At 42.1% G+C, this 72,089-nt stretch overlaps 2 long non-coding RNA genes across 2 annotated transcripts in view; one reads left to right on the top strand and one right to left on the bottom strand.

The window, feature by feature from the left end:
- The first annotated feature begins 32,635 nt into the window (after positions 1 to 32,635).
- Positions 32,636 to 49,121, top strand: LOC309350917. The gene is made up of 3 exons (XR_014160595.1): positions 32,636 to 32,736; positions 34,934 to 35,061; positions 48,662 to 49,121. It is a non-coding gene; the product is annotated as an uncharacterized lncRNA (long non-coding RNA).
- A 19,441-nt stretch (positions 49,122 to 68,562) lies between these two features.
- Positions 68,563 to 72,089, bottom strand: part of LOC309350926 — a 20,888-nt gene continuing 17,361 nt past the window's right edge. The window contains exons 2-3 of the long non-coding RNA XR_014160605.1: positions 70,751 to 70,826; positions 68,563 to 68,668 (exon numbers count right to left, since the gene is read on the bottom strand). This is a non-coding gene — a long non-coding RNA (uncharacterized lncRNA). The remainder of the gene's footprint in view (positions 68,669 to 70,750; positions 70,827 to 72,089) is intronic.

The raw sequence follows: 72,089 nt of genomic DNA on the forward strand, positions 1-72,089 counted from the left end.
TATATTAGTTTCACCTTTTAAGTTGAATGACTGAAATAAATGAACTTTTCCATGATATTCTAATTTTTTGAGTTTCACCTGTAGGTTACGTTCTCCATCACTGCACTAAGGTGATGGAGGTAGCATTTTCCCCAAATCTAGACTGGAAGAAGCCACACTGAAAAGCTCATAGTTCAGTGTGCATGACAATAGCAAACTAGCATTTTTAGGCTGTGGCCATTCCACTCATTTACATCACCCATGTGCTTCCAGAAGACAACTATTAACCACGTGGAAACTAATTTTGAAAAGTCATCTCATCAACCAGCTCCGTCAATTCAAAAGATATCAAAAGAAAAAACCAATCCCCTCTCTATGTGATTCAGCCCTTCAAACTGTCCACAAATATATAATTTTTCAAGGGTAAGGGATATTATTGTCGTGGGAAAAAATGGTTTTATAAATAGATTACTTGAATAATGACTTTGGGGCACTGAACTGCGAGAGGACAGAGAGGACTTCTCCCCCTTCTTCTTTTCCAAAGGTGACTTGTTTTTAACACTGAAGTTCTTTTGAAGTTATCAGCAAACTGTTTCTCAAGAGATGTTCCTTTATTTTTGTTCTGCACCTTCCCTGCGGTGAGACAGGGAGGGTCATAAAGAACAGAATTAAGCAAAGGGGCCTCTTATATAACCTCCCTGTTCTCTAACAAAAATGAGGACACTCAAGCTTTCATTTGACTCACTAGGTGTCTGCAATAGTGAAAGGACAGAGCAGAGGATGTTACCTAATGGCACACACAGTTTCTTGTAGAACCAACAAAGTTATGACCAATGGGGGCTGGTAGGGCAGAAGGCTGGGAGGCCAACAGTAGGTGGCGCCAGACATGGGGCAGGGGCCGTGGAGCGAGACACGTGGCTGCCGTTTACATGGCTGTCATGTCTAGTTTGACCCTGACTTCCACATACCTTTCTTATGGACCAGATGTAAAAGTAAAAAATAAAATAAATGTAACTGTGCCTCTTGTAAATCAAGTTTCTCTGGCTATCTGGCTACCAAACCTTACAGCTTGTATACTTGCGAGCCACACATTTCTGTGCCAATATCTTGACATAATATTGTGCCAGGTGGGCAAATAAGAAGCAAGCATTCACTGATCAGAAAAGTAGCTCACCTGTTCTAATGCATATCTTTCTCCCTTTGCCTTCAGGTTATTATTGAAATGTGTCTGTGTGTGTATTAGGAATGTAAGAAGGCATCATTTTCCATTCTGCTCTGTTTTCGTCATAAGCAGTACTGTTTCCATTCCACTGCTCTTTGTTTTCTCCTGTTGCAGAATTATGTAAATTACATAATTGCATAAGTGAATATTGTCATTAGGTTATTCCACTCCATTTGCATCTTTGCAAAGGAGATGCAGTACAATTTTTTTGGGGGGGGGGGCATAATCACTTATGTATCACTTGTGGACTGAAAGCCACAACAACAGCAAACACCACTATATGCTTTTTGGTGCCTGCTTAAATTTTGTTTTTCTTTAGGCAAGTCTATCCAAACACATAGAAGCTGCATTATTTATTTATTTTTAGTTACTATGGACTTTAACCATCTTTTGAATATTTTTAAATACTTCTTTTTAACTGTTTTATCCCTTAACGATAATGTTTTATTTTATATCATTTGTAGGGTGGTTAGAAGTTTTCTTAAAATCAGGTGGTATGCACATTTTATTAAATAAAACAAAATAAATAAATGCTAATTGCTTTCACTCGATGGGCTTCTGTTCTAGACATGGGACAAATAAGCAAAGATTAGCAATTTTGCTACCATTTCTGTTTTCTTCAGAATTCGCCATCATCACACACGCACACAGATACGCGCGCACACACACACAGAGAGAGAGAGAGAGAGAGAGGAAACAATTCGTTGAGCAAGTTACCCCTTTCCGTTCAAATCCTCTTGTATTACTAAAAGGTTGGGGGAAAGACCTCTGGGAAGCGAGGGCAATTTTTGACATGGGTCTCAACAGATTAAACTATGCAGGGACAATACAGAATACATTGGAGCAATAACATTATCACATCATAGGCTGATTGAGAGCCATTTCCTTGCATTTCTGTCCTTTTACCATAAGCCAATAGTAGCCACAGGCATTTGACTGGAGAGCCCGGAGGATTGACAGGCCTGGCAGTCATTACACGCTGGATTGAATACTAGATTACTCCAAAGTGGCTCAGGGTCAAGGATCAGTGTGTTCCCTTTTGGCACTAAATGACTTTAATATCCTTACTGTATTAGTCAATTACTTTAAAGCTGCTGCTCTCCGAGCTCCCTCTGCCCCCACCCCCCTGCAGTTTACTATGGACATTTGAATTGCTCCCATACTTAACCCACACATCTGCTTTCCCCTGTCAAAATAATAGTGCGATCACCGGCCTTCTTGTAGGGATAAGCACCTTCTCCATAGCGTTGTTTACCTGAAGCCAGCATGTTCAGAACCTGGGAGGCAAAAACGTGCCCTTCATTCCAGCAAAGAGCAAATTGTTTATTCTTTTTAAGAGTGACGTGGAGTCCTTTCAGATGTGGTACAAACACGGCAGCTACAGGAAATGTTTCACTATTCAGCCTCCCCAGCAGGACCAATTTCACTATAATAGGGGTAGTGAAATTATCTCTACCACTTGGTTGGATGATACAGATGACCAACCTACCCAGGTCAGGTCCCTCATCCTAAGGTGGTTGGGTTCTCAGAATTTGTTCACCGACATAGTCAAAATAGGGTTATTGTGGGGGGGGGGGGGTGTTGCACCAGCAGATCAGCAAGTTTGTGATATGGGTGCATATCACAAGTTTGTGATATGGCCTCGGTCCAGTATACCTGAAGAAGCGTCTCCACCTCCATCGTTCTGCCCGGAAACTGAGGTCCAGCGCCGAGGGCCTTCTGGCAGTTCCCTCACTGCGAGAAGCCAAGTTATAGGGAACCAAGCAGAGGGCCTTCTTGGTAGTGGCGCCTGCCCTGTGGAACGCCCTCCCACCAGATGTCAAAGAGAAAAATAACTACCAAACTTTTAGAAGACATCTAAAGGCAGCCCTGTTTAAGGAAGCTTTTAATGTTTAATAGGTTATTGTATTTTAGTGTTTTGTTGAAAGCCGTCCAGAGTGGCTGGGGGGACCCAGCCAGATGGGTGGGGTATAAATAAATTATTATTATTATTATTATTATTATTATTATTATTATTATTATTATGCACACCTAAACATTCTAGTTTAGATGAGAAGAAGTGCTAAAGAACAGGAAGTACAAGGAAACTCAAGCTTCTTGTTCTTTCTGCACACACATCACATGTGTTTTATATGCGGCTACCCTTGTATCTGGTACAGAAGCTGCAGCAAGTGCAGTCAATCTGCTCCTAGAACCTCTTGATGGGACACTTCTTGTGGTTCTCCACACCCCTGAAGTTCAGCTGGCCTTTACCAGCCATCATGCCTTTAGCATGTCAGGCCCTGTTCTGTGGAACTCCTTGCTTTCATAGGTTCAGCAGGAGCCATTCCTGCTTGGTTTTAGACACTGAATTGTTGAGGCAAATAAATCTCAGATTCTTGGCCAACCAGCTCTCACCAATGCATACTGTACTACTGCCCTGTTTTAAGCGGGACATCAGATTGATAGAAGCTTCTGATCCTAATCCCAGATGTCCTGTTTGGCCCATTGTGCTCTGAACGCACCAGAGTGTGGGGCCAAAAGACACCAGAGTGCGGGACCAAAAAAAGGAAGAAAACTTACCTTGCCCCCACACAACTCCACCCTTCTTCTTCCTTCTGTCATGGCACTTCCAGAAGCTGGCTTCAGGAAGTATGGCTGTGGCACCAGTGGAGGAGAAGGCCATACCTGTGGCAGAGGCTTTAGTGGGGGCTGTGCTGTCAGAAATGGGAAAACAAGACGTTCTAACCAAGGTATTTTACTCAATATTCACAGAGAGAGACGTAGGATGTCCCTTCTTGGATAATGGTGTTGCTCCGAATAAAGTCCCACCCCCTCCGTCTCTCCTATTATATGTCATTCCTACATCGGCTAATCTGTGCTTTCTGCCTCTGAGCTTTCTGTTCTCTTTTTCTCAAAGCTGGGAGGCAGGTCAGGAATGCTTTCCAAAGACACCGAGTCTGTCAGCTGTCTCTCCTCTGGTGCTTCTTCTTCTTCCTCCTGCTCCTCTCCCAATATTTCCCAGCTTCTCCGCTCTGCAGCCTCTGAACTGTGACCTTCTGCAAACCACTGTTCTAAATCTATATTGTCTCCATCTTCTCTGGGAAGCGCAGGAGGAGGGGGGGCGGTCTCCACCATCCCTCCTCAGTCCCGTCTCTGACAGGCAATGTGTTTTATGTTTTATCGTAATACTGTGTTTTTAGTCAATATACCACCTTGTGATATTGTTTATGAAAGTGTGGTTGATAAATTATTGAATAAAAAAGAACCACTGATTTGCCAGCCTTCTTGTGGAGAAAATCTGGCCTACATTGAGTAAGCTATGCTTGTTTTAAAATGTCCATGCTGTCAGGTGCTTGAGTTGCCTCTGTATTCTGAATGTGCATGCTTCTTCATTAAGAGCATCCAAATAGTGATTCCCTAGTTGTATGGATCCCTGTTGGGACCCTATAGAGTGCCTCAGATCATGACCAACTCCCAACGAGATGGGGAGTGAGGAGAGAGAGAAGAAGGACATTAGTGTTTGGAGAAACTATACTATACTAACTGTTTCTTAATTTCACAACCTTCACTGTGACTGCAGAGAATCACACTGCTCTGAATTTATTGGTGCAACCTGGCGAAGAATTTTATATCATGGCTACTGAACATTAAAAGGTCTGGCTTGGCTTGGTGTTAAACTAACATGTCTAAGATTAAATATGGCCAGAACTGATTTGAATTTTAAAGCTGCTTGAAAGTCAAGCTTTTAAGAGTCTTTAGTGGAAGTGAGGCCTCTGCACATGAAAGCACAGCTGTGCATTGGGGCTTGATGCTGATGTCATTGGGCTATTATGCACAAACACACACACACACACACACACACACACACAGCCATCCAGGGTGTTGCAGTCAGACGATCCTCAGAGTCCCCTCCAACTCTACAATTCTATGATTCTAAGAATATTCTCAACATTTTGTATGATAATAAAATGCTTCTTCTCTGCCTACACTCTCCAAAAGGTTCGATTTTGCAATCTGATTTTTCAATGGTCTGTTTTGGTATTAGATATTACCAAAACATATAGGTCAGGGGTGTGGTGTCCTCCAGATGTTGCTGGACTCCAGATGTTGCATCAACCCCAGCCATCATGGCCAATGGTCAGGGATGATGGGGTGACAGTCCAACAACCACATTGGCTACGCCTGCTATAGGATTTCATGATGACAGCTGTACAATGCCCACGTGATCAGAATGTTCACGGTGCACACAAAATCTCTTCCACCACCATTTTTATCCAGAATCATAACCTTGATCAATATAGGGAGATTCTTGATACCAGAATTGCTGATAGATAAAAGTGCCTTCACCTTTTGACTCTTGAGCTTTCTTGCAACAGCACAGGTAGATTCAAGGAGCTGGGGGAATGAGTGATGCAAGTAGCTTGGGAACAACTTTCCTTTCCTCCCAAATTAGATTGCCCAGGGCCAGCATGTTATAAAAAGACTAAGATGATCCTGAAAGTGAAGGCAGAAACTTTTCTTTCCCCATGCTATGTCAGAATGGGCCTCTCCAGATTGGTTGCCTTTTTGCATGTATATTCTGCAACATGTCTCTGATACAATAATAGTGCATTAGAGGTGGATCTATAGTCTGCCTTCCGTACATCATTCTGCTTTATTAGATGCTCTGTTCTGGTTTTTAAGTGTCACCGCATTGCAAGAGGGGTGTTCTTGCACTATAGAGCAGCAAAAGTAAAGGGAAGTAATGAGTTAAAAGCATTTTTGAATAACCTGCTTAACATCTACAAGCAAACAGTGTAGGTGTTATCTCCTGGAAGAGTGTTACACAATAAAACACAACAAACAAGGAATTTAAAAGCTGCTCAAATGGAGGATGGTACCTTGCCTGAGGCCCCTCTTGGCATAAAGCTGGCCTTGGAGATGACTGGGTCCTTAAAAAGGTAAAGGGACCCCTGACCATTAGGTCCAGTCATGGTTGACTCTGGGGTTGTGGCGCTCATCTCGCTTTATTGGCTGAGGGAGCTGGTGTACAGCTTCTGGGTCATGTGGCCAGCATGACTAAGCTGCTTCTGACAAACCAGAGCAGTGCACGGAAACACCGTTTACCTTCCCGCCGGAGCGGTATCTATTTATCTACGTGCTTTCAAACTGCTAGGTTGGCAGGAACAGGGACCGAGGAATGGGAGCTCACCCCGTCACAGGGATTCGAACTGCCGACCTTCTGATTGGCAAGTCCTGGGCTCTGTGGTTTAACCCACAGTGCCATTTGCATCCCAACTGGGTCCTTACTGACCTTTTTTTTTAAAAAAAACTTAAGTTGATTATGGTCCCCTTGACAAAATTGTGAGCGTCTCTTGGAATGCAGGCAAGCCAACTCTATGTTAGCTGTAGGCTTTTTTGTTTTGTTTTTTGCATGATCTTAGCCAAGTCTCTCTCAAGTCACAGTTTTCCATTGGCAAAATTGGATTTGTCACAATATCATGAGGGAGGCTTGCAAATATGCCCATTGTGAGTTCTGTCGGCTTAAGCAACCTTCACTGTGTGCCTAGCTATAAGTTGGTTTGCTCATGAAAAGCACCATATGACTGATGTCCCCTTTCCACCCACCACCAAGCTCAAAATAGCATTCCACGGATCTAAGAAAAGGTGTCCCACAATGGTTGTTGCAAAATCAGTGCAATCCATGCTGCCAAATGCTCTCTGCAAAGTCTCCTCTTCCTTAGAGGGTTTTTTGAGGACCAAATTTCACATCTCCAACAGAAAATAAAGTCAGGATGAAATTCAGCCTATGTAATAAAAAGTAGAAATCAACCCGAGAACTTCAAGGTTATGCTACTAGTATTGCTTCAGATATCAGACTTTAGAAGCTAGGTTTTCTTTTTCTTTTTTTAAAGACCTTCTGCTGCCATTATTAATTTGCTTCTTTATGTTCTTTTTATAGGATGAATTTTCCAGCTGAAGGTTGTGAAAGCATCTGCATTGTGTTGTTACTGTAGGACACCCGACTTGCACTATATATTTTCTTTGCTCGGTGTCTCTCTGTACAGCAGCTAAGCATAATCAACGATGCCTCCGGGAATGCACTGAATAATTGTGCTAATTTAAAATTTAGTCAGCAAAGGACCTTAAAAAACTGGATACCTCTTGGTAATGATGCATCATTAGCACTTTTCATTCATTTATATTTTGTTGTGTTTAGGGACTTGGGTATTCAGGAGAAGAAAGGTAGCCTGACAAGAGTGTGATTGAATCAGGCCCCCTGATATTTGGGAGTGACAGAAGGTGATGTGCTGTAGCTGCAACTGACAACTACTTTAATGTGAACCACTTATAAATATTTACAACCCAGAAGTCATTGATGAATCTGTGCAGAACCCCAAAACGATACCAAGTTGCGCCAATGTTTATTTGGGAGCAACTCTTCCTGTCCCCAATATTAAAGTTTGGGGTGACTTTTTTCTAGGTCTGTCTTGCATGCTCTGTGCTAAATAATTTTTTTCTTTCCTTTTCCTCCCACATGAGAAATTTTGATTCCAGCAGATGACAGTGGATATTAGGATTTGTGCTTTATGTTCCACAAACACCACCAAATTGTATGAATGTTTTGTCTATAATAAATGAACAATACGAAGCATAGGGATCACAGTTATACAGGGGAACCTCAGTTGTCAAACATAATCCATTTTGGAAGACCATTCGACTTCCAAAGCATTCAGCAACCAAGGCTCAATGGGCTGTCAGCAAATTCCATTGAGAAAATGGAGGAAAGCACCTCTGAAGACATTTGACTTCCGAGGCGCGTTCGAAAACAGAAGCATTCACTTCCAGGTTTTTGGAGTTCAGATTCTGAATCGTTCGGCTTCCAAAACCAAGAATTCCAATGTACTCCTCAGAAACCAAGATTCCACTGTACTCCTAATTCTAAAGCTTGGGGGGGGGGGCAGGGGATGGGGAACTTGAGAAATTGTTGTACTTTTGCTGGTGTTTTTTTTTTTTTTTTAAAAAAAGGAGACTTGATTCTGTCTATGGGCAAGTCTTTATGCAGGGCTAGCAAATGTGCTGCCCTGCAGATGTTGTTGAACTCTAGCTCCCATTAAACATAACCAACATGGCAAACGTTTGGAATGGCACTACGTTGGCTACTCTTCTAACAGTGTCTCCAGCACCAGTATCTAAAATATATGGGACCAAGTGTTCTTCAGTCCATGCTAATCCCCCACAAGGCTTACAAAAATGATTAGAAGGTGAGACCGGGCTACAGCAGTAATGGGAACAGGTGGTGCTCCAGTTGTTGCTAAACTGCAGTGCCCAGCATCCCTGACCCTTGGTCATGCTGGCTGGAGATGACACATGTTGAAGTTCTGGAAGTCCCCAAGTTCACTATCCCCAGTGTGTTACAGGACTGGCTTCTTGCATTAAGCACAGCAGTGTTCAATGGGATGGGAGCTACTTTCCCCAGGTGTTCTTCATGCTTTATAAAAAATCTATTTGGGACCTGGGACTTACAGAACTGGTAAAGCTAATCAGGAGTGGATCTTGCCAGTCACTTGGATGGAAGACCAAACCCATGAAAAAGTAAAATCAGGCTTAATTTTTTTAAAAAAACCTCTTTTCAGCACATGCTACACTCAAAGTGGTTTATAATCAATGACACATACATTGGCAACAGTTTCACTCCCAACCACATTGACTAACACTCAAGGGCATTACAAAACCCCCAATACTTAATCAGAAACAACAAAACAATAGTCTCAAAACAATCATTTTCAATAACTGGTGCAATATCACCATATTCAATTCTTAACCATTTATTTTACCTGAGTAGAGAACAACATTCCAATGAAAGCATTAAAGCATTAAAGTTGAAGGATTATTCAACAAGCACTGAGAGAAAATAGCCCCGGAGAACTATTTTAACAGTGCAGTGTCTTCTCAGAAGTTCAGTGGGACATGCTGTCAGGTAAGTATGTATAGGAATGCAGCCTAAGAGATGTAAATTGAAAGCTGATAATTATGAAAATGGATTAAGCCTGTTGTGTCATTTTGAAAGGGCTTGGAGTGGACAGCTCATTGGCATTGCCATTCTCATGTTGATTGTTACAAAAGTAACTCTAAAGGTGCCTAATGAGCACCTAGACTTTGTAGGTAAGAAAAAGAAGGAAGGAGAAGAAGATTATTTTACAAAAAAATAAAATAAAAACCCTGTACCATTTCAACTTGCAGGTGTATGTTGCAGGGCAAAGGTGAGGGCTTGTTACTTGCTTGAATTCTTCCTCTAGGGATGGGCAAATCTGTCAATTTTAGTTTCTTTCAGTTTTTTATTTAAGTTGCATTCCCCACATTTCCACATCAGTTGGTAATTCTTCTTCTTCTTCTTCTTCTTCAAAAAGAAGTTATCATGAGAATCTACCAGTCTGAACTTTGGTGTGCATTTCTCCTTTTTTATTTTTATTTTAAAAATAATTTTTATGGATATTCTTTCTTACAACAAATATCCATCATCATTACTAAACATTCATTTTCCAATTTCCCCCCTCCCTGCTGACTTCCCTCAGCTTCCATTTCTGGTTTGTTACATCAAATGGTACAATCTGCTGTTTGTATTTAACACTACGTTGTCCCATTGTTATACTTCTTGTTCTCTTTAAATAAAGTTGTAAATGTTTATTTAAATCCTGCCAATGAGTTGAATTTTTTTTTGTTTCTGCAAATATGTTATAAAAGGTTCCCACTCTTTTTCAAAGTCACTATTGTCCTTTTCATGCAGCTTGTCTGTTAATTTTGCTAACTCTGCATAATTCATCAACTTTTCTTTGATGAATTGTTCTCTGGATGGCACTTCTCCATTCTTCCAATTTTGTGCTATTAAAATTCTTGCTGCTGTTGTAGCATACATAAACAATGTCCGTTTTTCTTTCAGCAGCTCTTGTCCTAAAATACCCAACAAAAAAGCTTCTGGTTTTTTTACCAAATGTTATTTTAAACATTTTGTTCAATTCATTGTATATCATCCTCCCCTTTTTAAAAATAATCTTGCAATCCCACCACATATGGTAAAATGTACCTTCTGCATTTCTCCTAATATATACATTTTTTCTCTGCCATTTTGCCTAACATACACCTTTCTGTGAGCAATTTCCCCCAATACATGGTTGTGGGGTGCTGTTGTTGTTTTGAACACTTTACCACAACATATGCATTTTTGCACACATTACCGGGCTGGAGAAATGCATTGCAAAATTCGGAGGAGTGCGAATTTTGAAGGCTCGTGTTTCAGTTTGCGCATTGTTTCAGAAAGTGAGGATTAGGCGGGTGAGCCTTTAACTGCAGTCTGAATGGAATTTCTACCCTATCTCTACCTGACATCTAAATCTCCCTCTATGTGGAAAGACAGCATGTCAGGGAAAGGATGAGACAAAATCCCCGCGACGTGCTAACTCTCCATGTGCAGGGGGCTTTTGATATACAAAGGAAGCATTCAAACATACAATCACACCCACACACCCTGCAGTTGGAAGTGGCAAAGTCCCAGGGGTGCTGAATTAATGCACAGATCAGCACAAAGCTGCGAGCATGGGAAGCCGTTGTGCAGATGTGCATTTAAACACTAGTGCGCAGCTCCACATATTACAGACACAAGAAATGGAAATGAAAAATGGGTTGAAAAGTTCTCTCTCCCCCCACACCCTCCAAATCCTGGAGGTACTCAGCGGCACATTTTCTATGTGCCTGGGCTGATAAAGTGCATAATAACCTGTTAGCTTTGTGTGCCTAATTTTCCTGTTTCCCTCGATTTCTTCACTGTTTCTTTAATGTAACAATGAGAATTTAAATGACCACTGGGGCTGGATACTCCTTTCTTTCCTGACCTGGTGGGTAATGAGATAGACAACACCCCAAGCCATTATCCCTTCGTGCGCTGAGTGGGAGTGCAGTTAACTTTGATAGCATAGAACTAAGTACATTTTTAATTGCAAGGGAAAAAAATGAGAATAACCTATTCCGTTTAACATTTTTACGGAGTAATTACACATAAAATTAGCTAACTATCAAAGTTCTCCGTTCCTCTCCACCCCCACGCCACATGCACATCACGTTAGCTCAATATGTAGATGTTTCCGTTTTAATGGGATTTTAAACAAGCCGAGTCAAGAAACCCCACACTCTTGTCATTTTGTTGGTGTCAATCAGTGTATATGTTTTGTCTATCAGTTTTGTAGTGCTAATTTATGAAATCGGCCCCGTAAGATTCTCCTTTGTTTGTGCATATTAGAGAAGCTACGTCAGATGATAATATCTTATCTGTTTCCCCCCTCTTTCATTTGCATTTCATTTTTGTCACAGCACCGTCTCTGCCACTGTCTTCCTGCCATGTGCATCACATCCCAGTATGTAAACAATTTTACCGACTTAGATCGAAGTGATAGCCTCGTAATTTTTTAATCATAAGCTGCATATACAAATAAGGGAGCTAAAGCATGCAAGGAATCATATTTGGGTCTTGTGACTAATGGTAACCCGGTGCTATTGAATTACTGAACTGTGTCTGAGAGCTAATGAGAAAAAAAATCCCACGGGAATCTTTAACCAATGCACTTGGAGAGCACCTTAGGGACTCATTCTGTGTCTGTCACCTTTCCCGTCTCATTGACACAAGACTCCTTTGCCACCATTACACTGTGCAACCATTTCACTTTGCACCTCACGATTAGAATATTAAAAGGAGAGAATACTACACGACTTGCTTCAGATAGCCGAGTTGTTTTTGACACTTAAAATAGAAATTGTCACCAAGCTATCACAAGGACCTGGGTGTCTTCACCTTCTGTGGAACCTTCTAAACCTGATGCCTTATTTTGCAACTAATGAGCTACTTTGTGGGGGGCTTTATCCCCCCCCCCTTTAATGGCAAAACTTTGTTAGCAGGGAGGCATCGGGGAACATGCTTTTGTTTTCTATGGAGATTTGATTACTGCATTTGCGAGACAGAATTGTCTTCTATAGGACTGCTGTCATCCAAAGTGCAGGGAGCTATTCAATGACCAGTTATACACCCAAGGCGCAGTTGAATTAAAAGTGGCCCAGCTGTTTATTGAAGCATGTTCTGGGGAGGAGTGTCCTCCCTAAAGGGATTACTTATACAGTCTCACAAAGCTGGTTTTGAGTAGATTTCCATGGAAAATCTGTTGTGACAAGCTGTGCTGGGGCCAAGAGAGTGAAGGACAGGTTGTCAGAGATGGACTGGAGGAGTAATGGGGAGGAGCTTAGCTCCATAACTTTTTTCAGAGCAGGAACAATGATATCATCTGCCAGAGTGCCAGTGTCAGAGACTGTGCTGAGGAAGGCTACAATGAGGAGCCATGGTGGGTGCTGCCTGCTTCCCCTGACCCTGAATCTCACCAGGAGCAGGAGGGCAGTATAGATTTAGAACAGTGGTTTGCAGAGGGGCATAGCTCAGAAGGGAAAAGCTGGGAAATACAGTGGTACCTCGGGTTACATACGCTTCAGGTTACAGACTCCCCTAACCCAGAAATAGTACCTCGGATTAAGAACTTTGCTTCAGGATAAGAACAGAAATCGTGCTCCGGCGGTGCGGCGGCAGCAGGAGGCCCCATTAGCTAAAGTGGTGCTTCAGGTTAAGAACAGTTTCAGGTTAAGAACGGACCTCCGGAATGAAGTAAGTACTTAACCCGAGGTACCACTGTACTGGATGAAGAGCAGCTAGGAGAAGAAACACATTGGGCGAGAGAGGGTTAACAGATTCACAGTCATTGGACAGCATCCCCCTTCCCCCCTCCCACGTTCTAGGAGAGCTGAAAAAGTTGCTGAATAGAAAGCAAAGCTACGTGGAGGTGATGTGGATTGAGAGAGGGACGGGTGTAGCCTTAATTGGAAGCACCACCATTCTTAAAGGGAGACATTCATTATCCCTTGCTGTGATTATTAAAGAATTCCAACTGGTTCACTTTGTTCTGCTTATCTACTGCCGGGGGGGGAGGGGGGAGAGGAAGCCAATTCCTTGAAGCCTAACAGCTAGGCAGGTTATTGATGGAGCCCCTTTGCTCCAGCAAGTGAATGAGGGGATAATGGGGCTTTCCACTTTTCCTATTGTTTGTGACAAAAAGACCACTTACCCATTTTCCAGGCGACGGCATTTGGTGTGGCTGCCGGAGAGCTGGCTTGGTTAGCTGGACCTGCCTGCACAGTCAGCTGACATCACAGTCAGCCTCACTCAGTTGCAGGGGCTGATGGGATTGCCTGCCAAAAATTTAAATATTAAAAGGGCAGTCATGGCCCTATAGGGCTGGTGGGTACTTCAGCAATGGACCTGATGGAGCCAGTCTTCAGCCAGGTCCACTTCTGGGGCATACAAGCTGACTGGGCTGTGAATAGCCAGCACAGCCAGGAATTGGAGGTCTCACCCACCCTGTATGTTGTGGTTATTCCCAGAGGTAAGCAGGCAGTGCATGTGTGTGGCCTTGCTGTTGAATTACTCAGCTGCTGTATTCAGGGCCAGGAAGGAATTTGCCCTGCAGACAAATTGAGCCTTTCTGGGGTTTTTGCCTTCCTCATAGCAACTGTCACAACTTGAGGGGGGGGGGATAATAATAATAATAATAATAATAATAATAATAATAATAATAATAATTTATTATTTGTACCCCGCCCATCTGGCTGGATTTCCCCAGCCACTCTGGGCAGCTTCCACAAAGACCAAAAATACACTAAGATGTCGGGGGGCCACTAGGGGGCGCATTGGAAGATGGCCGATAATACCATCTCTCCGACCCACACGGGGTAATTAAGAGGCTGTTATGGGAGTAGGCAGCCTCCCTTGTTGCCCCAAGGAAATGGGGAACACTGCCCTTGCCTGCTGTGTCCATAAATCACCCCCTAATTCGAAAGAAGGGGGTGAGGGCCCTAGGCAGAATGCCCCCGTGTGGATCTCGACTCTCCTGGACGCTGTCTCTGATCGTGCACTAGTTGCAGTAATTTGGAATAATTAATTACAAAAGAAGCAAATGCACATATTTCAAGTGAAGAAGGGGAGTGAAGTCTGCTAATTTAAGTGACCTCTGTGAAAGAAGACGACGGGTTGGAGAAACAGGAATATTTTACAATGAAGATACACCAAAGGCTGGGTATGTTGACAACGGGACTGAATGTGGGGGACGACCTTTTTTACTTTCCTTCTATGTGATTTACAAGAACCCCTCCTCATTAGAATCGTAGGTTGAACTGACCCAAGCAGGATGATTAAGGTCTGTGTGGAGATAAACTTTAACCAAAAGTATGCTTTATGGAGATCAGGAAGCAATAAGAGCTTTTGGGAATGGCGCAGCAATTAATTCGGAGTCGCCATCTTGCCAAAGGATTTATAGCCGGGAGGAAGAATAGACTTGTTTTCAGACTGCATTCCTAGTGAATCTCCTCAGAGGTTTTGAGAAAGGAGGCAGATTGGTGAAGATTAATGACGCTAAGACTATTTTGATGTATGGAAGTGATGTTATATGAAAAACGTCTGGATATGGCTACTGGATAAAAAAAAATATATCCACGCAGGATTACAAACTGTTCTAACCAGCTTGCGGAGATTATCAGAGGTCACAAAGAGAAAGGAAAAATATATGAACATAACAACAAGAGATGTGGAAAAACAATAAGAAAGGACTGGATAGTACTGTGAACATCATAAGGTTAGATTTGTGGACATTAAAACAGCAGTAAGAAGCAAGAAGTTGATTGGATCCCCTTCGGAACTTGAAATATGGGTACCCCCCAACAAAAATTTAAAATTGGGCTGTGTAATTTGGAATTTATGTAATTTGGTTTGATTTGATGTGATTGGTTGGTTAATAAAAAATTATTCTTAAAAAAAACAAACACTAAGATGTCACATATTAAAAACTTCCCTGAACAGAGCTGCCTTCAGATGTCTTCTGAATGTCAGGTAGTTGTTTATCTCTTTGACATCTGACGGGAGGGCGTTCCACAGGGCGGGCGCAACTACCGAGAAGGCCCTCTGCCTGGTTCCCTGTAGCTTTGCTTCTTGCAATGAGGGAACTTCCAAAAAGCCCTTGGCGCTGGACCTCGGCACTGCTCGGAAACGTACTGGGAGCCAATGTAAGTCTTTCAAGACCGGTGTTATGTGGTCTCGGCGGCCGCCCCCAGTCACCAGGCATTGGGTTGGATCCTTTGTCAAAAAACTAAGGATGGGGTGGGTGCCCCAGCCCAGGATTTAGGATAAAAACTCAGGGTCCCCTGGTAAAGGGATCCAGGGACAGAATTCTGTCCTTGGGTTGTGGCTATGGAGTAATATCATGATGAACTCATGAAGTTCATCTTTTCTCATGACTTTGGAACCCTGTTTCTTCACAGAGAGCTTTAGAAGCTACTGCACAAGCATGACCCTCCTCCCTTGTGATTATTAATCCCCATGGTGGTGCCCCCTGCCCACTGTATAGAAGGCTCCAGATTAGGGTAGCCAACATAGTGCCCTCTAGATGTTGCTGGACCAACTTCCATCAACTTCAGCCTGCATGGCCAATGGTCAGGGATGATGGGACTTAGGTCTTAATTATGGAAAGTGCTATATATATTTGAATCCAATAAGTGAAATAAATAGGGTCATAAATAGGGTCCAGCGTGGCCTGATAATATAGTCCATTTGTATTTGCATCTATATGTCTCTTCACAGGTTTTGGCTGCGTGCCACGGATTGGGTTTTGCCATGACTAAATAGTCATCCACGAACTCTTTGGAAGTATCCAGTCCATACCACACGGGTGGAATTCCATGCAGAGGCCACAGATGACCTTGCTCATGCAAAGTTAGTTATGGTCATACAGCATTGTGTCATGGGTCCTGTCCATAGAAAACACACCATCACCTTCTCAAAAACAGTGATGTGCAACTGATGGTGTCAGGGGCTGGTCTGGATCGGAAGATTGGGGAATGCAATCGCAGGAAGATCGGATCCTAACAGAAGAGGAGGGGGAATATTCACACCTCCCCCCTTTGCTTCCTACGTTTCCAGAAGCAGGGAGACAGGCAGACACAGAATCTGCACAGTTGAGAGAGGACCTAGCTAGCTTTGAGATAGTAGCTAAGCAACCAGAAGGGAGGAAGCAACAGGGTGATACATCAGTTGAGAGTGTGTGTGTGGGGGGGGGAACCCCCTCCCTCCCCCCAAACTAGGAGGTCTGAGCATGTCAGAGAACAAAGGAGACGCGGGGGGGGGGGGACTCCCCATTGGCACGCTTCTTGCTGCGGAAGTGGGGAGGAGTCATAATAGGCAACTGATATCCTTGCGGAGAGTTGCCTGTTTGTGCTTGTAACAGAATGCTGTAATAAAAAGACTATAAAGCTACCAAATGCTCATTAATTCTTATCAGTGAGCCACCGGAAGGGAGAGGGGAACTCCTGTACATGACAGATGGAGTGGGTGGTCCACCGCAATTTCACTCCAGAAAAAGCAGCTATAGCACTATAGATGGTATATCTGGGATGATCCAAAATGTGATCTATCACAGAATACTTGGGATATGTAACTGGACTGCTAGAATTTTGGCAGAATTCACAGTAAGTTAGATGCTACAGGACCTCGTTTCAGTGAAATTTCCCAGAGTTCTTCATCAGAAGGAATGGGGGGAGGAGAAAAGAGTCAGTACTGAATAAGGTTGGTGACTTAAATCACTTCAGGAGGCTTGTGTCCCAATAACAAGCCCTTAACACATCAAACATTTGTTGACAGTAGCTTAACCAGCAGGGGATCACAGATTACTGTCAATAAGAAGCCAAAGTCTCTATTCCAATCATTGATTTTGGCATCCAGCACTGCGATGCATTTTAGTTCCCAGGAACATCTTTCAAAGGAGCTACACAAGTTCCATTTGAAAGAGAGCCTGGGAAGTCAGAGTTCATATTGAGAGAAGTATTATTCACCCCACAAATGACAGAGATGAATCCCAAGGACAACATGAAAACATTGGTTCGAAGAAGACACAGTTGCCAATATTATGATTTTATTCTGTTGTTTCTTTGAGTTTGTGTTTAAACTAATGGCCTTCACCAATTTTCTTGTCTTCAGCATGGGCTACAGTCCAATTTCAAGTTACGTGTGCTTAAACTCGTCCTGGTGCCTGATTGTAGTCACAGAGTTTGCTCCGATTCAGAGTACTGTTTATTTGTATTTTATTTCTATCATGGGAATTGTAAAAATGTAAGATGGCCAGTTCCTAATAGTGTAAATCCACAGAGCTTTGAAAGCAGTGAGCAGTCATGTGTCTTTCTGAACTTTCCCAAGGCTCAATGAAAAGGAGGGTGATTTCTTGCTCTCAGCCTCAGAAAGCAGTACAACCCCTCACTGTTTTCAAAGCTCTGTGGCTCAGTGTTCCTAGGGGAGTACTAAGTGCTGCTCTATAGACAAGATCCTGGTCTCCTAATGACACTCAGGAGTCATTGTATTTCAGCCTGATCAATTCATGCTCACTCCAACATGAACACACATTGGCTACATTCCACTGGTACTTTATTCCGTTTTCCTGACATTTTCATACCTCTTAATTTTCAGATTTTATGTGATCTTTCTATTGGAAATCTAGTGCAATCTAGCAGAAGGTTACCACTAATTTCCAGGTTAATTGTTTCCAGAAAAAAAGATTTGCTTAACTTGAAAAATCACAAGAATTTTCAGTTTTAAGTTCCCCACCACTCATGTGGCAAAAATTGGGGCGGTATCCCAGCATGCAGTCCTTCCCTGCCGTTTAAAAGTTAGTGCAAGGAATGTTAGGAATCAGGACAGGAAGAGCTAACATTACAACCTAGCACAATAAATTCCATGTTGGAATACAGCCATTGTTTAGAATAGCCCATTGGATGATATGTTCTCAAATCTGTCCCTACAGATGGAGGAACCTTGAAGGGGTTTATTCACATGTGGGGTTTATTGCATTAGTTTTACTTATTATAATGGTAAAGGTAAAGGACCCCTGACAGTTAAGTCCAGTCGCAGACGACTCTGAGGTTGCGGCGCTCATCTTGCTTTACAGGCTGAGGGAGCCGAAATTTGTCTGCAGACAGTTTTTCCGGGTCATGTGGCCAGCATGACTAAGCTGCTTCTGGGGCAACGGAACACCAAAACCAGAGCAGCGCATGGAAACACCATTTACCTTCCTGCTGGAGTGGTACCTATTTATCTACTTGCACTGGCATGTTTTCGAAGTGCTAGGTTAGCAGGAGCTGGGACCGAGCAACGGGAGCTCACCCTGTGATGATAGCCAGGGCTATTTTTCTATAAAAAGAGGTGCCAGAACTCACTAGGAACCTTGTTCTCTTATAATGTCATTGGCGCCCACCTCAGAGGTGCCAGAAGTCAGTTCCAGCAAATTCCAGCTGAAAAAAAAGCACTTCTTCTTTTTCAATTTCTTATGTAACTTTCACACAGCATTATCTGCTCCCCCCCACTATACCGCCATGCCATGCTAAATATCATTTGCACCACAGTCACAGGGCTTTTGAGTTCCTGTTTGTCTCTTTTCTTCAGTTTTTTCCTTAGTTTGTTTTCCTCCTCTTACAATTTCCAGCTGCCTCGTTCTTCTTTCCTCTTTCCTTGTTCTCTTCCCCTCAACTACCCCTCTCCAAATGCTTTCCTGCTCTCATTGTGTTTTCCCACTGCCTGGATCTCTCTCCCTCTCAGCTACTTCCCACATTTCGCTGCTTGCTTCCCCACTCTTAAAGAAAAATCTCATTTGCCTTACCTTTTCCCTCTCACCTCACCAGTGGCAGAAAGTGGTGGTGGCTCTCTTGCTAGTACAATGATTCAGCTTCGCTGGTTTCTCCTCAACTGCCCAGGTCCACCATGCCTTCTTGTCAAGCACATGTGCTGCTGCTGCTGCTTCGGCGATCACTTGTAGCCAAGTAAGATTGTCTTCCATAAACATGGTCTTAACAGTGAGTCCGTAAGTGACTGTGGAGGCCAATTCTGGATCCACACGTCCTTCCACAGTGGAGACATAGGTTTCCAGACAGAAGTTGACCATGGTGAGGGTTTGCCAACCCTCACCATGACATGTGCTGCACACACACCTCTGCACCCTTGGCTAGCCTGGAATGATGGTCAGCAAACCCTCAGCTGTGACCTCTGGTGGCAACAGCCATACAACAGCCCACAAGGTGAAGGAAAAACTTGCCCCATATTGGGGTGCGGTGGTGGGAAGGCTGCAGTACCAAACCAGAGAAGAAATACCGTACCTGTTGAAGGGCACTCCGACCACAGACTGCTTCAGAGTTACATAACTTATCACACAAAACTTCTGTGATTTCCTAGGTTTCTAGACTTCAAAAAAGTTTTTCTCTGGAAGTAATTAACATGGAAATGAGCGCCAATCTATTCCCCTAGATTTCCGGAAGTGTCTTTGACATCAAGCTGAAATGTAATGCAGAAATTATCTGTTATGGAAATGTCAGGAGACTGGAATAAAGCACCATTTTGAATGCAGCCACCACCAGTTCTTTCCACCCTGTCTAACGAGGCATATGTACCTCATTTCCAAGACTACATGACGGTGGGTGGAAAAGCTCTTCACACATGCCCCTTTGTATGTGCAGAGATATCCCTTCTATTGAATGGAGCCAGCCTGAAAGAAGAAGCTTTTAAGAATGCAGAACAAGAGAGTCATGGATGGTCTCTGTCTAGGTTTTTCACACACAGAGCTTATTGGAAAACAACTGCTTTGGGTATTATAAAAAATCAAGTTTCTCAAGCAATCAAACATTTACAGATTTCCAACAGGAAAATACTGTCATTTGCTCTTGTGCCTGAGTTACTGATGTCCAGACTTCGCTGGCATGGACAACTTTCAAAAGATCTAAATGATTTTAATGGTGTCACTTGGAGCCACAGCCAAAATAAACCAAGAGTATATGTTTATAGTCTGTGTTTTAGACATGTCTGGGGCAGAGGAGCTTTGGAAGCAAATTACTTCTCACTCCTGCATAAGGGTAGTCCTTCAATGTCACTTTTTTTAAAAAAACAGGTCACTGGCAGGTCAAGAAAGGACAGCAGCCAGGAGAGCTGGGGTAAGTTTTGCACACTGTTCATCTTGGATCTTGAAACAGTCACAAGATGAAAATAGAATATTAGATGCACCATTGAGCTTTATAGCTACAGATGTATCAACACATATGACCATCTTCATATGTGAATATCTGTTATATATACCGACAAAAAATGCAGTATATCTATCGGCATACACCCACATGCAATTATTACACAGAGCATCTATTGAATTAAAACTCTCTGCCATGTGTACAGGGCCGCAGATGGTATGTGTGCTGATTGTATGCAAAAAGCCCTAATATACGGCACTGATAATTAAATTACGACAGCCATGAAAAAAAAATAGGACACCATCTAGTCAAAGTTAAGCAATTTTGACACCCATTGATTTCAATGGGAGAGAGCTAAGCTCTTAACACACCCACTGATGTCTATAAGTGCTCATGTCTGAGTGGTTTGCAACTAATAATTATTGCTAAATAATTAAAGCTCTGCGGATGTCTGCATCCTTTTCTCTGAGTATATTAAAAAGGATTTCAAGACGAAAGGGAGAGGTGCCTCTTTAAAACATTTAACATGTGTGATGCATAACATGTATGATAGATGTGGGCTTTATGGAACTGCAGCAAACATATTGCAACAGTGTGCAATCCTTTGAGTGGCCAGCGTAATAAATGTTAGAATCTGTAGTTTTAAAATAAGTGTTCAGGGCTGCCGGTAATATATTGTGCCTATATAATTCCTTGTTGATGTTGCTATACTGACCTCTTCAGGATATGAAAATTTGGAGCCTTGTTTATTGTTCCCATGTATCTCTCACTCAGGGTACAATGCACAATGTCTAACACTTTCTGTCTGAAAGTTTTCCAGGCACTTTGGTTTCTTTTTATAATTTCTGGTGCTAGTAACCCATATAAAATAGCTTGGGGATAATGATTTCAAAGCTAATCAGAAGAAAGAGAAAGTTCTGAGCACACTGAATTCCTCCAATAAAACCTCTTAAAATCAGGTGGGGAAAGAGAAAATTCCCTCTGTAGTTTAAATGTGAGTACTTTCCCCTCTTTTGGATTTTCCCCTTTATCTTTTTGGAAATATCACCTAATTATTAATTTGTGCACTAAGATACATAGCAGTTTCAGATGAAAAATGTTATTCTCATAAATGAGTGGACCACATCTAACGTCCTTTAAAATAATCTGTATATTTAATCCCAGTTATTACTGTATTGCAGCCTGCGACCAGCTGTAGTTAAATTAAAAGTTCATTTGTTCAGTGTCGATTTTATGAGTCTAACCTTTCTCAACTAGGACAGACAAGCTCCTCAAAGGATAATGATATACCCAGTGATATAAACTAAACTTGCTCCTTTTCTGCAGTTTTATATGAGGAATTAAATTAATTTCATAAATACAGGACAGCACCTCTCAAGGTTTAGTCTAGGTCGTTTTTCTGCTAAATACAAATGGCTCTCCAGAGCTTGGACAATTTCCTATATTTGTCTGTGACCAACTACAGTTTCTCAATTAGAGTCTGATGCGCCTTTTATACATATATATCATTTTGTAACTCCTTGGCCGGCATTCAAAGCTATGCCCTGTGCCTTGTTTATGTTAGAAACAACGGCTCTCTGAACTGCAGCTCTGTTTGTAACTATTTATGGTTTAACAAATGACAAAATACAGAAGACCGAAAAATCTTGGCATGGAAAAAAGGTCTCAGTCTGGTTTATGTTTTCATCTCCTTTCCTCCACGTTTATTGATTGTGTTAACAACGGCAGCGTATTCTGTTTTCACACTTTATTGCGTGACACGAGGCAGGTAACTTAGATTTGAAGACAGGAAATGCTTTAAGAGAAAAGTGATTCCATTCACAACACTTTGTACCTATTACAGTATTGTGTTTTTCAGGCATGTCCAGGGCTATTTAGACACATGTCCCTCAGGGCTCCTACTAGTTTACCCCTTAGGTAAGGTGCAATGGATTGCAACCTTACAGCCGAGACTCAAAATTCTGCTACAGGTCAACTGACTGGTACACAATGACCAGCAGACCAAATATTATTTCATTTCTCACTCATTAAGGTTGCTGCCAGAATTATCCAAGATAGGTAGAACTTTCCTTATACCTCACAGTAGTCCCTAAAAACCTTCCACAACAGTGGACTAGAATGTTATCCTCTTCACTTGACCATCCCTTCTCTAACTCACAGCTAGGGATGTAAGAAGGAATCATTTTCTGTTCTGCTCTGGATTCCTCATATGCAGCACTGCTGTTATTCCAACGTAGTTCATCTACTTGTCTCACTGTCTGTGGTGGCCAGCTCTATTTTTCTAGAAAAAGAGGTGCCAGAACTCACCATGAACCCCTGCCTTGCTCTCTTGCAATGGCAATGGCGCCCACCTCAGAGGTGTCAGAACTCAGTTCCGTTGAGTTCTGGATGAAAAAAAGCCCTGGTTGTGGCAAAATCCTGTAATTTATGTAATTTACAGAGAGATGTTTGAGCGACATACGTTATTAGGTCTGGCTTCCATACTAAAGCTAACAATAGGTCATTTTCCTGTGTTCCCATTCCCTCATCCCATTATCTTATTTTTACTGACATTTACTGGACCATTTTCACATAGTGAATCTTTATTTTGAATCTTTATTTCTAAGGATCTAAACAACTATGCTTCTGACATGAAAGTAGGAGGCTAGCTGAAAAATAAAGAGTTTTCCCAGACATGTTAAATAATGGGACTTGCCACACAAAGGTGCATTCTTGCAAAGTACACTATGCAATTGTATAATAATAATAATAATAATAATAATAATAATAATAATAATAATAATAATAATATCTGGGCGGCTTCCAACAAATGATTAAAAATACATTAAAACATCAGTCATTAAAAACTTCCCTAAACAGGGCTGCCTTCAGATGTCTTCTAAATGTCAGATAGTTATGCTAAAGTTATCTCATGAAAAACAAAGGTAAAAAGAAGTGTGATTTAGATAAGAAATTTCTCAGATTTCTGAAGAGAGCTGACTTGAGGTTCCAAATTGCAGACATTATGGAATTAGAATGTTCTTCTGTTCCCAAAATATTCCCATTTTTAAAGGTTCTGCTGTAGTTGATTTCAGGCTTAATCTATAAAAAGGAATGTTCTAAGAATAAGCTCTCCGACTGTGGAGCCCTGTTGCTTCCTATTCTAATTCCAGGTAAGTAGAGGCTGGTTGCTGAGCAGATAGGAAAAGGCAGAGATAGGAAAAGACACAAACATACAAAAGCACAATTCTATATTCACAGTCTGTATTAACTGAAAACAACTCCTGAGCCCTAAGCCCTGGTTGGCTTTCATTCAGGATAAACCATTCACATAGAGCTTCCCAACTCCATCATTTGCAAAGTGGGTTTAGATATAAAAGTATTTCCGAAGGTTTTTTATCTTTTCTGCCATGACTCCAGATAGTAGGCATGGGAGTCTAATGTGCATTGTTCAAAGTAAACATAAACAGGAGTGGCAGTAAGATAATGCTTTCTGGAAGGGACATGCGGGGGAAGATTTCTGGAAGTAATGGGTTACTTCCACGTTTGTATCCAAAGATTGCAAGAGCTTGTTTAGAATGCTTTCCTTTGTCCACAAAACTTCCCTGTAACTTACAGTATAAAATCTGTGTTATAATATTTTAGCACACCTCTGGACATTGTTTTTTATTGTCCATTTATGGTGACTATTGCTCATGGTGGTGTTGGGGCAGTTATCGGCAATCCTGCTTTCAAAACTGCGCCTGCAAAAGTTTCAAGGATTGATATGCCGCTCTACTTCCAGTTGATACATATCCCATAGTTTCCTGCAGCAATCCTGTAACTTTCTATCACAGACATTCCAGGGTTTGGTTTTGCCCCACTTTTCTTGCACTACACTGCAAGACAGACCCTCCAGTCAGCAATAACACAATATCATTGGGGAAGTGTTACGAAACAACTTATAGAGCAGAATGGTGTGTGGACAGCCCAATATATATCCACCAGTAACATAACATTACTCTGTCAATGACATGTTGCAAAATGAACATGCAAAAAAAAAAAAAAAATTATTACAAAATTACATCTAGTCTGGTGGGACCCCAGTAGATATTTAAGTCTCACTGTTGATGCTCAGAATGAATCTAAGGAGCAGCGTGTTGTTCCTGGACCTCACCCAAGTGGTGACTGTAACAGAAAAAAAGGGAGGGACATGTACTAGCTGCCTGCCACTGCCAGGAAGGAAAGAATGATGTACTTAGTGTGTGCAGTTGATGTGTAGCCATACTTCTGTTGTTCTGGAAACCACTGGAGGTTATGATAATCTGCTGACAATGTTCCTGGTTTCATTCCAATGGTCATATATGGTCAAGAACTAAGTCTTTGCATTCTTCACCACAGTGCATTATGATGTCAAGATGATTGCCTGAATCTTCCCAAATGTGTAGGTTTGGATCTAGACTTGGTAAGTTGGGCTTAGTTCCAAGTGAAAGCAGATGTAAGCTGCCCAAAGAATTTTGTTGTACGGGGCAGCAGGCAAATGCTGTGAGTAAATAAATACACAAGACTTATGTCGTGACTAACTTGCCAATGGGGACCAAGTTTAATGAACATTCTGGATCCAATCCATTGAAAAGTCAGAGTTGAGGTGTGACGACTAAGGGACGGTCTTTGCATGTCCTCTCAAGTCACTGTTCATTCTTGATGCAGGCATGGAATGATGAAGAGAAACCAGTTGACTGACTGTGGATCGTACCTGCTGAAATACAATGTTTGAAAACGAGATATTTTAAAAAATAATTTAAGTGGATTCAGACTTATGAAGGCCTTCTAATTCACAAATCATCAATAAAGCAGCATGTTAAACTTACGCTGTGATATCTTTCATTCTGGGTGAGAGCCAGCGACATGCCAGGGGATGCAATGGGACTCCCCTGCAGCCCTTGTGCCCCCAATCTGCTTCAGAGGGTCCCCCAACTCTGCAGAGGTAATTATTATTATTATTATTATTATTATTATTATTATTATTATTATTTATTTATACCCCGCCAATCTGGCTGGGTTTCCCCAGGCACTCTGGGCGGCTCCCAACAGAATATTAAAAATGCGATAAAAGATCAAACATTTAAAACTTCCCTAAACAGGGCTGCCTTCAGATGTCTTCTAAAAGTCAGATAGTTGTTTATTTCCTTGACATCTGATGGGAGGGCGTTCCACAGGGCAGGCGCCACTACCGAGAAGGCCCTCTGCCTGGCTCCCTGTAATTCACTTCTTGCAGTGAGGGAACTGCCAGAAGGCCCTAGAAGATTTGAGCAGGGGGCTGCAGGCAAGGAGAGGAAGCCCTATTTGCACAAGTAGGGTGCCAAAAATATTGGTTATCACCCCACATCTTTATTTAACAGGTGGCAGCTTCCTTATCACCTCTGATTTCAGGGCATAATGAAAGAAATAGAGCCGAGATAAAGTGAAAGACAAGGCAGCTAATGGCTGTATCATGTAAATAAACTATCCATTTCAGAAGGGGGCAAAAGCACACAAGGTTGCTGTTACTTTTGTGCATCTTTATGGGGGTCGTGCCCAATTTATTCCGCATGTCAGCACTTGTGTGTGTGATATAGATATATACACATACACACAACACCATCCTAGTTTTGGTCACTCATTAAATACCGTGCTCCTCTTGCTTTATCAGTGATATATTAAACTGTCTGCTTTTCACTTCAGCAATGTATTGTCTCTTCACAATTGATATAAATGTTACTGATGGACCTTGACTTTCCAGCTCCTGAGATGGATGTCATATAAATGAGAATGCTTGGGAAATTTGGTGCTGACACAGAATGGTATGATTAGGTGCATAATGTGGGCATCACAATTTGCAATGCATCCTACAGAGAAATAGCAGAGTTCCATGATTTAACAAGGATTGTGGAAATATGCAGCCCTCAACACCATTTATGAATTAATCAGGTGCACAAGCACCTCTTATGAGGACTTCATGCTGAGTAAGGAAGTCGCCTAGGGACATAATACTAAAAGACCCCTACAAAACTCATTAATAGAAACTACATCTCCTTATTTTTAATTTAAATATATAATAGAAAAAGAAACAAGTTATCACTGGTTATCGCTGGATTGGAATTAGAAAATCATATAATGCAAAAATTACAAAAGTTTTAAGGGGGGGAACCTTGAATAAATACATATTTTAAGGGTACACCACACCAATTCCACCATGGAAATGTCAAAAAGTTATATTTGTTCAATGATGAAAATATCGTTGCTGTGCTGGGCACTTATTTTGATTATAAAAGCCTTCAATTTATTGCCGTCGTAGGTGCAGGCATTTTGTAGCAGGCACAATTCACCTAGGTGAAATTTAAATAACCATTAAATACAATAAATGGCTGTGCCCAAGTATTACTGTCTTTGGAAACTGGAGGTGAGAGAGGGGAAGAGGTAAAATGTTTAGTATAACCTTTTGGTGCTAGCCTCAAAGCAGCGAAAGTTGTGTGAAGTCACTATATTTTTACGTAGCTATTAAGGAAGTACGTTTAAATGCTACCAGGCAGTTCAGATAATATAAAATTTCCAATACTGCCTTCGACTCGAGTCAAGGGTACACTTTAAGAGTTATTAGCACCCAGCAAAGTGTGTTAAGTCTGACATTCATGATGTCTCAGTTATTAAATAGATACCAGTACACGTACTGATTTTCTTATAAAACTTAATAATGATAATGACCTTTCCATTTAGAATCAGGCTTTCAGCGCGGAAAACACTGACAGATTTATAGAATTTAATGCTAGACACAAACTGCAGATCATTGTCAGGTTTTCCCATATAGAGAATTTGAAATGTATTTTTCACTCTTGGTCTTGAACATTTCATGTGTCATAATGACCATCAAATGTATATATTTCTATGCATAGCTAGCATAATCGACGTTACACTCAATTTATCATTTGATTTATTGCCCCTCTGCACCACTGCATTATTCCACTGAGATTATCTGCACACTATAATGCCTCTTAATAGAAAAGATGAGGTGATTCTGTCAGAGAATCGACTGCCATTACTAAACAATTAGAGATGTTTTGGTTTATGTCCTGTGCTCCTCAGATAAATTTGCTGTAATACATACCATAGCAATGGGCTCCTCAGATAAATTTGCTGTAATACATACCATAGCAATGGGGGACATAGGATATGTCCCTGTAACACTCATTTCCCCTCCACCACAAGAACCTGGCTTTGGAGAATTTTTCTCTTGAGGCCTAAATTGAGAGATTGTTGTGACTCAACACATGAGCTAATATACTGGCACATAAGTACATGCCATCAGATTCTAGCTATCTAATAAGCCAGGATGGTGCTCTATTTTTTTTATTTGTTTAAACAATTTATATACCACTTAACTACAATGGTCTTTGAACAGTGTATAAGAAATAAAATAGAGAAATGATAAAAATTGGATAAAATGGGGAAAAAACAAAACACCAAACAGATTTCAATTAAAATGCCTGCTGGAATAACAACAACAACAACAACAAAAAAGGTCTTCGGTAGGCGCCAAAAGTTCAAGGGGTTTGTCTAATCTCAGCCATGAGGAGTTCTATAGAATTTGACTCACAATACTGAATGCATGGGTCTTAGTGGATATGAGCCACATATCTGACCTATGGTAGACCACTAAGTGTGACTCCCCCCAAAATCTCAGTGACTGAGCAGGGATATAAGGATTATATAATTCTATAGACCAATTTATCATATAAATGAAACATATTATGAGAAATTAAAGTCCAGCAGGTTGTGCTTGTTGTTAAAGGCCTTGTAAAATAAAACAAGAACATTGAACTAGGCATGATATCATATGGGTAGCTGGTGTGAACTTTTGAGAACTGGAGTTATGTGCTAGTCAGTGATGGATTATTGCCCATTGACATCAGTTCCGCAAAGGATACCAGGCAGAAATGATCTGGACCAGTTAGACTCCACTGCTTATTCAATTGGCACAAAAGAAATACAGTGGTGCCTCGCAAGACGAAATTAATTCGTTCCGCAAGTTTTTTCGTCTTGCGAGTTTTTCGTCTTGCGAAGCACGGTTTCCCATAGGAATGCATTGAAAATCAATCAATGCGTTCCTATGGAAACCGCCTTCAGACCAGGTCCGGGGACAGTCTGTCCGCCGACCTCTTCTGAAGGCTGGGGGGGGGGGACAAGGGCTTTTCTTCCCACCCCCAGCATTTTAAAAAACCCCGGGACAGCAGAGGACTTCTCCGCTGTCCCGGGGTTTTTTAAAATGCTGGCGGGCGGTAGCGAAGGCTTCGCTGCCGCCCGCCAGCATTTTAAGATCGCCCCAGACAGCGGACTTCTCCGCTGTCCCGGGGCGATTTTAAAGCCCCCAGGAAGGCAGGCGGGGGGGAGCAAAGACTTTCGCCCCCCGCCAGCCTTCAAAAGCCGTCCGGGATAGCGGGAAGCGCTTCCCTGCTATCCCGGACCGCTTTTAAAATGCTGGCGGTGGGGAGCAAAGCCTTTCGGCCCCCGCCGGCCTTCCTGGACCTCTTCTGAAGGCCGGAGGGGGGGAAAAGGCTTTGCTCCCCACCGCCAGCATTTAAAAGAGGTCCCCGGAGATTTCCCTATGGGCTTTCTTCTTGCGAAGCAAGCCCATAGGGGAATTCGTTTTGCGAAGCGCCTCAAAAAACGGAAAACCCTTTCGTCTAGCGGGTTTTCCGTCTTGCGAGGCATTTGTCTTGCGGGGCACCACTGTATGGTGCAAACCTATGCACTGCTTTCTTAGTAATATACACCTGTGTAGTGATAAATTCTGCTGTGTGGAAGCTCATCGTGACAACACCCACAGTCACGTCCAACCTGGAAGAGTCCATAGTCACACCTCTAAGAAGAGTCTAAAATGTACAGAGCTGTGATTATTTATATATATTTCTCACCCAAGGAGCAACAATACATAATGCCAATCTTATGAGGTCAGCAGAAATTAATAAAACATTATTTTAACAACAACAACAATCACCACCACCAACATCGTACACCACCCATCTGAGTGGGTTGCCCCAGCCACTCTAGGTGGCTTCCAACATATACAAAAAGTTAATAAAACATTGGACATTCAAAACTTCCCTATAGAGTGTCTTCTAAAGGTTGCTTATCTCCTTGACATCTGATGGGAGGGCATTCCACATGCTAATCTGCACAAACAACAGTCAACCCCAAAGCCCTTTAATCATCTCATTCGCTTCCCAGAGCAAGAAGGGCCCATCAATCACCTTGATGCTCCAACAGATCAAAGTGGGGTAAAGGGGAAGGGGGGGCAGCAGCATCAGTGGGAGATGCCAGTGAGTGGGGTCCTGAGTCATACACATTTACTGTCCCTGACCCTCCACTTCCTGGGGCCTTCACTGAAGTTTGCCTACTGGGTGAATCAGCTCTGGCAACACTATGCCAATCCTCAAAAGCACATTTAGCAACATGCTTAAAAATCACAGATAGAGTGATATACTGAAACGAGGCCATGCATAACCTTTGCCATGTTCTCTGGCAAATGTACAAGCTTGGACTACAATGTCTCTCTAGAGGAGAACTGAGATGAGTGGGCTTATTGGTTCGCCTTCACAGTGACCGTCAAACTATATTTGTGGTAACAAAAGATTACTGTTTTTCTTTAGGAAAAAGAAACCCCGGTTAAGAAATAAGAAGTGTGCTATGAAATGTACTGCTTAAATTTTACTTTCCCAGAGCAAAGTCTTCGTGTTACTAATGAGCCAGTATGCAGGAGATCATGAAATAACACTGTGCTCCTATTGGCTGCTGATGCCCCCAAAGGCTCAAAGAGAGTATGTTTCTCTGTTATGGTTTGGCCCAGGAAATGTTATGTGTCCACAAGTCTCCTTTCAAAATGGCCACATCAGCTCGAAACCTTTCAAAAAACTCCTTGATGGGCTATGTTTACATTATTACATAAAACAATGTAGTGCTGAAGATCTGGAGGCACAACCTTTTATACTAACATCATGACTGTAAGAAGCAAAGAACAGTAAATACTTGGGTTTCAACGAACTGGAGAATGTAAAAATATTGAACATATTATGTTTGAGAGGAGCCAGTTTTTCTTGGGCTTTGCAGAGAACTTATGAGTTCTCTTGTTACAGACACTCGGAACTGCTAACTACCAAGAGGCAATGTGGTTTTCACTGTGTTGCATACTATAAAAAAATGAACCCTCTCCTTTAACTTCTTACTTTTTAAATTCTTACTTTTATATTCCTGTGGCTGAAAGTTAAACATAAGAAATACCAGATCAGGATTAACTGTGCCTTGAAATTAATGAGTGAACCTATTTACAGTGTGGATATTGAGGCAGAAGATGTACCTTAGCCTAGCAGGTAAATATCCAGCACCCTAGACAGCGGAAACTATAGGAGGTCGAAATGCAGCTGGGCTGGCTTAACACATTCAGAAGTACATGGAGCTATGCATGTTGCCATCCAGATAATATTCCCTTCCCATAAGACCATTAAGCCTGGAGACTAAAATTATCTAATTGCACCTTTGGCCCGGATTCAGCAAGAGCAATCTGCACACTGAAGTAGACCTCCGATAATAGATCTCAGGGATGGGTCATTCTATATGCAAACAGTTGCCTCAGGTTGTTCTCCTTTCCACATGCAGCCCCCAAAAGAATTGCTGAGGGAGAGCCCTACCTATGGGCCTCCCCTCTGCCTGTGTCTGTCAAACAATTGGATGGGCACTATCAAAGATGGCAGCATCAATATCTCTTTAGCTGTGAGCAACTTGTGTGTAACAGTATATCACAGGTCGACAAATTTCTTTATATGTATTTTTAGGCTATCTAAATGGCGTACACACACAGAGAGAGAGAGAGAGAGAGAGAGAGAGAGAGACAGAGAGAGACAGAGACAGAGACAGAGACAGAGACAGAGACAGAGACAGAGACAGAGAGAACTTTCCCCCCGCTGGAACTCGCCAGAACTCAGTTCCAGCACCTCTCAGTTGGGCGCCATTGCCATTATAAGGGAGGCATTCATGGTGAGTTCCGGCACCTCTTTTTCTAGAAAAATACTACGTGTGTGTGTGTGTGTGTGTGTGTCTAATTGCATACAGTAGGAAAGAAAGTGACAAACATATCACAATATGTGTGTTAAAATAACGAAACAAATAATGACACACAAACAAGTAATGGCATTTGTTTAGGACAACATCATGTCCCTACTGGAGATTATCCTTGGGAAAGGTCTAGAGCTCAGTGGCAGAGCATGCAGCAGGCTGCAGGTTCAACTTCCATCATCTCCAGGTAGGGCTGAGAGAGACCCCTTTCTGAAATCCTGGAGAGCAACCACCAATCAGCATAGCCAGAACTGAACTAGATGGACCAATGGTCTGGCTCAGTACAGTGGTACCTCAGGTTATCAATCAATCAAATGTTTATTCGGCTTTACGCCCATCATGAAACACAACACAACAAAACAAATCAAATAAAACAGCGGACTTGTACAAGCCACAAGTAGTATAACACAGTTCACAACTCACAAGGACAAATATTAGCCAATTCATAAGAAAAATTTAAGATTAAGATTAAGATTAAAATTAAAAAATTTTTGCACTACACTAAAATCAATATCTGATGTCGTTATAGAAAATTCTTATAACTATCAATAATCAGCTAACATTCCATTCCGTCTCTTGTACGAGAGGACGGCTGTTAGGAATTTAGCAACCTGTAGGGTAATATAAGGATCCACATCTTGAAGAACCCAGGCAAGCTGTAAGTCTACTGGTTTGTCAGCCATAGGCTGGATTATGGAGTTTAGTACCTCAGGTTACATACGCTTCAGGTTACATATGCTTCAGGTTACAGACTCCGCTAACCCAGAAATAGTGCTTCAGGTTAAGAACTTTGCTTTAGGATGAGAACAGAAATCGTGCTCCGGCGGTGCGGCGGCAGCAGGAGGCCCCATTAGCTAAAGTGGTGCTTCAGGTTAAGAACAGTTTCAGGTTAAGAATGGACCTCCGGAACGAATTAAGTACTTAACCCGAGGTACCACTGTATGAGGTAATTTCCTGTGACAATCTGCCAATCCAGGATGCATCAGGTGTGCTAACCTTGAAATTCAAGTGCCCTGTTTATCTTTGCAGCAACGCTTACTGGTGTTCACATGTATCATGTGACAACTCACTACAAATTTTATGGATGGGGAAGGTGTGTAACACCAAGGAGAAAAATGAATAATCAAAGCACCAACTTATAATTATATTTGTTAAAATAAATTAAAGTGACAGAAAACAGTTTAGTAGTTTAAGAGTTAGAGGAATAACTGAACACCTGTAAATTTCTTCAAATTAAAGGGAACTATTGTACTTTCAAGTCATCCCCTCGTGCTCAGTCATTGAAGAACACAGAGTTGCGCATAGATCAGAGGAGCACAGTTCTAGCTCAGCACAACAAGGTGAGCGAAACGCTACCTGCCTGCCTTTTGTTAGTTCATGTCACAACCTTAAGATTACTTTCTGATGATGAACTGCTGCCGGGGCATTGAAGCTGCTGTTTGAAAGAGCTTTAAGATTGTGAAAGCCCAGAGCCCAATTGCCTTATCCAGCATTAACAAACTATTTTGAAGGGTGGGTGGAAAGGCACGAACCTGTTCACATGAGATCTCATAGCTGATCAAATCCAAATGTATTGGGCAGCTAATTTAATTTCCAGAGGGCATGACAGAATGCCCCATTGACAAGAGAGCCTCTCGCCTCCTACTGACTCTGTCTTTCATGGATGTTTCATTTATCAGCATCCTCAAGCAGCTAAAAATGAGAAGAAACCGAAAGACAAAATTGAAGAGAGTTGCCCTACTATGTGACTGGTTTCTTGAAGTCATTCTCCAAAGCCACCACCTGGCTGCTTCCAAGTTTGCCTACCCACTGCCCTTGACAATGTGCTCTTGATGCTTTCAGCTGCATCGATACCCTGAAAGCCAAACTAGATGCAATGTTAATTGTGAGAATGCAAGACATTTTTTTTCTGTTATGAAAACAAAAACCACTGGCAAAGCCTGATCGGAGTCAATGGGAGGTTCCCTTGAAATATAAACAGTAGCTTTGAAGAGGTGATATTTGTCAAGGCTATGAAAGGGAGACAGAGTTAAATTTCTCCCCCCTTCCCTATCCAATAGTCCCAAGACTGCTCAGGCTTACCCACAAAGGCCATTTACACAGATAGTTCGGGAGTTGGATAATTCCATACCCTCCACATTTCTCCAGTGAAAATAGGGACATCCTAAGGAAAAGCGGGACATTCCATGATCAAAACAGAAACTGGAATGGCTTCTCTAAATCAGGGACGTCCCTGGAAAATAGGAACATTTGGAGGGTATGAAATGGGCCACAAAGAGAGCTCAGAGCAGGCCTTGCAAGAACCATCCACTTCTAGGGCAATATTTTCCTGACAAAAGTTGCTCCAGCTGGTCATTCCCATTTTTAAAAAAATTCTCTTCTCTTAAATTCAAGCAATCAAATGTAATGTTTCGTTCACAAAATTCATTATTTCCCCCTTCTATTTAGGTTCAAATAAACTGAACTCTGGGATATTTGTTTATATCCCATGTAATGGAGCATTTTAGTTCATGGCCTAGGATGCAATGAACTGCTATTAAATATGTAAGAGAGGGGAGGGAAACACTGCTAAATATTGAAACTTTTAATTGAAACTGATAGCTGATATTTTTACAGTCTCACAATCCCACTGTCATAAATGCAGTTTCAGTGCGGGATCCATTCCCTGATTTAATTGGCATTATCTGCTAATGCCAAGGCAGAGCAGCATATTTTAAAATGTCGAGATGGATCGACAAGGAGACAGATATATACAGAGGTGGACAAGATGAAAAGAGAAAACAGGATACTGATTGCACAGACTAAAGTCTGATTTCCAGTTATTTCCCAGAGCCAGGCTGTGCATAATCTGAAACAGTTGCCCTTAAAATTACAGGAGACAACTGCTAAATAAATAAAGGGCCATAAAATAACATAAAATAGAGCATCACTGTTGGATGGAATAAAATATCAATTTGCCATGTGTTATTAATGCCGACATTTGAATAGATTCCATATGATAATTCCTTCAGTTTAGTTTAACAAGAGCAAAGATTAGAGGCTTTTCTAAAATCATCATGAAGTTCATGCTGTTTTTTTAGGAGCCAAAATATAGCGCTGAGTTGTGAGCCAATTTAGCTCTGTACTTGAGAACAAAGAGTAATTTTTTTCCGCTCAGCGCTTCTCAGTGGATATGTAGATGAGCTGTGAGATGCTGCCTGCCTGAAATATTCAGAAGTGGATTCCCAAACAGAATAAAAACTGTAATGTAGAACATATCATAGCTTCCCACCCCCCTTTGACTAATTTCTAGCTCTGGGCTTTATTCTTTACAACATTGCTTCTATGACTGCTGGCTTGTGGAACCTTTCTGGGCCTGGTTGGCTTCTCAGCTGCATAAGGCATACTCCAGTCTCTTAACCATAAGAAGAAAGAATTGCCTGCAGCTCAGCCTAGTCTGAGTGGCACATATGGCAATTGATTAACTACATGCGCTATCAGAGAATTTCAGCTACATTTGCCTGTTCGTTAATTATCTTTTCTCTTTACTTCCGATAGTCAAATGCTCAAATGGAGTTCCGGATCTACTTCGGTGTCGAAACTGGTGTTGGAATGCATGCCCTTTTTAAGCTAAAGGGAATACACAAAGGGTTGGAAGGCCACCCTATTAGCATCCTCATGTCAAGGTACTTTTCTTGGGTCCCCCCCCCCCGCAAGTATACATTGTGGCAACCTATTACATGGGCAGAAGAGTGTAGACTTTATGCAGTAATGTGGCTAATCCATGCACATCTGTTAATTGTCAAATCATTTATTCAGGTACTCAGAGAAGTCTAGGACACTCAGTAAGGACTTGTTCCGCCTCTCCTTCCTTTAATGTAACTTAATGTACAATCATTGTGTTTTAATAATCTGTTGGAAGCCGCCCAGAGTAGCTGGGAAAACCCAGCCAGATGGGCGGGGTATAAATAATAAATTATTATTATTATTATTAGTAGTAGTAGTAGTAGTAGTAAGGTAAAGGTGAAGGGACTCCTGACCATTAGGTCCAGTCGTGACTGACTCTGGGGTTGTGGTGCTCATCTAGCTTTATTGGCTGAGGGAGCCAGTGTACAGCTTCTGGGTCATGTGGCCAGCATAACTAAACTGCTTCTGGTGAACCAGAGCACCACATGGAAACACTGTTTACCTTCCTGCTGGAGCGGTACCTATTTATCTACTTGCACTCTGATGTGCTTTCGAACTGCTAGGTTGGCAGGAGCAGGGACCGAGCAACGGGAGCTCACCCCGTTGCAGGGATTCGAACCACTGTCCTTCTGATTGGCAAGTCCTAGGCTCTGTGGTTTAACCCACAGCGCCAACCACGTCCTTTTATTATTAGTAGTAGTAGTCTACAAAGGGTTCAAGGCCATCTCTATCCCAAAACTGTGACAGAAACCAGACTGATATGGATCCAGGTGATCAGTTTCATCCAAAAGTGCCTGGCTATCACTCAGAAATGGCAAATTAGAGACTGGCCTTTAGTTGCCAGTTTCAGCAGTCCAATGATGGTCTTTTAAGCAACGGATTGACCACTGTCTCTTTCAAGGCAGCTCGAAGGCACCTCTCTATCAATGAGGCCCTAGCCACCATATTGACTTGGCTAGAAAAAAGTTGGCTCATATCAGCTATGAAGTGCAATGGTCAAGCAGCCTAGTCATGGCACTCACCTTGTCATTTAGGAGGTCAACTGAAGAAACTACCTGCAAAGTGCTTTGCAAAGAAGTCACAGTGATCCGCAGATGGCTCCATATGTTTTGTAAATTATGACTGCGCAAGTCCCTTAATCCATCAGCAATATGCAGAGGAAATGTTGGTGGAGAGGCAGAATTTCTTGCGGGCTTTCAAATAGGGTCTAAGTCATGCTTAGTGAGATTTGGTCAGATTTCTCACAGATTTTCCACCTAGTCATCATTCTAACAGCTTCATTTCCAGCAATTTCCCTGAAAACGCAGGACTACGCTCAACCCAGGACTAAATTCTGCATTCTTTATGACTTTTGGGTACCAGCCTACCATTAAACAATAATTGTCATACGTCAGGTGGCAAGCTGAGGCAGCCTCCAAAACCCTCATGGCTGAGGATTGTCAGGAAAGGAATAATCACTACTTGCTTTACTCTTCTTAATGGTCCATCTATACCCAAATGCCATATCTATCAAGTTGCCACCAACGTACCATCTTATTGGGAGGTCCATTCCATACAATATAGGAACTGGGCCTTAAGGGTGGCACTCCCTCCTGGTACATATCAGACAGGCCCTGCCTCTTTTGTCCAAGACCTTGCTTTTTCAACAAGCCTTTTAAATGGAGACCTTTATCCCAGTCTATATTGGGCCTCCAACTTTGAGATATTTGATAGGAAGCAATTAAACCACAGAGCCTAGGACTTGCTGATCAGAAGGTCGGCAGTTTGAATCCCTGCGATGGGGTGAGCTCCTGTTGCTCAGTCCCAGCTGCCAACCTAGCACTTTGAAAGCATGTCAAAGTGCAAGTAGATAAATAGGTACCACTCTGGCGGGAAGGTATACGCGTTTCTGTGCGCTGCTCTGGTTCGCCAGAAGTGGCTTAGTCATGCTGGCCACATGACCTGGAAGCTGTACGCCGGCTCCCTCGGCCAATAAAGCAAGATGAGCGCCGCAACCCCAGAGTTGGTCACGACTGGACCTAATGGTCAGGGGTCCCTTTACCTTTACCAATTCATAAATGGAAATAACTAAATAACTCCCGTACACTCTACCAAACCAGTTGCTTGCTTTGACACACCACTGCCCTGACCCAGCCTTCTGTTGCTCCACCAGGTACATAAATGGCCAACTCACCTGACTAAACACACCAAAGGTTTCTAAGCCTCTCTTCCCCCATCCACATCCTTACTATTTCACCAAAGGATGGACAGAAGACCACCCTAGTCTCGCTTTGGGAAGAAGAGGTAACAAAGCCCACTTGTTAAGCCCCTGCTTCTGTGACTGAGATGGGCTAGTCTGCTTGAGGAGGCTAGATAAAAGCCCCCCTCCTCACCAGCAGAACAGAATTCCTGACCTTCAGCCTTGCATCAACCCCTCTGGTAGATATTCCTCTGCACTGTCCTTTGGTCATGCCAAATAGAGCAGAGCAAGGTAGTGTTTTTGGTCAGAGGGGATGCAGGAAGGCAGAAGGTTAGCCTGCCAAAGAGGCTGTCAGCAGAGGTTCATCACTGATGGAGTCTGTGGTGCCAAAAGGTTGGAGATGTATACACCCACTCTTCTGAGAAGCCAAGGAACCAGGCCTCCTTTTCACCCAAGTCTCAAGTGTATGGCCTTACCCAGGGCCCAAAATCTCCTAGGGGATTATTGCGAGGGCACTGACACCGCAGATGCTCAGGCAGTGCCGTAATTTAGGATTAGGATGCTTCTTTCCACCTCGACTAGATTGGTTCCTTCTGTCCCAACACGGAATAAGCTCATCTTAAATACCAAGCTCTTTCCTGACAGCTCACAAGCTGTGGGAGGGGGAAAGAAAGCAGCCTGCGTCGTTTTACCGATTGTTCATTTAGCTTCAAAAGGTGGATTTTTCTAAACAGCATTTTCTACATTGTTTTTTCCCCCCTCCTGTTAATTCATTTTAATTCCATACTGCATTTTCCTGGTTTTAGGGCTGGGAGGTATACTGTACATGCACTGCATTTTGCAGGGTTTTAAAAGGCTGCTTTAATGAATTCTTAATTACATTATTCAAAAGATCCATTATTCAGTATTCATCTCACTTCTAAATGAAAGTCTTTACCTGACATATGAATGAAATGAGTCTAAATGCTTTGCATGCCACCTAGGGATTCATAATAGACTCCTTGCTGAATGGTAGCAGCAGGTCCCCCCCTTTTTTCTGCTTTAAATTTACAGGGATTGTTTGTGGAGATGAACAGATATGAGCTACTCTGCCAGACCCTAAACTCTCTCCAGGCACATTCTAAACCTCTTAGTGCCTGGGAGATGAAGGTAACGCCCTAGTTATTGCAGTGGCAGGGCTGGAAGCCGAGAAGCTGATAAATGGGAGCAGATACCAATCTAACAGCACAATCTTATACATGTCTACTCAGAAGCAAAGATGAAGGAGAAATTAGAATTCGAATCGCACATAAAGACAGGCCTTCCCAAGTTGCACTTGCTGAACAAATACATAAACTGAAACACAGACATTGTTCAAAATCCGAATTTTGCAATGCGTTTCTCCAGCCAATCAGTGTTTGCAAAAATGTGTAGTCTAGGGTAAAGTGTGCATTAAAATTCTCAGATCAGTGAAATTTACACACAAAAATTCATTACATTGGGGGAAATTGCTTTGCAAAAATGTTTACATTGGACAAAATGGCATACAAAAATGTGAATATTTGGAGAAATCCGCCCTAAAATGATGATGAAATTTCAAGAGGGCCAAACAAATAAACTGATATGGAAATATGAATTAGAAATATGAGAAACCAAAATTGACAGATTAACACAATCCCTATTTAGAAGTAAACCCAACTGGGTTGGGTGGGGCTTAATCACAGGTAAGTGAGGAGAAGATAACAAAATGAATTTTGTGGCACCTTAAACAGATTAATATCAAACAGATTTATTGTTATACAAATCTGTGCTGTAGAATGTAGACGTTTGTGCCAAAAGAACATTACAATTCTAACCGTGCTTACTCTGAAGCAAGTATCACTGTGGCCTATCCCCAGGCAAATGTATAGAGAACTGAAGTCTATGTATCTACATACCTGACAGTAAATCCCACTGAACATGATGGGGCTAATTTTTGAGCAAATATGCATTGAATTGCACTGCCAACCTACTATTGGTCTTGCAAGGTACCACAACTCTTCTTTGTGTTTGCAGCAGCAGACTTAGAATAGCCACCCCTTTAGAATTTGCATCCAGATGATTGTTTTACTGTGCAATAATAAAAGACACAGTTGTTGTAAATAGCCACATGTTCAAAGCATCTGTTGCAGGGAAATGACATTTCCCCAATACTGAGCCTGATAGAGAATAAAATCAACAATGATTTTAATTATGGAAAGAAACAGATGGCAAAAATGCAGTATAGTCACAAGTGGAGCAAGTGTAATGTTTTAGATCAGCCTGACAATGTTGACTTTTCCATTCTGTCCACCATGATACTTTAGTATGAAGCAGAAGAAAATGTAAATATTAATATATGGGGTCATCTATATTTTTAAAAAGGAGAGTACAGGAAGATTTCATGAGCATTAAAAGTGAAATCATCTTCTTGCTTGTAAGGTGTATGACAGGGGTGGTCCAATGGGGGCGCAAACTGATAAAAATTGGGCAGGAGGTATTGAGGCCACTTTGTGCCCATGTCTTAAGTGCAGCAAGGCTGAGGTCTCAATCTCCCAATGGATGAATTGCTAGCTATAGATGCCACCCACCTTAATAGACCTATTTAAGAACTGTAATCCACACAAGAGACTCAGTGTGTCATGGCTCCAATTATTATTTTCCTCAATTATTATTTCCTTTCTTTATTCCAGTTTTTACTGTGATGAATTTCCCAAAGTCAAAGTACAGGTTTTATTATATGCTGATTTCTTTCCAAATATTTGCATTTAGTAAATGGACACTTTAAACAAGCAACAATTTGGGAGTCTGACATAAAAAGTTGGACCCAATCATAACAGGTGGGGAGAGATTTTTATTTCATTTAAGAAGTGGCTTCTTCCGTGCCCCCTTTGTTAAAGTGAGGAATAGGTGTTGCCTATGTGATCCATACTACAATGACAGAGACTTAAAATGGTTTAATCGTCCTCCCTGAGGAACCTTGGAAATGGAACTTCTGTGCCTGAGGCCAAGTCAGATCAGATCCTGGCTTATTAACGTGGTTTGTTAACTGTCATTAAGCCAGAATTTTCTGCTTCAGATGTTTATGGGCGAATACTGGCTTAATGTAAGCCAAGATTTCCACACCAAGACCAGTGTGCAACCAGAAAAGGGGAGGGGTTTATGAATCTCTGGGGAAATGACTGAGCATGGTGAGAATCTTGCCTTTGTGTGTCTAGATTCAGTAGAAGAAAAATGGTCCATTTTCCAGTTCTTTCCTTTAAACACCATTGTATTTGGTTTGGGGTTCCTATTAGGTAGGATAGCCATCATTGTCAGTGCCAACTATATAGAAACCAAGGAAAATAATGACTTATTTCTGTAAGTCAATTGCATCTAAGCCTTCTCTGTAGAATACAAATATAACAACATATAATAACACATTCCTTAACTTCCTGGGTACACCAGTAAGACTAAATGAGGACATCAGGAAGTTTAAAAGACCCATTTGATGTGATAACAGTGTCTTTATACTAATATGGTGTCTAATTTCCTGTCTTTCCCTCTTAGAAAAAAAATTATTAAAATGTATAATCACTTCCTCTATATAACTGTCATTTGAGCTAAAAAAAAAACCTTCATTTTTTTTAATGGTGCTGTCTTTTGTCATTACAACTGCAGGAATTTCAAACTAGTATTTGAAAAGATACAGCCATAGGTAGAATTTATCAACACAAAACTATACCTTGCTCAAATCTCTGAGTGCTGTTTTCAATGGATTTTATCACTCAGGGGAAAGAAGTGTGATTATATAGATAAAGGATCCAAATGAATGCTCAATAAATAAATAAATGGTCTAATAATAGCCAAGAAATTCTGAACAATACTGCTCAAGGAGTAACAACTAAAGGATGATTCACAGGACTGAAAATTGTCCTTAACTGTGCAGGGAATTGAATGCCCATTTTAGCTGGCTGTGCTGTAAAGTGGGTGTCAGATTGCTGCATCATGCGGACAGAAGACTGTGGTGCTATCAGGGTCAAACTTTCTTTTTATATAATAATTTTTATTAGTTTTCAATTACAATAATAGCCACATTATAACAATGCCAAATTATAATACAATTAATAATACCAATAATTGATATGACAAATTATACAATTTAGGTGGCCTCCCGCGTGATAGAATTGATAGTTTGACGATTTACAGGGTCAAACTTTCAGGCAGAAGCCCATGACCCCCCCCCTCAATGTAGCAAGGGTGACTTACCACATTTTGAAGTAAGCAAAGCAATGTGCATTACAAACAAGAGAGGTTCCATCCCTGTAAGATCATGGAGTTCATAGTCTGAAATTACCTAACAGCACTGCTGTCAGGATATTTTTTCAGCATGTATTTAGGAATGGTTAGGGTTAGGGTTGCTGTGTGGGGATGGTGGGGCTGATGGAGGTCAAGATGGGCAGTAGTGCATCTCCCCACCCTACTCCCCACTGGCCATATGAAGGTATGGAGCCATAGGTCAGCTGGCATGTGCTATTTTAAAGCTTTAAACTTGGAGTTAACGATGGGTATAAAACTACACGCTCCAAATCACCTAACCTTCTTAGCTGCTTAAAAGAGTATATAATCTGCTCAAATATTATACAACCTTTGAAGTGAAACAGTGAAAATCATCCGTGCTACCAGTCTTCACTCTGCCTCAAGGTTTATTTGCCAGGACATTTGGGTCATAGATCTGTTGCTGTTGTTGTTTTTCTTCCTGAATACTGAGCAGTGGATTACGCACCTGAGCTTTGCTCTAGCCAGGACTTCTGGAGCTTATAAATCTTGAATTCACTTTCAATTATTCTAGGGAGACAACACACCTACAGTCATAACTTTAGTTGTCAACCTCATGGCACCTGGCTATTCAGAAGCCAATGCACCAATATTCTTCTTTGTTTCTTCTTAAAATTTCATTCCAGACATTATACACATACATGTGCACACACATTTAGTGATTAACTGCATCCCGCCAAGATCCAAAACAAGCTTACCTAAGTTTCTACTGTCTGTCTGTTTGTCTGTCTGTCTACCCATCCATGTCTTTTCATTCATGTAAAAGAGCAGGAATTGTTGGTACTCAAGAATTTCAATGGTACAGCACAGTAAGAGATAGAAACTCTTGTCCCTCCAGATGTTAAACTCCAGCTTCCATCTGCCCCAGCTAGCATGGCCAATGGTCAAGGATGATGGGAGTTGTCATCCAGCAATATCTGGAAGGCCATGTGTCCCCCATCCCTATTGTCCAGAACGAGCTCATGTTGAGGCCTCTACTCTGCCATGAAGTAAATCTAAGCTACCTCACTGGGTGATTGATATGACTAACTCTTGGCCCCTGCTCTGGGTTCTGAGCAACAAGGGAAACAACAATGCTTGCTGCCAAGTCTTTCACTCCACTATGCTGGTGACAAATGACTAGTCAATGGCCTGGTTCACACTTGATAACTGCGGCGGCAAGGATGGCTTTCCATTGCCTATTGCCATAGAGATACGTTTCATATCACCTCACCTCAAACCCAACAGTTTTCAATGGAGTCTAGTTACACATAAGCTCTGAGTCTTGGAGGCTGTCATAAATCCTAAACACACTTATGGGAGAGTAAGTGCCAGCGAAATAAATAGGGGTTACTTCTGAGTAGTTGTAAAAATGTTGAGCAAGGAAGTGATGAATAGGCATGAGTGAAGCCGCCCAATGGAAGAGCAAGGAAATATGTTACACAGGGTGGGACAGCGTGTTACACAGTCAATTTTCAATTTGCAAGCAAATCGAGGCAACTCATGATTCCACACAGCGCCCTCGACAAGCCCCTCACAATATGCTTCTGATTAGCAGTTGCTCAGTTTTATCCTGCTGGTGCCCTGCACCATGGAGATGTTTGTCTCCCAAATTGTAGATTCCTTTTGAAAATCCTCAGCTGTCTTACTTTTGCACCACACAATCCAATACACAAATAGCATTGTGCACATATGGAAGTCTTCATGGCGACGCATACATATTCCCAGTCAAAACTATTTTACAAACCCTAATGCTTTGCAGATGAAAACACAGAAAAGACGACAGTTTTTAAACAGTAATGTTTTTTGACATTGTTCAATCTTGTTTTAGTAATTGACATAAACATGTTTAAAAAGGACTATTAATAGAACGAGCATGCTTGATTTTTTTAAAGAAATGTTTTCAGTGCCGTACAGCTGTAGAATTAGTAATCTTTACATTTTTATGTTTGTGATTATTTGGCTGCTCCTGTAAATAAAGAACCAGCCTTTAAAATATTCTCATTAATCATAAAAATGCCATTGTCTCAACTGGCTGCAAGAAATTCACACTGATCTCTGCCTTGCCTTGTTGCTGTTATGTGTCTTCTTTTTCATATGATTAGTATTATTAGTGGCGGTAAAATATGGTTTACCCCACAGGTAATTGAGGAAAATTTTCATATTGTAGCTCATCAACTTTGAGCTTGTGTATTCTGCCTCCAGACCTATGTTACATAACAATGTGTGCCTGAAATGTACCCATAAAATTGGTAGCAGTCCAAAGTATCTGGAGTTGCAGGGCAGAAAGTTCATATTTGTGGCCAGCAAATAGCTGGAATAATCTTGAGCAGCTTTCCTCAAGACGTTTTGGACTACAAGTTTCATTATCTTGGAAGACAATGTGCCTGTTTGAGACTTCCGCTTTGTTTTTGTTTTTGTTTTAATCAAACTTTAACAGTGCCCTTCATGATAACCTCTGGAAGTATTGGCCTACAATTTGGCAGGCTAAAACTGCTCTGGAGGTACAGCTAGGCCAGCAAATTTCATCCATTTCCTGATTATAGTTTACTTTGAGCTGTTGTGCAACAAACCCACTCCCCCCCCCCAAAAGTGAACTTTTTGTGACAAGGGAAATGACAGGGGGATGCAGTGGGAAGTGTGGGATAACACTTGCTTTGAGGCAATGTCATCTAACCTGCCCACAAAGAAACCAGAATGAATGCTCATTGAATAGCCAACATTGTCTAATCTCTCAGCAAACAAATCAGGATGACTGCCCAATAAACAGGTTGTCTGGAAGTGCTCACTATCCCTTCTTGCCAACAAGGGAGAGCCATGTGTGGGGCATTGCGAGCCTCAGGACACAATGGACTACAAACACATTTTTGTGTGTGTGAACATGGAATTTAAAATCTCATCGCCCCATAGCACCCATTCTATCCTCCAGTTCGTTTATCTCGTCTAATCCTAGAAATTATTCACTCTGCCCTTCTTTTCAATTAGACTCCTTTAAAGGAAAAAGAACCTCAACGGAATAGCAGGGAAGTTAAATTTGAAATCAACTGAATGCCCTCAATTGTAGGGGCATAAGGCGCTTTTCAGCTCAGCTTCAACTTTGTCCCTAATGAGGGTCCTGTGGAAAAGCTCATTCAAAGATCAGAATAGGCCAGACTGTTGTGCATTTCAGCTCCTTCCAGGGAGTTCAGTCGAACAATTTCCCCTTGTCAAATGGTAGCAACAAAATTCAGGTGATCTAAAACTGATCATTTTAATTCTGCCATTTAAGTGTAATTGTAATTTTATTTTATTTGTTTTTATCTTTTCTAAAGCACTCCGAGAGGTCCAAAGAAAGGTGTTTTACAATTGCAAGTGCTGGAAGTGATTGACAAATTATTTTACAACTGGCACTTATTATTCCTTTTATTAAGAATAAAGTGGCTTTTAGAGCAAAAACAATAGGGTGAAAAGGGGATCTTTTATGCACTCATTACAAATAGAAAATTGGAAAGGAAAAGTTGTAATAAAAGCTAAGGGTATAATCCACCAGAAAGTTCTCCCCTGAAAGCTCCATTGAAATGAATGGGAACTTTGTACGAGTATTCATTTCAGTGGGGTGTGCATAGGAGGAATTCGTGGCAAATTGTGCTCCAAATGGTTTTATCAGTGCCTGCACTTCTCTAGTTGTATGTTAAGAAGCTGTCGAGTAATCTAATGGACGGATAAGCAGTCAGAGAAAGATTGCCATAAGGAGTAAATGGTAGATTAAATAACAACCCACCTCATCATAGAAAGCTGTAGGCCCTGATCCAGCTAAGGTCAAGCATAACTAGTAAGTAGGAATGGGGGGGAAATTCAATTCACATTTATAGGTAAACCTACCTAATTAACATGTCTCTGAATTTTGCAGTGCAGCTTTCTAGCCACGCAACATGTACAAAAATGCATATCCTAGGGTAAGGTGCATAAAATGCATATATGCCTGAAAACAATGCATTTTTATTGCAGAAAATTGCTTTGCCAGAAGGGATACGTTAGGCAAAATTGCATATCAAAATGTGTATATTGGGAGATGTTTGCATAAAAATGCTAAGTAATTTTAATGAGGACTTGCTCAAAAATTGGAAACTGCTGTGGATATATGGAGAACTGAACTTCAGACTGGAAAAAACAGCAACCGAAAGAAACAGAAATTGACAAATTCTCCCATCTCTACTAGTGAGTCATAACTCTCATTTAACCCTACTGGAACAAATCAGTAAATATGAATGTCACTCCCTGCTGTTTTCAGTGGGACTTAGTGGTGGCAAACATTAGCTGGATTGAGGCCACTATACAGGGAAGCTGCTTTTAAAAGTTGTTTTCACTTGGGATTGTTGTTGAAGAAAATGCATTACATAAAAGGCTCCTCTTCAACACCTGCCATGTTTCTTTCAAATCACAGTGCACAGGGATGTACATTCCTTTTAGGTGCATGTACGTAACACATCTTGGCCCTACTCTACGTATATGAACATACTGCATTGCATTCCTTCCTGACAATTAAGAAGTCAGATTCTGGCAGCACCAGTCACTTGGGGTCATTGCTGGGTTGCTGTTTTAAAGGGAGGCAGGAGATGGAGTTGGATTCAGTCCTAGGCCAGGAATCATCTCTGCATACGGCTGCCAATCCAACAAGATTTATATTCAATAAGGGAGCTACATTTGGAAACATAAAATCCAATTTAGTGATAAATTAAGGTCTTCAGGGGCAAATATATGAGCTAATCTTCTTAATTGTCAGGTAGGTGCGTGGAGCAGATGTTGAAAAATCTTCCATCTTTTTTGCAGATGTTGAAAGCAGATGCTGTACAAGCTAACGCAATGCCTAGGTTTCAAATGAAGCTCCCTTCTTGAATATAAATCTCATTGGATTGGCAAAGGTATGGAGACACAGTTCCTGAATGAATCCACCTTCTAGGGCTGAATCCAATCCCATCTGTCATCAGAACCCAGGGGAATGGTGCTACCAAATGAATTTCTTTATATGTTTTCCATTTTGGTTACTATGCGAAACGAGAGTGCAATTTTAGACAGGCCTTTGAAGAAGCTGACTTGCAAATATGTGTTTTAGTTGGTTTAAACTGCTTGTTTTATAGATGTTTTACCTGCTTTGTTTTTCTATTTGACTTATTTAGTATGCTACTGCTTTTTTAAAAATTGTATTTACATTATTGCCGTTATCTGCATTGAGCATCATTTGGTGAAAGGCACAATATGAATTTATCTAACAAATTTCCTTGGAGGCCTTTTGCATATGTCTTCAGCAGCATTAGCTGTCCCTACCAGTTTGGTGTCATCTGCAAATCTGATGAGCATCCCCTCAATTTCTTCATCCAAGTCATTTATAAAGATGTTGAACAACAACAGGCCCTGTACAGAACCCTGTGGCATCCCACTTGTCACTTTTCCCCAAGATTATGAGGAACCATTAGTGAGCACTCTTTGGGTTCAGTCAATCAGCCAGCTACAAATTCAGCTAACAGTTACCTCATCCAGCCCACATTTTATCAGCTTCTGCACAAGAATATAATGGAGAACTTTGTCAAAACCCTCACTGAAATCAAGATACACTACATCCACAGCATTCCCATGTTCCACCAAGCTTGTAACTCTGTGGAAAAAGGAAATGAGATTTGTCTGGTGTGACTTGTTATTGATAAACCCATGTTGGGTCTTTGGAACCACAACATCCTTTTCTAAGTGCTCACAGATCAACCATTTAATTATCTGTTCTAGGAGCTTTCCTGACCAGTCAGTAGTTACACGGGTCTTTCTCTTTACCCCCTTTTGAAGATAGGGACAACATTTGGCCACCTCTAGTCTGCAGGAACCTCACCTCTTCCGCAATAGTTCTTAAGGATTATAGACAGCAGCTCTGAGATTACATGCACAAGCCCCTTCAGTACCCTTGGGTACTAAATAATCATTGGAGAAGAGAAAGATGGGAATAAGCAAGATATAAGGGGAGAGAACGAAAAGTATATTATGACAGAAAGATACACAGCAGGAGCCAGGATCGTAGAATATACACTGACTATACCTTTGGTGACGGAGCACATCAAAGGATAAACATAGTGAAAAGACAATGGGATTCACAATGAGGAGGAACATGCTGGCACTCGAAGACTCAACTGAATACGTTACAGGAATAATTTGTCTCACCAAAGACAGTGATTTGTCTGCCAGGAGTAATGTTAAAGGCAACACTGAGAGGGAACAGACTATATATATATATATATATATATATATATATATATATATATGCCATAAGATTGCTTCATTTGGAGTGCTAGGTATAAATGACATTAAAGTGGGAGAGGGGGAGCATGTTTGCAAGATAAAACCAAGACATCTTACTTGAAGGGGTGTGGGGGAAATCATATGTTAAAGGGTGCTTTCATGTTTGTACTGCTACTTAAGAGATGACTTTCTGATGATGATTAGGGAGTAAATTAATGGTTTTCTAAATGTAGATAGGATGGATATGTGCAACCTGTGGATAAGCAAGAGTGATTAGAAACTAGGGGAGGAGACAGGTTGTCTCTTAAAAGAATGCAGCAGAGCAGACAACTGCTGAATGGGAAGATGAAGGTGGTAATTATTTAAGCGCTTCCTTGATATCAAAGCAGAGTTAACTTAACCCTCCCACCAGTGATCTTGCTGCTTGCTAGAAAGAGTTTTGAGTCATAGTTGCCTACTGGATGAGGAAACCGACAATGTGCTTTGCAAGACGTAGGCAATGGAGAACATACAGTAGTGGCTCAGTAGCTCTTTTCCTGGAAGCTGTGAGTTTGAGCCTCTCTCAAACTAAGGAGAAATTCACACCATGTCCATTTGAGTTGGAAAACTCAAAGGCTGTTCTGTGTGATTTTTGTCAGTTCCGCTCACTCATATGGTGTGCAAGATACTAAAACTAGCACGTATCAACGTACCACTTCACATATGGCACAATGTTTCACCCTGACACATGATTCAGATCTGCTTAAGAGGAGAGGAATTGGATGGAAAATTGAATTGGTCATTCTCTGATAGTTGGGAATGAAGAGAATATAATCTCACCCAGTCATTGAGACTTGATGTTGACTCTTCTTTTCTTATCTCTGCAGATGCAATCTCCTGGGTGATGTGGACACCATTAGACAGTTGAATGCACATGTGTACTTCATCCATTTCGCTCCCTTCCACGTGGCTCCAGACACTGGCAACCCATGCTTTGCCACTGGTCTTGCGGAAACAGGGGTTCATTTTGAATTTCACATTTCACTATTATTTTTACACCTTTCCCTGTAGGCCAATCTAGGTGTGACATGAAAGCCAGGTGTATTTATTCTTGTATCCTAAACCTTCATATGTAAAACAGGTGGAGACTGTCTCCTTTTCTAAAATGAAATGGATGGGGTGAATCCTCTCCTACCTCACCTCATTGTGCTTCATTGCTTCAGCCAATTTTCTCCTGGACCACCCATCACTTGTGCTAGAAGTGTGCCAGACTGGATAAAAACACTTGAAGCAATGGAGTGCAGTTTGGTAAGGTGGAGAAGGAGAGGTTTCTCTCACCTCAACCACAGTCTTTCGTGTGTGTGTGTGTGTGTGTGTGTGTGTATATATATATATGTGTATTTGCTTTCGTAGATTTTCACGGGTACAGGAATGCAGGTTTTGGTGTCCTCGGGTGTCTTCCCGTGTAAAAGTTGGGGTGTCTAGGCGACGTTTCGACGAGGTCTCACTCGTCATCTTCAGGCTGGTGCTTTCGGCTTCTTGTTACTGGAACAGAGCAGGATCTCAGTGTTTGAGTTCCTATAAATACTGTAGAGGGGGTGTGGTGTATAGCCTCCAATGTTCTGGGCAGAGAGGAAGTTCCCAGGCTAGTGTGCCTTTTCTTCTTTTGTTCCTTAATTACTTGAGAGATATCTTGAGTGATTTCTTGAGTGATATCCTGAGTACCACTTAGGTGGGTCATTAGGTGTGGATTAGTTGTTAAAGTCTTTGTGTCTTGACCTCTTGAACTTTGTGAAGAGTTTTCCTGAGAAGATGGCTGTACTGTACTTAGTTGTGTACAGAATCTCTCAAACGTGTTAATTGCCAATGGATACCAGCAAAACAGGATTACGAAGCTAATCCAAAAGGAAACACCCCCCAAAAACCAAGACACAGAAGAAAACAATGGCATGGCCCTCCTTCCTTATATCAAGGGCACTACAGATAAAATTAGCAAAATCCTCCATAAACACAATATCAAAACAGCCTTTTGCACCAACCAAAAAATAGCCAATATCCTCAGAAACCCCAAGGATAAAATCCAGTTGGAAAACCAAGGGATCTATGAAATACCCTGCAAAGTCTGCCCAGCCACGTACATTGGACAAACAAACAGACGAATAAATGCACGTATCGCAGAACACAAGAATGCCGTCAAAAAAGAAGAAAAAACTTCCTCTCTTTTCCAACACATGAAAGAAACAGGACACGAAATTAATTTTGCAGATTCCAAATTGCTCTTTAACACGGAACATCACCACAAGAGAATAATCATGGAAGCCATCGAGATAGAGAAACACCCTCACAACATGAACAAGCGTGACGACACATCCCGCTTGCCAGACATCTGGAAATTAGCCCTCCCCACAAAAACTGACACCAGATCCAGAGGCACACAGAACGCCAACACCAATCAACCACACCAGACCCAAACCCAGACCCTCTCCACAGATGAATTACAGACACCATCCAGTAGCCAATCCATGGTGGCACCTCCGGATGCTGCACCCCCCTGCAATCCCTACACAGATCTGGCTGACACAAGCCACAAAACCACAGCTCGCCCCTATACACGAAGCCAAGCCAGAGCACAACTAAGTACAGTACAGCCATCTTCTCAGGAAAACTCTTCACAAAGTTCAAGAGGTCAAGACACAAAGACTTTAACAACTAATCCACACCTAATGACCCACCTAAGTGGTACTCAGGATATCACTCAAGAAATCACTCAAGATATCTCTCAAGTAATTAAGGAACAAAAGAAGAAAAGGCACACTAGCCTGGGAACTTCCTCTCTGCCCAGAACATTGGAGGCTATACACCACACCCCCTCTACAGTATTTATAGGAACTCAAACACTGAGATCCTGCTCTGTTCCAGTAACAAGAAGCCGAAAGCACCAGCCTGAAGATGACGAGTGAGACCTCGTCGAAACGTCGCCTAGACACCCCAACTTTTACACGGGAAGACACCCGAGGACACCAAAACCTGCATATATGTGTATATATATATATATATATATATATATATAAAATGCATCCACACAGTATCATACCACTTTCTATGTCAATGGGGCAGTTTCATAAATAAAATACAAGATGGCATTACTGTAAGGTGTGGTGAGACTTCTCTTCTCACGCAGCAGATTTTGGAGTACAATTAACGAATAATAATTTGACAGTTCTTTAGCTTATTATCTTTTTTACCGGCACAGGGGTATCATTGGGACTTTCTGCCTCAGGCACCAAAATATATTGGGCTGTATTTTCCAATGTAACTATCATACTTCCTGCTCATGAGCATGTGAAGTAATGGTGCTGTTTTTATGAGAATATAGAGCTGAATCTACAGCAGAGTTGGTGAATCTCTGGTGCTTTGGATGATGTTGGACTGACTCCACTGGAGTCCTTGACCTGCAGCAAGGCAAGGTACGAGTTACTGCCTTAAAGCAGATTAAGGAAGTGCTGGTGTATATGTCAATGAACAGAAAAGTGTTTGGGGGTTCAATCGGAGTAACAAGGAAGTGTTCAGAACACTACTGGAACTGACCAGCGTTTATGTTACATATGGCTGTACTACAACATGGAAAAGTATGAACTGATACACAAGTACAATAAGGGGAAATTGATGGGAAGATGATGCCACTGTTATCAAAGGTGAATGGATTTGACTGTAAAAGTTGCTCCATTATTCTTTCATGTGTTGTTCCGGGGTAAATATGACCATTGCACATTTATGGTTTAATTACCAATCAGTGACCTGAAGCAAACGGCTGCCCACTTTCAAAAACCATAATGTTCATTCTGCCCTGAACACTATAGAATTGAATATATTGGACGATCGTAGAGGGAACTCTGAAAATAGCCAGCATTTCCTCTGTATTTTTGAAATTAAGGGCCAATTGATCTCATGTCTTCATTTCAGAATTGCCATGAACCTTGAGAAGGCCAAAGGTGGCCTGTTAGGCCTTAATATGCCATGCTTAACTTGCCATTTAAGCAGCCAACCCTCTTCCTTCCACCCACAATCTGGCCTTTTCTCTAAGCTGTCACATCACGTGACCAGAATGTATCTGGCCTTAATTTTATCTATTTATACACATGAATTTTATTTTTAATGCATTGGCTATTTCAGTTCCATTTTTAACTAAAACTGAAAATTAATAATACTAGGGAAACTTCTGTACAAATCAAGGAAATTGAGTTATTTCTATTTGAGGTATTTTTTATTATTATTAAAAAAGAGATTCTTACCTTGAGTAATTTTTTTTACTGTACTGGCCACCATATCCTTGAAAAGGTTTAATTGCTCTTCAGGGGAGAACTGTAGAGCAATTATACAAATGATACCATAGCTCAACGATTTAAGTTATGAGGAAAGACTGGGGAAGTTGATTGTATTCTCAGTGGAATGGAAGAGACTTCGTGTAACCCAACTGAAGTTTTAAAAATTATGAAGGGGATTGATAAAATTGATCCAAGCAAGCTCCTTACACTTGCAAGACCAGAGAGTTGAAAAGATATGATCTGAAAAATGGAAAGGTGGGAACAAGGGGGTGAGGGGAATGAAGGCAAAACTATTTTACACAAAAAGGGGTTAGGAGCATATGGAATAAATTACTATAAAGGGCCCCTGAAGCAAGGCGCATCACTGAATGCAAGAGGGAATCGAGGGAATTGCTAAACAAAGGGAGCATAGAGAATGAGATGGTGGGAGGTAGGCAAATGGAAATAAAGGAGGCAGGGAGTATGAATACATGAAGCCTTTCATATGCTCTGCTTTCTGCTGTGGCTCCCTGGTTGTTGATGCCCTCTGTATTTTAAGACCAGGCCTTAGAATCACAAACATTGGAATCACCTCTGTGGTGCTTGCTCATCTGGTTAATCTGCTTCGAGTGGCTTCTTAGATTCACAATCCAGACATTAGATGTGATGTGCAGCAGGAGATAAGGCAGCTGCAATTCCTCTTGCCTATCCCTCCTCCCCTCCCACTGCCTGTCCATTGCTTGCATCATTTCCTCGCCTGCTGTTCCAAGTATCCAGGTATGTTGCACAGGAGGTGTGGAAGAGTTGAGAGGTAGCAACCAAGAAGCAGCCTCTGAGCTATAAACTGAGTCATTAGTGATGTGTGGAGGTAGGATTGGCCAAAGATAGGAGATCATAAAAACCACTCACTCCAGAGGGAGGGAGGCAGGAGTTCCACTGGGGACACCTAGAGGAAGGCCTCTGAGCATGTCTGTAACACCTATGCAAGTTCATGCAGGTAGGGATGGTACTTGCGGCACCAGGGTCCCAAACTATTAGGAGTTTTAAAGATTAAGGCAAATGCTTTCTAACTGCACTAAGAATTGGACCAGGAGCCAGTGTAGGCATTCCATAACTGGCAATATATCATTCACACACATAGTTTCAGCAATCTGGTTGCTGCATTTTTAACTAACTACAGCTTCAGAGGCAGCCCATGTACAATACATTGCAGTAGCCCAAACAGGATGTAACTAGCACAAGCTGACCACATGTCCTAATTTACAAAGGACATCCCTCTCTTTGAAGGGCTGCCTGGTCCAAGTCTGGTTTAAAGCTAAAGAACCAAATGGTGATGGGGTCTTGCTTGCCCATCACCGTTAACACCCAGAGAGCAAGCTGAGCAGGAACAGAGATCAGCTGGTCAAAGCCTTCCAATACAGATGTAAGGTAAAGGTAAAGGTACCCCTGCCCGTACGGGCCAGTCGTGTCCGACTCTGGGGTTGCGCACCCATCTCGCTTAAGAGGCTGGGGGCCAGCGCTGTCCAAAGACACTTCCGGGTCACGTGGCCAGCATGACAAGCTGCATCTGGCGAGCCAGCGTAGCACACGGAAACGCCATTTATCTTCCCGCTAGTAAGCGGCCCCTATTTATCTACTTGCACCTGGGGGTGCTTTCAAACTGCTAGGTTGGCAGGTGCTGGGACCGAGCAACGGGAGCGCACCACGCCGCGGGGATTTGAACCGCTGACCTGACGATTGGCAAGTCCTAGGCGCTGAGGTTTTACCCACAGCACCACCTGCGTCCCTAATAGGTCGGGATGGCATGGGGATGAGGGACCAACTCCCTTCTCTTGCGGGGGCCCAATTAGTGCCATTGCCTTCCGTTAAGAGTTTGGGTGTAATCCTTGACGGCTCCCTTTCCATGGAGGCGCAGGTTACAGCAACAGCCAAGGCGACATTTTTCCACCTTCGCCGCATCAAGCAGTTAGTCCCTTACCTTTCCCGCCCCGACTTGGCCACAGTGATCCATGCGACGGTCATCTCCAGGCTTGACTACTGTAATTCACTCTATGCGGGGCTGCCCTTGAAGCTGTCCCAGAAACTCCAGCGGGTACAGAATGCGGCAGCGAGGCTCCTCACGGGGTATCTGCCATGGGAGCATATTCACCCAGTGCTTTTCAAGCTGCACTGGCTCCCAGTGGAGTACAGGGTCAGATTTAAGGTGCTGCTTTTGACCTTTAAAGCCCTTCATGGCCTAGGACCCTCGTACCTACGGGACCGCCTCTCCCGGTATGCCCCACGGAGAGCCTCAAGGTCCATAAATAGCAACACCCTAGTGGTCCTGGGCCCTAAGGAAGTTAGATTGGCTTCAACCAGAGCCAGGGCCTTTTCAACTCTGGCTCCGGCCTGGTGGAACGCTCTGCCTCATGAGACCAGGGCCCTGCAGGATCTGATTTCTTTCCGCAGGGCCTGTAAGACAGAGTTGTTCCGCCTGGCCTTTGGCTTGGAGCCAGTTTGATTCCCTCCCTCGCTCCCTCCCTCTCTCTCTCTCTTTTTCTTTTTCTTTTTCTTTTTCTTTTCCTTCTCCTGCGATGAGGCTACATTTTAATATTTTAATGTTCCATTATTTTAATGTTGTATTTTATTTTTGTTTTTAAGTTGTAATCATTCTTCTTGTTTTTATTATTGTTTGTAAGCCGCTCTGAGCCCGGCCTTGGCTGGGGAGGGCGGGGTATAAATAAAAAATTATTATTATTATTATTATTATTATTATTATTATTATTATTAATACAGATGTATTTCTACTTAAATTTTAGCAATTATTTCTAAAGTTGTACCTATACATATAAATTTAGCATATGCATATTTTCAGGACACCTGGCTGCTCCTCTGACCTCTTTTTGGGTGATGTATTTCCTTTTTTGATGATGATGAAGATGATGCATCTGTGGTCACCCTGTACCAAAGTTTGGATGCGTATGGTCTCTCTACCTCTTTTTATCAAGGAGGGTCTGCAGATGCTGCACCAATCTAATTTGATGGAAGGTGCTTTCTACCACAGATGTTACATAATGTTAATTTGCCTCTACTACCACCAGCTTATTCAGCAGGGCTTTGCCAAATATAGGGTGTCCCTTGGGAACACCCAGGCAGTTTGGCACAAAACAGGCCAACAGAAAATTGATACAAGTCTAGTCCTAGTTTCCCTTTTACATAGATTTTCAGTAATTGTATTTGATGGACTATATTAAAGTGTTGACCTTAATTTTTCTTTAAAATGCCATGCACTGTGCTTGCACCAGTTAATTTTCTGCAGTTGCTGGTGAATCCTCATTTACTTTCAAACTTATTGGTATTAGTTCGGTTCCAACTAACCTCAATAAACAATAAACAACACACAGCTAACTCTAAATATAGAGCAGCAGCACAGTTAAAAATACCATTCCCTTTTTATTATTAGTGCCAATTGTTCTTCAAAATTATGGTGAGGCAGCATACACAAGTATTTTGTGTATGCAGAGATTAATTTCCAATATGCAGGTTCTCTAGGGATATTTATATTCTTCCAATCAGCGCAGAACTGTCCATCAAAAGTAACAATGTAAATATGTACATTTTAACTTGCTGCTGGAAAGTTTGAGATCTGGAGGAGTATTTTTTCCCCCTTTAAAAAAAGATATGTAGTAAGACGAACCATATCCTTCAGCACAAATGACCTGTATTTCTAGCTTGGCAGTTCATTATAATTTGAAGAAGAGGGTTTGTTGGCCCCAGTGGCTAAGCAACATTAATAGTGAAGGCTTAAAAATTCATGGGTCTGTTGAAATCATACTCCCTTGTATCTGCCGTGGGTGCAAAATGAAGTTATTTCATTGGTGGCAAGGGTGCCAATAGGGCAAGTCCATAGGAACATGAACAATGGCTCATGAGGCTTCTATTGGGAACAGGACTGAGAGAAAAGACAAGATGGCGTCCTCTTCCCCACCCCACCTCACAATTCCGCAAAAAAGAGCTGACTGGATGGGCTGCTAAATCTTACTTCATCCATCAAAGCACACCCAAGGGCAGCAGGCTGGCTTCTTTGGGGAGAGGGGAGAGGCTACATGGTGCACATAACTACAACACTGCTATTCTTCCACCCACAATTATTCATGGCCTGAGGGAACTGCATCATTTTGCCCAGTGGTAGGGCTGGTCTTCTGAGTGGGAAGCAAACATCAGTTGGGCTCAAGGGCCAACCAGCAGGCTTGTCTCATAGTAAATGGGATCAGGCTCCCCCTGAGTTAACATGTGAGGGTGACACCTGCCTGTGGCTATCTGCTTCTATTATGTGGCCTGAGGGCTTGCAATAAACCACTCCAAGGGTTACAGTTTGCAATGGAATCAGGTAGACTGAGGTCTGTGGGAGCCGAGGTATCCAAAAATAGCCAAACACCCTTATTTTTTTATTTGACTAATTTCATTTACGCATCGCTTCCCACAAAATATCCTATGAAATATATCCTATATATACATATCCCATCTGAAGCCTGAAAATACAATTACAGGCTGGGATAAAAAAAAATCTACTTAAAAGGCTTCCCACTTTTTTTGCCGGGGGTGGGTGGGTTAAAATGACTCACCAGGAAGATATTCAGATGGAGCCAAAATAGAAATAAATGGACATTTAAGATATAAGAGCAATATAGGGACAAGGACATAGGAAGCTGCCTTATGCTTCAGCTGTCGGGGACGGGCAGGTGCCCAAAGAGGGGGGAGGGAATGTGTGGGCAGTAGAGGCAGTTGAGGAGAAAGATTTATGAGGAGCCAAGGACTTGTGGGGAGATGTGCCCCCCATGAGGAAGGTACCGGCAGTGGAAGAGGGGACCCAGAAGGAGAAGATTGGGCATCCAGAAACGGGATAAGGAGACTGGAGAAGAGGCATGGCTTTGGAAATCCCTATGTGTCCGCCCCCCCGCCCCCATTGTCTCTGAGCTCAAGGAGGGGCTTGAAGGCCAGGAAGAGCTAGAGTTGCTATTGAGGAGGAGCCATTGAGTGCTTGAGCACACTGCATCAGGCAAGGGAGTTTAAGAAGGCAGGAGAGGGTGGGGCCAGGCTGTTGCTTCAACTGTCTGACAGGGAACACAAGCCTGCAGCTAGTTAGCATGGAGTCCTGTTATTTTCACTTGCATGTTAGGAGCTGATGTAGCTGAGTGCTTTGCTAATAAAGAACTAAAAATCCAGCCACTCATCCTCATTGGTCTGGGCATATTCGGGACATCAGCTTAGTTTACACAGACTGGTAGTGGCTCTCAGCCAGGAGGGACCTACGCTACCAGGCGATGCCTGGAACTGAACCCAGGACCTTCTGCAAGTCAAGAAAATGCCCTACCTCTGAGCTAAGGCCCTTTCAAAAGGCAGAGCCATTTAGCACTTCCTCTTTGCTCCTCCTGCCTAGTTTTCCTTTTTCTGAAAACAGCCAAGTTAAACAAAGTGAAAAACAAAACAAAAAAGTCGATGTCATCAGAAACAGAAATGGTTAAAATCTGGGGAATGGAGAGGTGATGCCATTGCATCGTATTATACATATATTCTTCTCCTTTGTTCTAAGTCCAGTCACTTGCCGCCTAGAAAACAGAGCAATAAGATAAATGCTCCGAAAGGAGCATACTTCTTTAAAAAAAAATAAAAAAGAGAAATACACACACACACACACACACACACACACACGAATTACTTCCATCATTTCTGAACTCTGCCAAGCATTTTTAATAGATATGTGCCCTCAGCTCATCTTTTGCATGCTAACAATTTAATCTGAATACCAATATAGACACAAAATAAACGATTGTTTCCTGCCAGAGGTATCTGCCGAAGAAATCTTGGAGTAAAACATTGTCTTTGCAGCTCATTGTGTCTCTAATTAGAGTGGAAGGAGGTAGAATCTTGGTGATGTCTGTCTGTGTTTAGCATGCCCTGGAGCTGGGAGCTCTCCTCTGGGTATCAAAGTGCCCTAATTAAATGAGGGGTCCACAATACAGCACTAAACATCAGAGTGAGAGAAAGAGTCCAGTGTCCTCAGTGCCTTTGAGAATCCATGGCCCACGCTAATTACCCATTGTTGAATCGACTTCCCCATTCTGTGAGAAACGAATGGCTCTTCTTGCCCTCCCTCCCTCCCTCCCCTCCTCCTCTGCCCACCCTCCCTTCGCCCCCTTATATGTTACCATCTTTGCTTGGGCCGCCTAATTAATCTTATGGAAATCTCCCGAAGCCAGATTTCAGCAAGGTTGCCCCGATGTTTATAATTTGATTTGTGATGATAAAAGTGAAGGCACCCGGTGATGGAACAGTGTCATTTTCAACACTCTTGAGAATTGAAGAGGCTATCAATCTTTCCCACGTGCATGGCAAACTGATATCCTAGAAAATTAACTTCAATTAATAACAGAAATCCCCAGACGCTCAGGGAAGTCGAGATGCTTTGAAAGAGAACCTTCAAAGATGTCTCCGGATTGTCTTTTATATGCAGCCTCTGCTTTTTAGATATGAGAGATTCTCAATGAGGGAATATGCAGGGAATGTTTTGCCCCCTCTCTAATTTCAGTGCAACGAGTTAACATTTTATATTTCATTCTGGAAGAAGTTAACCAAATGTCTCCAGGTTATATCAGTCCTTATTTTGTCTCTCCTTGGTTTTATTTCATGAGCATTTCACCAAGTAAAGGAGTGATGAAATAAAGCGATTAAAAACTCAACAGCACCCCCCTTTTACCATAATACTGCTGGTTTGTATTGTTGTTTTTTTATTTAATTATTTGTCAGCATTATCCCTGTTTATGTTGATAAAAAATATGAGCTACAGAGGAATATTCCCTCAGAAAAGCCTGATTACTTAAAATGCTGCAATAAGTGGAATGATGCAGGGACTATACTCTTATAAAAAGCAAACCTGATTTCTGAGGAACAAACTGCACTCTAAAAAAAATTATTATGTCTGCACTTTTGAGTGCCATCTGCACATTCGAGTTTGAGAGAAGCTAATGGTTAGACAATACTTGAGCAGAAATTCCTGCGGAAAATGGAAGCAGATGTAACATTTCACCACAGTACAATAAACAAAATTTCCTATGCACAGGAATCTTGTGTATGCCACTGTCCAGTCCAGATTTGAAATGGTGTTATATGACATAACAAAATTATGTGACAAAATTATGCAGGGACTGTTAATTAACTTGGTGTACGTTGCAAAGATAAAATCATATCCAGCATTATAGTTAATTCCTTGCTCATCGAGGCACTTTGATTGAGATGCATATGTAAAGATACAGTCTTAAAAGCAGGGAACGGGTTAAGTTTACAGCTTTTTTACATTCTTGCTAGAATCATGGCAGGAATGAATTCGTGTTTTGCCATTTCTCATTCTCATTACAACCTTTGTTACGAGAATGAGGTATTAGGATTTTAATGCCTCATATAGCCTGTGAATTATGTTAGTGTGCCTTACTACTTTGACCTTCTAAGTATTCTATAATTTGATTGGCTGGCAATTCTGGTCCAACTCTTGGTTGACAGCCATTGTAACCTTTCATGCAAAGGGGGACTGCCAATCCACTCAAACACACAGAATATTTGAGAGGTCAAAATCCATTGTGTACTGTCACTATAGAGACTTCTAATCTGTCGGACGCCTAAATGTTTTGATATGTAGAAAACAAACAAATCACTCTAAGAAATGGAGATCAAGATACCAAAAAGAAGTCAAACAAATGCTTTATTTCCAGCATTTCTTTTCCTTTTCTTTTTTGTCATAGTCCTTTGACAGATACACTTTAGAGAGAAACTGATAAGAAAAATAAACTCTTGTATTATAATGCTGTCAGGATTCTCTCAAATCTCTAATTAAAACTAAAAGGGAAGAAAACGAAACCCTAAGAGGAAAATATGAAGAAAATGAAAAAAAGATAATGAAGGAAGCTTTCTGCAGTTTATAGGAATGCATGCGTGTTGCATTGCCCAAAGGAGTGCAGTGCAATTCTCTGAATGTTTACTCAGAAGTAAATTCCATTGAGTTACATGGGCTTTATTTGAAATAGCTTTGTAGGGGATTGCAGTTGTAGCTAGACATACAGGCCACGCTAGACACCTAGAACTATAGCCATCTCTTAGGGTAGCAGTTGCTGCTTGTGCTGGAAGCAAGGAAATAGTTATGTACCACATTTTCCCAACGTAGAACCCAACATGATTTCCAGGTGATTTCTTTTCTTCCCCCCATAATTTTTAATCGATTTTCATAAGTTTAACAAATTCAATTTAATTTCAATACAGTATTTCCTTAGCGTTTTGACATCCTATCGTTACTTCCATGATGTTTCTGTTCAAATCCTTTATCTACTGCCTTGAATACAATACTTCCCTCCCCCCCCCCTTAAAGCATATATCCTACATTGCATTCCTTTATCATTCTCATTCCTTTGCTTGTGTTTCAAATCCTGCCTGCAATTTCATTTGACTATAGTATTTTCTCAGACAGTCCGAAAATGGTTTCCACTCTTCCACAAGCATTTCATCTGTTTGGTCTCTTTATTTTTGCAGTCAATTTCACCATGTCCACATAGTCCAATAGTTTTAGAGTCCACTCTAAAACTTCTTCTTCTTCTAAAACTTCTTCTAAAACTTCTTCTTTCCATTTCTATTTCTACCCCAGACACTGACTTCTTAGCATTAGCAGACAAGTGGTTTCATACAGCTTCAGAGCATATCGTAGTTACTGTTGTGTTGTCTTTGACTCCACAGAGGAGTTGGCAACCTCACAGATTCGTTTACAAGGCAATATATAATTCTAGCTTAGGCCTGTAGCAGGGATTCCCCTGGTCCAAGACTGGGGGAACTGTGGTCTTCCAGAAGCTGTTGAGCTCCCTCACCCGTCAAGTCCAGTCAGCATAGCCAATGGTCAGGGACAGTGGGAGTTATACTCCAGCCAGTAATTTGTGGAGGGAGGGCTAGAGTCTTCAAGGAGACACCTGACGCAGATTTAGTGTGAACAGTTCACCTGCACATGGTGCCAAGCTGAGAGGGCACCACAACAATGACTTAGAATAGAATGCAAGAGACAGGATGCACCAACTTTTGGCAATGCACAGGGTGCCACTGAAATTTGAAAGCCCAAAGTCTGCTACTGGAGACACCACAGGGTTCGTTTGCTGTCCCTGAACATAACACGGCTGTCGCAGGCGGAAATGTTCATGTGAGGTTCAGCATTTTTATACTGCTTGCAGAACCCTGCCTGCATTAATCTTTAGCACTCCTCTGTGAAGTGTGTGGAGGCAGCCAGAAACTCAAGGGAAGAAGAGGAAGAAGGTCCCTTTACCTCCAGGTAGTTTTGTTTTAATAGTGACGAACTGAACAACCTGAGAAAAGAGTCCAGGGATGTATAATGGAAGATTGGAGAGGCATGCGCTTGGGTCCTGGAGTATGTTTAAGATTGAGATGGGATTTGCAATGTTTCTTGGACTGCTTTTTGAGGGATTTACAAGGAAAAGCCCATACAGAAATGTGTCAATCAAAAATGTATTTTATCACAAATATGTACTTAAATGTGTATTGCTATCTCAGTGTATGCAGTATTTATCTTAAAACAGGCATTTTTTAAATGCATGGAATGTATTTTGACTTTATAACTGTATTGCAGGGTTTGGAGATGTGCAGAACCCAAAGTATGCACATCAGTCTGGGAAGTGTGAAATTGGTTAAGTTGGGCTTAAAATTGAGGGCCAGACAAAATTCTCCTCCCTCTCTTAGTTCTAGTTTCCCAAATTATCCACACTGCAAGTATCTTTTTTCATTTAAGAAAGATAATTTCTTAATGGCTCCAATGGAAGAGCATGCATGCTATTCAGTTCAGTGAAACTTGGTCCTAGATAATTGTCAATTGCCAAAATAAAAATACATTGTGAATTCCATTCCATTTTTCAAATAAAAAAATCCAATTCAAATCTTTATCCATCCAGCCCAATTGCAATATAAATTAAAGTGACAATTGTAATAAAGAATTAGAAGGAATGTATGAAATTTCTCACATTAGTCCCTTCCAAAGACTTGTAGCTAGTTTTTACATATCACCTAACTTATCAGTAATTGTCCATTACAGGAGCAGAAGTCTCCCTCTCCACCCAGGTGAAAACTGCAATTACCATTTTAAAACAGGATTGGTTTCTCCTTCTTTTTTCTTTCTTTTTTTGCCAACAGCCGGTCACTCACCAGTAAGACCTCTGGATGTGATTAGCTTTTCACCTTAGATATTGTTTGAAACGTTTGCTGTTAAATAAAGAGGGAACACCGCCATGTAATAAATTTTATCTGTTCAATAAGATAATCATCCTATTTCATGTCTTTCTCATTAGAGTGCCTTTCTATCCTTCAGAAATGACCTGCAAGCAAATGATGAGTCGCGTTACCTGTATATAGACTTTGTGCTTTGCAGTGTTAATCAAACATTCCATTTGCCCATCTTTCTGCTCATGTGCATGATAATGCAAAGCAGTCCGACCAAAGATAGAAAAGTACATCGGGCAGTCAAGTCTGGGTCTTCGAAAGACTGCTTCAAGATGGAGGCTCTCAGTTTTGTTTGAAAACAGGCAGACACATTGCTTCATAAGGGACTGTGACGATCCCTGTGTGGGTCACTGCTGATGTTGCAAGATCACTGGTTGCGCACTCAAAAACACTGCAGTGTAAACTAGCAGATACCTGACTCTTTTGTGCTGTCCCCATTGCTTTCAGTTCTGATTTAGTATTATGCTATGAGAAACACTAGAACCAATGACTTTTCATGCCATGCTGAGTGTGCAGTAAGATCTTCAAATAAAGCCCTTTCACCAAGTAGTAGTTGGGGTTTTTTTGTTTTTAAATAATTTTTCTTGAATGATTTTACGTTACAAAAAAACAATACAACCATACTACCACTAAATATAATTAAGAAATAAAAATTACATACATCAATATTTAGTTTGTTATTTGTTATTTACCGTCTTATTTCCTCCCAAGCATTCCCTACAAAAACACACATATGTGCAGACACCCACACACCCACACAGGGGCGCCGACTTATAAAAAATATTGGGGGGGCCCATACTGGGGTCCTGCCCCGGGAGGTTTTCTAAATTTTAGATGAAAATTAGTGAGTTTTAAAGTTTTTTAAAAGTATTTTAGAGTCATGTGATCAACATTAGAACCCCGAAAACTCGACTCTCTATAACTCCACACTCCGGGAAACTCGACAAGCCTGAAACACTTTTTGGCTTTGAAAAAAGAAACAAAACATAAACACGCACGGTATTTTCGTAAAAAGCTAATTTAATTTACAGTAACAATTATGCTTATAGACTATTACAGAGCAGTGAATATATAGCTCTGAAAAGATTGAAATGATATTTAAATAAATCCTAAACTATCATTAAAAGAATAAAACATAAAATATTGCTGTCGCACAGTAATAGCACTTTGATTAATAAGTGAAATAGCTAATTTAAGCTTACTTTGAATAAGGCTGAGGGTTCATTAAATAAAAATAATATCTCAAAGTTAATGCTTTAATACAGTTAATAAAGTTAATACAGTATGCCTAATACTGTATGTAAATACTGTAATACTGTATGTAAATAACGGGCTTTAATTGGGTCTTACACCCTAAAAATATTTAAGTATTTGAAAATAACAATTACAGTACTATAGTAATATAGAAATACAGTACTAAACTAGTCCTAATATTTCGAAACTGAAAATTTAACATTCTGTATGTATTTAATTCTCTATTTTATAAAGATTTTTAATATCTGACAGTGAGTTTGGAGTAGCCCAATGCAAAAATCCTGAGGATCCACGTGGATCCATGCTTTGTAACCACGTTTTTGCACCACTGTGACCCTAGGCAACAGTGGGTGCGTGATTTTTTTGGTGCAAGATGTAGCCATGGACATGCTATGTGATCTGATGGTGAATTTGGGGTGACCCAATGCAAAGATCCTGAGGATCCATGTGGATCCGTGCTTTGTAACCATGTTTTTGCACCACTGTGACCCTAGGCAACAGTGGGTGCGTGATTTTTTGGGTGCAAGATGTAGCCATGGACATGCTATGTGATCTGATGGTGAATTTGGGGTGACCCAATGCAAAAATCCTGAGGATCCATGTGGATCCATGCTTTGTAACCACGTTTTTGCACCATTGCAGCTCCAGGCAACAGTGGGTGCGTGATTTTTTGGTACAGACTGTAGCCATGGACATGTAATGTGATCTGATGGTGAATTTGGGGTGACCCAATGCAAAAATCCTGAGGATCCATGTGGATCCGTGCTTTGTCACCACGTTTTAAATGGGGAGGGAAGGAAAAACACAGAAGGGACAAGAAGCACAAGAGGGGTGTGCGGAGAAGCAGCTGGCTAAGAATGCAGGGGAGGAGTTTAACGGGGTGGGGGGGAGGAAAGGAAGGCAAAAGTCCCGGTCCCCCCAAGCCAGCCCTCTCTCTCTCTCTCCCACCTGCGAGTCCCTAGAGCACGGAGAGGAGGAGGAGATGGGCTGGAGCCTGCATGCAGTGTGACTAGGAAAGAATTAGAAGGAAGGACTCAATCCTTTCCTTAACCCTCTGCTTGCCAGGAGGGCAGGGGATTCCCTGCTCTTTGTTGAGTTTGAGCAAACGCAGCAACAGAAGCGGGTGGGCAGTAAGACCCTGAGGCAGAATGCAGGAAAGCAGCAGCTTCCGCCTTCCCTCCGCCCGCCCGCCCGATCTTATTTTTGCCTGATTTTTGCCTATTTTTGCCCCTGCGCTCCGGAGTCAGCTCCAGGGACCACACATTCGCTCAATAACACGCACAGACATTTCCCCTTACTTTTTAAGGAGAAAAAATCTGCGTGTTATAGAGCGAAATTTAAGGTAATAATTTTTTTAAATTATTGGGGGGGCTGAGCCCCCCCAAACGAATTTTTGAGGGGGCTCGGGCCCCCTCAGGCCCCATGGAGTCGGCGCCTATGCACCCACACCTACACACAAAATGATAATAATGAAAGTAAATATTTTTCCCCTTTTATCTTTCTTCGACTTCCTTTGCATATATTTTATCTTACAATTGAATGTACACAAAACAATAAACCTTTCTATATAATTTTTCCAATACATTCTGAAAACATAATAAATCTTTACTTGTTGTCCACCTCTTTGCCAAGTGGTATTTGTTGGTAAAGTGTTGTTTAGATACAGTGGAGAATGCCTCTTCCTGTCAGGCTTCAGGGAAATCCGATCCTGCCCACGGTGGGCAGCCAAGAATTAGATAAACAAGAAGAGTTCTTACCAAGTCTTTTATTCAATATTCACAGAGAGAGGTGTCTAAATGCAGCCTCTTTGGTAATTGTGTTGCTCCGAGTAAAGCCCCATCCCCTCCGTCTCTCCTATTATACGTCATCCCTTCGTTGGCTGATCTGTGCTTTCGGCCTCTGAGCTTTCAGTTCTCCTACTTTCATTGCCTGCTGAGTTCTGGGATGGGGGGGGTCTGGGATGCTTTCTAAAGTCTGTCAGCTGTTTCTCCCCTGGTGGTGCTTCTTCTTCTTCCTGCTCCTCTCCCAATATCTCCCAGCTTCTCCCCTCTGCAGCCTCTGAACTGTGACCTTCTGCAAACCACTGTTCTAAATCTAAACTGTCTCCCTCTTCTCTGGGAAGTGCAGGAGGAGGAGGGATGGTCTCCACCATACCTCCTTAGTCCAGTCCCTGACATTTCCATAGAATCAGAGAATTGTAGAGTTGGAAGGGACCTTGAGGTTAATCTAGTCCAACCCCCTGCAATGCAGGAATGCTGTCCATAGCTGTCCCTGGGTGGGCTTGAACCACCAATCTTGTGGTCAACAGCCAGACACAGACCCATTGCTCCACAAAATGTATAATAAGAAGAGCCCTGATATATCAGGCCAAGAGCCCATCCAGTCCAGCATTCTGTTCCCACAATAGCCAACCAGATCTAATCTAATCCTGTCCTGGAGGGCCCTCCTTCTCCTGACCACCCCCTTGGTCACTCAAGTCTCCTGTCTCTATCATCTCCCAGCTCGTTCCTTCTGTTGACTGCTCCTCAATGTCCCACCACCAGGTTCCAGGCTCTAAGGTGTCATCTTTGGATTTGTCCCTGGGGGGGGGGGCTCTTGGGAGACAGGCCTCCACCAGTCTTCTTCACCCAGCCAGTCTGAGCTCTCCCTGGGTTGTTCTTGAGCTGGTGGCTCCCACCACTTCCCATCCAGCCTGGCCCTGATAACAACCTTTACAATATAAGGAGAAATAATACGGACTTACAGCACCCTTCTCCAACTTGGTGCCCTCCAAATTTTTCTGGACTACAGCTCCATTATCCCTGATCACTGGCCATATTGGCTGGGGATGGTGGGAGCTGGAGTCCAGCACTATTTAGAGGGGTACCAGGCTAGGGAAACCTGTCTTTTACAGCTTTAGCATAAGGTTGAAAGCTAGATAATGCACCTGAATTTTTTTGACCACTTGAAAGTGCTATGCAAATGCTAAAAATAAGTGTCAGTCTGTTCAAATCTCTGCTGTACTTTCCTTTGAGGGTCAAGCTGCAATTCTACATTAGTGGCAGAAGGACAGATACTAAAAATCTTGACAGGTGTTCTGATCACATTTCAAAAAAAGTCACACAAAGATGCTCAGAACCGCTTCCAATTTAGTATGATGACAACTTCAGCAGGATTTGACCATAAATTAATCCAGCTATCTGAAACAGGGACTATTCTTTTTGCAGAAAGCCTTGTCACAAGTTAAAATTAAGTCCACTATTCTCTCAGAGCCTCTGGTTTTACAGCCAGGGCAAAAGCAGCGGGTGAATCAGAACAGGAGACAAGGGAAATAACTCTTCTTTCTTCTGTATCAGATTACACTTGCTTAGAACTCTAACTCCTTCTTCATTAACCATTTACATTTATTTTTCACAGATTTCTCACACCATTGCATAAAAGAACAAGACTATTCCAAATCCTTAGGCGAAGGAAGGTAGTGAAAAACGCAAAGGGGCAAATCTTTTGTTGCAAGAAGCATTTACATTGTTATTCACTAGCTCAATTGGTGAAAAGTTGCACTATTGCCAGATTTAAGTTTCACCTTTATCTCTCATCATATTTATTGATAGATGATAGATAGATAGATAGATAGATAGATAGATAGACAGACAGACAGACAGATAGATAGATAGATAGATAGATGATAGATAGATGATAGATAGATGATAGATAGATAGATAGATAGATGAGAGGCAGATGAGAGAGAGAGAGACAGAGGTGAAGAGCCCTTACTCAAAAATAGATTTCAGGCAATTTACAATGACAAAAGCATCATAGTATAAAACACACAGATGATATAACAGAATAAAGAGGGATAAAACCATTCAACCAGGCAAAAATCTCACAGTCTAAAATCTAAAACTTCCATTTCATCCTCTGTCTGTCTGTCTGTCTGTCTGACACACACAAAAAACACACCCCAACAGTGGTCTAAAAACCCACCCTGCAGTTGAATTGCTCATTCATGATAATATATGGTATTTGACCCACAATCACCCAATGAGTTCCATGGTGGAGTGGGGATTTGAACCCAGATCTCCCCAGTCCTAATCCAACACTCTAAGCACTACATCATGAGAAGAGCCTGCTGGATGAGGTTGGTGGCTCATTTAGTTCAGCATTTTGTTCTCACAGTGACAACCAAATACCTATGAGAAACCTGAGGAACCTCATAGCACTGTCCACTCTGCAGGTTCTGATCAACTGGTATTCAAAAGCATGCCACCTCCGAGATCAGAGTAACACTTTCTTGTTATTGTTTTCATTTTGGAAGGCTGCCTATGTTATCTTTAAGCCCCTGCTGTGCAGTATTGCTGTTTTGTTTCCCACCATTCTGGACAGAGGGGATATAGGACTGGTGTCTTTGGGGCCCAATATTTATCTCTCCTGGGAGACTTGCGAGATTGAGCTAAACTGAAGGAGCTCTGACTGGTCATTTCACGAGAGTTCAAACGCTTTAATCTTGCCTGCAATTTTAGATGCATCACCAAAATCACACATCAGAACTAAATGCTGACTCTAAAACTATCATGCTCCCTGCTCATATAACCAGATAAATGCCCGGGTGGCAGAGGTCATGCACCATGTAAATTCATAGGATCCATGACTCACAAAGCAGCTGTGACAGGAGTTTAACGCATAGTGATGAATACGAATAAAAGCAGTGTAAATGAACTGTCACTGCTTAATTTACATTTTACCTACTTCATCCTTTCTAACCATTTCTTTGATTTTTCAGCAGGGAAAGGGGGGGGAGAGATGTGGTAGCAGGCATTGTCAAACTGGGGGGATGAAGTTTTGCTTCCAGAGGCTTTCTGGTAATGGGCTAGAACTCAGAACCACTCCCAAATTGCAACCAAACCTCAAAGCTTGCCCTATACTCAAGGCTTCCCCCTGCCCCCAGCTGGAACTCACCAGAGCTCAGTTCCAGCACCTCTCAGGTAGGCACCATTGCCATTCCAGGAGAACAAAGGAGAAGTTCTGGCACCTCTTTTTCTAGAAAAATAGCACTGCCTATATCTGCAACACAAAAGAAAAGGTTGAAGGCATAAGTAGACCACCAGTATATTGATATGCACACAGAAGAATCTTTTGCCCTTGGTTAAAAGTACAGAATATGTGAAGCAACTGACCGTATGCCGTTCACACCGACAGACTTGGATTTTATTTATCTATTTGTTCAGCGGTAGCCAACATGATGCACTTCAGATGCTTTTGGACTCCAACATCCCATGAACATTGTCTGTGCTGGCTGAGTCTGATGGGAGATGCAGTTCAATAATGTCCAGCAAGCATCTACAGTGGTACCTTGGTTTACGAAACTTAATCTGTTCTGGAAGTCCTTTCTTAAACCAAAGCATTATTAAACCAAGGCGTGCTTTCCCACAGCAGCAGGGGACTCACTTTACAAACGGAACGCACTCAACAGGAAGCGAAACATGTTCTTATTCCAAGGCAAAGTTCACAAACCAAAACAGCTACTTCCAGGTTTGCAGCGTTCTTAATCCAAGTTTTTCATAAACTAAGCTGTTCTTAAACCAACGTATCACTGTACTTTGCTTCAGTTTTTCTTCCAAAGGGATTGAGGGAACTCCATAACTCCTTCCTCTTTATCATTATAACTAGGCTAGGTCAAGAAATGGCTATCTAAAACTAACTAAAAGGCCATCAAATTTATTGGGGAGGGGAAGAGGCGGTATGAATAGCTGCAGCTGAGTTACAGTCTCGACTTTTGCACTGTTGACATGATCCTACAGTCAATAAATCTGTGCAATAAATTCATGTAGCGGGGAGAAGGATTGCATCTGAAGAAGTGTGCATGCACACGAAGGCTTATACCCAGAACAAACTTAGTTGGTCTCTAAGGTGCTACTGGACAATTTTTTAATTTTTTAATTTATTTCGAATGCGTCAGACCAACATGGCTACCTACCTGAATCTAGAGTCCTTTCCCAAGTTATCTCCTATGTGTATGTGTGATGCACGTCTGCAATGTGCTTAAAGGCATCTGCGTGGTTTGAGACCCTGTAAAAAGCACAGCCTCTTTGTACGTGTGCAAGTCTATGTAGGTGCAGTTTTTTATGCAGAGGGCTATGTGCTGGACAGGATGCTTTCCTCCACTACACACTCCCCCATAAAGAAAGGTAGAGATAAAGGACCCCTGAGTGGTTAAGTCCAGTCAAAGGTGACTTTGGGGTTGTGGTGCTCATCTCGCTTTCAGGCCAGGGAAGCCAGTGTTTGTCCACAGACAGCTTTCTGGGTCATGCGGCCAGCATGACTAAACTGCTTCAGGTGCAACAGAACACCATGATGGAAGCCAAAGTGCATGGAAATGCCATTTGCCTTTCCACCACAGTGGTACCTATTTATCTACTTGCACTGGTGTGGGAGCTGGGACAGAGCAACAGGAGCTCACTCTGTCACGGGGACTGGAACTGCTGACCTTCTGATCAGCAAGCCCAAGAGGCTCAGTGGTTTAGACCATAGTGCCACCCGCATCCAACACACTCTCCCATCCCATGATCCCAGACCCCTTTCTGTGTGCACAGGGGCCTGTTATGGTCCCTCTTCTTGTGTGCTCAGACTGTGGATCACAGCAAGGCTGAAGGCACATACCCCTTGCTTGCCTTCCCTCACGGAATGCTGAACATGTCACCACATGCTAGCTGGCTTTCTCTTTTCTCATCTTGCTGTTGCAGCTGCACCAGAAGGGAAGGAGAAGCCCAAAAGAAGCGGTAGAGGGAGCAGAAAAGATGAAGAATGTTATGACACAATGCCCAACAGCCTTAGCCACCTGCTGGCCCAAGTGGAAGGAAGACTCAGCCAGCATGGAGTGCCACAGGCCCGCTTACCTTCGAAGTGCGGCAGCATTGCAGGCCTGGCAGCTGCTCCCAAAAAACCCCACAGGGGAGACTTGAGGTGGTTCCCTACCTGTGTGGGTGGGCACAATGCCCCCACTGCCTATCAGGTGTTGAATCCAAGCCTGTCTACAAATTTTCCAATTACGAACAGGCTTGGATCACAGCTTGGGGGTGGTACTGACAGAGCTTCCCTCAGTTCTGCTCCCAGGCCATTTAAACAACCCGCACCTGGGGGCCTCACCTGGATTTTCCCTCATCACCTCCTCTTCACTGTCCCCTTCACCCTGTGCTTGGCTGCTGCTGCTCGACTGCTCCTCCTGCAAGATATGCCACCAATATCAGGATTTGATGATGCTGAATAACCATTTACTATGATTGTATCTTTACTGGTGGACATGAGTAATTCCCTGGTGGGCCCTTGGAAAACGGAGTTTGAAGCACCCTACACTAGAGCATGGTAGTGGACCTTGAGGGTCTATCGGGTAAGCCATGGGGGTAGATTTTTTGAGCAAACCTACACTAGAACATGCAGATAGGGCCTGGAGTTTCTCAAGTAGACCCTGGAAGTAGGAAGTTTAAAGCCCCTTGCACAGGAGGGTATGTTGAAAGAATGGTGTGGGATGTTAGGAATATGTCCTTTTATTGTTGCAAGAAGCATAACAATCTTGCTTTCTGATCTTTCCCCACACTAATTACAGAAATGCGCTCTCTTTTTTTCACATACACACACGGCTTCGCCACATACATTTGGCAAAAAAGCAAACCAACAAACCACCCTGGTTTTACAGCTGCAGAGCAGGCAAGACAGAGATCACACATAACAATCTTTCAGACTCCCGTGAATCTTCATCAGCTCCTGAAGTCAATGGAATATACAAGCTTATCATATACTTTCAGAGAGGCTGCCTAAAATGGTTCAGAATCAGATACCACGGATAGGTCAGTGACCTCTTTTAGAACACCACTTTCATTGAGCCTTGCATTTGAAACATCTTGACATTTTCTCTTGCTGACCTGATTTCAGCTTCTCTGCGAATCATATTGAATGGGCTCATTCAACAAGTCTAAAATGGTAAAACACCCTACCTGCTATCAAAACTAGCTGAAATCAACCTGATGGCGCTTTCCCCCCACCTCTCCCTCTCTATTTTTCTCTCTCTCTCTGTGAGTGTGTATTCCTCCTATTAATAAATCCATGCTACTATGTGCACTACCAAAGCCTGATTGTATATACTGGTTGCACTGTTACAGACTGATGTTTTTGGTGTGGCCCAAGTGCACCAGCAGAGCCAATCCAGTGCTTCTCGGCAGTAGTACCCACCCTGTGGAATGCTCTCCCATCAGATATCAAGGAAATAAACAACTATCTAACTTTTAGAAGACATCTGAAGTTCATCAGCCATGCTGGATCAGGTAAAAGGCCCATCTAGTCTGAGACTAAGGACGAGAAAGCCAACAGGCAGTGCCAACCCCTGGATTATTTGCAAGTAGGAAAGGAAACAGGTGGGGGGCTGGATGAGGGCAGACTGAGCTTTGTGGGGCAGCTTCCCATTCACCCCAATGCAGCAGCCTCCACTGTG

This window comes from Podarcis erhardii, assembly GCF_964252035.2.
Source record: "Podarcis erhardii genome assembly, chromosome: 10".
Classification (NCBI taxonomy): domain Eukaryota; kingdom Metazoa; phylum Chordata; class Lepidosauria; order Squamata; family Lacertidae; genus Podarcis; species Podarcis erhardii.